The sequence below is a fragment of the Nuphar pumila genome, chromosome 5, assembly GCF_984573655.1.
Source record: "Nuphar pumila chromosome 5, dmNupPumi1.hap1.1, whole genome shotgun sequence".
In the NCBI taxonomy this organism is placed as follows: domain Eukaryota; kingdom Viridiplantae; phylum Streptophyta; class Magnoliopsida; order Nymphaeales; family Nymphaeaceae; genus Nuphar; species Nuphar pumila.
The window spans coordinates 17,349,846-17,421,934 of NC_143253.1; the positions used below are offsets into that span (position 1 = coordinate 17,349,846).

Consider the following 72,089-nt stretch of genomic DNA (forward strand, 5'->3'; position numbering starts at 1 on the left):
TGTGCCTTTGTCGCATTTTTTAGAGTTGGGTATGAGATTTTGGAGTGTATTGCAAATCAGAGTTTTGAGAGCTCTGTTTCACACCATTGTATTTTCTCACATCTTTATAGTAGATTTTTTGTTCTTAGCTCATGGCCGTATGCGCGGGTGTGGAATCATGTGAATCTTGTATCTCTTGTTTTCTTCTTCACTTTATCTTGTAATTTGCTTAGTTCTGATTGTTTTTTCATAACACTTCCTAACAACATATGCCACTAAGTGGAACAAGAGCAAAACACAAAGAAGCTTGTTATCATCTACGTAGGCTAAGTTTGGCACCTCATATTGTGGATGGACTTTTGTAGAAGTTGGGGGATGATACAGTTTAGAAGTTCATCTTTAGGATAAAGTTGTTTGAAAACTGTAACTTGAAAGGACTTTTAAACATAAATAGTGTGTTCGGTGCATTAGTTAAGAAGGCCTTATAAATCATTATTTTTGTAGTAAATAACCAAATTACCCTCAGCCTTCTAAAATGGGTTGGGTTTGTGTCAGCTATAGGTTAAACCCATCCAGACCAACCTGAACCCAACTCGAGGTGGGTCAGGTCTGATGATGGGTCGGGCCAACCGGGCTTTGATGGGATCTAACCACATTGAAGGTGGGTTGGGTAATGGTTTACCTTATTGCTTCCACCAAATATGTATTTTATGCATCAAAATGGACAACAGATTTCTCCCCCGTGTGTCATTAAAATTTTATTTGATTTACACCATCATAAAGTTTCCCACCAAGACTGGAGAATTAACACGGTAGACAACTGCTTATTTCTCTTGCTCGTATTCCTAGAAATTGATGCACCACAAACAAATTTGTTGGGCTCTTCGCAAGATCCCACTGAGACTGAAGAATTAACATGCTCAGGCAGCCCAAGAGTTTTGCATGACAACTGTCATGATCTCTATTGTAAAAGACCTGCTTTCTTGTACAACAGGAGCAGTAAAATCTACGTGAAAGTGACTGCACAGGCTGGCTGAGTCTTCAACACAACAGTATCTCTAATATCGCAGTATGGCTCTCCCTAACAACGACCATAGATGCAATCCTTCTAAACACCTGATATAGATGCCTAGCAAGAAAAGTTGGTAAGAGTATAAACCACACATATGAACATGTACAGAGGAACAACAAAATCAGAAGCATTTTTCATTGTCCTGACAAGCACATGCTCTGTCCATGAAATTTTAAATCCTTTCAGCCACTTTGCCAATGAAATATGGAGGCTTTAGTGACATATTTCAACTGAAAAAGGCAGATAACTCTTGCTGCTCTCATTGAACTGGTTGCAAAATCAACTTAAGACAAACAAGAAAACAACTTCTGGATTGATTAACTAAAGCATGTGTAAAATAGATACAAGAATAACAAGATAGTTTTAAATAGAAATAGAAATGTCATTTGGCAGCATTCAGGCATGCGATATAATTGTGAGCTGCAGCCATTTCTCCATTTCCACAATACCCATCAAGATGCCATAAGCAATTGCATCATGCTTGAAGCCAAGTGTTGACAATTTATTGAAATTTTTTACAGCACCTTCCATTTCTTGGTTTTTAAAAAATCCATTTAGGAATATGCTATAACAGACAATGTTAGGTTTTATGCCAACAAATGTCATTTCCTCTAGAAGCATACAAAAGACAGATATCTATATGATCAACAAAGATAGAAAATTTGTTGGCATATTGCCTCAATAATTATGTAAACCCAAAGAAACAAGTAAATAAACAAGAATGGAAGAGAAGAAAGAAGAAACAAAAAGGAAAACAAAGTAGTTCTGCAAGTTGCACTGTCTTTCATCTCACAACCACTTTCATACTTTCAACAGATGATTCCTATAGTGGACTATGAACAAATAAATTTGTTTGTAGAATCCAATTAACAGTAGCAATTATAATTAGCAATATGTAGCTTTTAAGATAACATAATTAGTAATTCGTGAACCACAAAAACTTCTTAAAGAATGAATGGATGATAAAAAATGAATTATAGAAAATTTGCAATAATATATATGAATTTAATTTAATTTTAATTTAATAAAGAAGGTCAGCAGACAAAAAGATGTATAAGAAAGTCAGCAAAGAATCAATAGTTTCTTCTTCTCCTTTTTCAAAGCTAGGGACTGGCATTGGTCGACATGCTAATGGCGGAGTTTAAAACTTTTTTCTTAATTTTATAGCAGTTCATAATAAGATAAGACAAATTGTACAATTACTGCTACAGGTGGTTCAAATAAAAAAGGACTAGCGATCATGCCATAGACAAGGAAGGTTCTGGCATTGATCCACATCAAATAAAGTTCCTACAAATACATATATCTAATATAACTCAACCCAAAATTCAGCTGATGCAGTGTATGTATGTCGGATGTGATCTTAACCATACCAGTTTGTTTAGAAAGGTATGTCTACACTTTTCAATCATTTTTCACATTATCTTAGTGGTTCTTTAATTGCTAGGATATGTAAGCAAAGCGAGTTGATTGAGCAAATTTTTTCTCCACAGTCACCCAAACCTCCTTGGTTAAGTGTTCATGATTTATTGTTTTTTTTTAACCTCTTCTAGACATATTTCAACAAAAAGCTTTGTGTATGCGGTCATCTCAATATGCCTTTTTCACAGGCACTGGTTCTTGATTATTCTTGTTGTTCATAGCCTAATACATAATAATAGCCCTGAGAGATGTCGGAGGGGGGAAAGAATAGGACACAATCTACAAACAATGACCTCATTAAAAGCAATCACCCTATGTCACATGGGTGAGGGTGCGGGTGCGGCACTTTCAAAAAACTTGGGTGCGGGGGTGCAGCAAATATATATATATATATATATATATATATATATATAGTCCAAAAGTTGAACATAAATGACCCTGAGTGAGGTCAATGCACCTAGGGTCAGCTGTCTCATCTTTTCGAGGGCTTTGCTCGTTGGGGGTAGGTGTAAAACCCATGATTTTACAAAAAAAAAAAAAATTGGACCCGGACCCAGACCCGAACCGGAACCTAGTCCAAGGAAAACCCCTTTAAAAAAAAATTTAACGCCCGCGCTGATAAGGGAAAACCCTATTGGTCATTTTTTCCCTCAGCTGATAAGGGAAACCCCTTTGGGGTTTCCCGATTTGCGTCCTCCCGTGCCCTTTAAATCACGCAAGGGTCAGGGGGGAAGCCCTCAACCCTGCGCTCTTCCTCTCCCTACTCTCTCTCTCTCCTGGCGTGCGATCGAACCCCGACGTCGGCTCTCTCTCTCAGGTACGCATTTCCTTCTTCTCTTCTTCTCTTCTTCTTCTTCTTTTCTTCTTCGTCTCCTTCTGCTTGCCGAAGGGCCGACAGAAGGCCGGCGGCTCCCTGTCGTGCCCTCCCCCTTTCTCTCTGCGTTCGTCGGAAGGCCGGCGGCGCCCTACCGTGTCCTTCCCCTCTCTCTCTCTGTGTGTTCGCCGAAAGAAAAGTCGGGACACAAATGACCCTAGGTGCATTGACCGCACCCAGGGTCCCGTTGACCGCACCGGATGTCGCACCCGCACGCGCACCCACATCGCGTCGACGCGGGTGCGGCAACCAGTTTGCCGAGTCCCTGTGACATACAACAACAACAACAACAACTACGCCTTCATCCCAAAACAATTGGGGTCAGCGATATGAACCAAAAAAGAAATTCATTTTGGGTCTTCCACATGAATCCTTTTCCTCCAATCATTTCTATCCAACGCCATGTCCTCGGTGAGGTTCAAAGCATTCATATCCTTTCCTATCATCTCCATCCAAGTCTTCCTAGGCCTACCCCGACCTCTTTTAACTAATATATTTTCCCATTTCTCCAACCTTCTAACTGGAGCATCATTAGGCCTTCGCCGAATATGTCCAAACCACCGTAAACGATTCTCTCGCATCTTATTTTCAATGGGTGCAACACCTACCTTCTTACGTATCTCTTCGTTCCGAATCTTATCTTTTATTGTATTTCCACACATCCATCTAAGCATCCGCATCTCAGCTACACTCATTTTTTGAATATGATGTCTCTTGGCAGCCCAACATTCCGTACCATATAGTAAAGCGGGTCTAATAGTCGTCCTATAAAACTTTCCCTTCAACCGCAATGGCATTCTACGATCGCACAGCACTCCAGTAGCACTTTTCCATTTCATCCACCCAACCTTTATCCTATGATTTACATCTCCATCAATTTCTCCATACTTTTGAATGATGGATCCCAAATATTTGAAATAATCATTCACCGGTATATCTTGCTCACCAAGCTTCACTACACTCCCATCACTACTTCGTTGCTTACTAAACCGACATTCCATATATTCAGTCTTACTCTTACTCAACTTAAAACCTCTAGCTTCCAATGTCTGTCTCCATAATTCTAACTTAGCATTAACCCCAGCTCTAGACTCATCAATCAAAACAATATCATCAGCAAACAACATACACCACGGTACATTTTCTTGAATTGATCTCGTAAGCTCATCCATCACTATCGCAAATAGGAAAGGGCTTAAAGCAGATCCTTGATGTAACCCAACCGTTATCGGGAAATTGGTTGTCACCCCTCCACAAGTGCGGACATTGGTTACTACTCCTTCATACATATCTTTAATTATACTAATGTACTTGAGAGAAACACCTTTCTTCATCATTGTCCACCAGAGAACGTCCCTAGGTACTCTATCGTATGCCTTCTCTAAATCAATAAAAACCATATGCAAATCTTTGTTCCTCTCTCTATATCTTTCAATAAGGTTCCTCTCTCTATATCTTTCAATAAGAAGTCCCTGTGACATAGCAATCACTAAATTAAAAATAAAAAAATAAACAAATACAATGACAAAGTTAAATATGTTACAAAATAAAGCCCATAAACAAGTGAATTTTATGTCATGGTATTTCCCTTGGTAGTTAATTATGGCCATATACAACAACATATTCAAACATTAAGAGGCCCTTCTTAGTGTAGCTAAAAATATATTGGGGCTTCATAGTACCATAGCACTTAGTCATTCTCTCAAAACCCTGGCGACTTATTAGCATTACTTAAATAACCCGCTTTGAACCCATCAATTTCTGGAAGATTTTTGTGTGGCCTGGCAGAAGCTTTTCTTAAGAACAAAATTATTATTCTCAGCTTGTAGCAACTCTTCCTTCAAACCTCAATTAAATAAAAAGTTATAGTTTTCAAAGTTGATTTTTATTCTCACAAATGCAGCTTCACTCTACTTGATTCACTATTAAAGCCAAGGATTGAAGCTTTTTGCAGTTTAACATATTACACTTAATGAATTAGTTGGTTAATCTCAAGTGGCAGTAGAAATATCTGGAATGAAGCTTCCCACAACATCATGTTTAGCATAAACAAATTACAAACTAAATTTTAGGAAGTAAATCTCAATATGAATTGATGATTGTAGAGATCCTAGTAGATCAAACTTATTAAAACTACAGACGTAAAAGATGCAAGAGAAAGAGATCTGAGAGGAGTTGAAGCCTCAACAACATCCCATCAACTTTACAGTAGTTTTTCAAAGATACACACGCACGCATGGGCTCACACACACACACGAGAGAGAGAGAGAGAGAGAGAGAGATGTAAACTTAGTGACCATGGTACAATGGTAGCTCTCCAAAGTAGATAAAAAAGAAAGAGGTAAGCATGTGCAAAAAAAGACAAGTTGGCCGATAATCGGAGGATACTCCGAACACCTCTCATCCAGAAATCTAGACTAACCGAAAAAAGCTGCAATATCATTCCACGCAATAGAATAATCAAAACCGCAAAGCCAACACAACCGATCAAAAAAAAAGAAGCCCCAAAATCTCCAACACCCAGAAGAGAAAACCAATGGAAAATCGAAGAAGAAAAACAAGGGAATCCATCATTCGATAACTCACGGTTCTGCCATCGATGGTGTGCTTGTCTTGAAGAACGGTGTCGAGGAGGGAGGGATCGGCAAAGACGATGAAGCCGTCTACTTGTCCTGAAGAACGGTGTCGAGGAGGGAGGGATCGGCGAAGACTACAAAGCGTGTGCTTGTCCTGAAGAATGGTGTCGAGGAGGGAGGGATCAGTGAAGATGATGAAGCCTCTGGGTCGACCCGATAAAACCCTAAGTTTCAACATCTTTTATATGTGGCATGCTGTATGTCCAAGCTCGTCCTTCTCGCTTCATCCCCACGATGAAGAAACACCCCTTCCCACACTCTTTCCCATGGGAAGGAGTTATTTTGCTCCTTAAATCAGGTTTCTAGATGGGAAGGAGTTCTATTTAAAGGTTTCCTAACGACTTCCCATCTAGACAACATTGGGCCCACGTCCTGTCCAGTGTGGGGCGACAAACGTGCCCGTTGCTTGGAACAAGAGAACATCTCCAGGAGCTTGGGCCAATCTTAGATGTCCTTCAGCTTGAATACCTTAAGCCAACCCACCTAATCAGGTGTAAGGAGACCTTGTGGGCCTACGAGCCCAATGCTTCCAGTCACCATTTTCATATTATTGAACCTCTCCATTTATTATTCACTTTCCAACACAAAGACTACATATGAACTCCATATTTGCTCTCAATGAGGTGACTCCGAAGTCTTTCCTCCACACGCAACAATGAGGGCATGATTAAAAAGAGAGTAAATTTCAAATGACCAGAGCCCCCATTCACACAGGGCCAATGTGCATTTACTTGAATGCATCTTTTAAATCCTTTGCCCAAAGATAACTAATAATGATTGTATGTTTAATAAAAAATGTAAACTGTAAAACTAAAATACAACTCAAAAAATTACATTTTCAACATCAAGAAAATTGTTTCATCTTGAGAAAAAGTAGGCTTTTGATTTTTTTGAAACCAAAAGCTTCTCAAAACTTCGAAAGTGTGAAAGCTTTCAAGGTTTTTAAAAGTTTCCAGTAACTGAGCTTGGATATTATAGTTCTATAATTGCACAGACGAAACAAGGTACAGATCTCAACATGATTATATTCAAGATGTTGACCATGGCTATAAAATATACTGCAGCTTCGTGGAACATTGGCCTCCTCAAGAATACCATTAGCATTTCTACACGCATGTGTGTGTGGAAAGCTGCAAAATACAAGAACCAAGCTCGATGCGGTACCATGAAGGCATTGCATATTTCAATATCCCAGCTTACATAATGTCAACACCAAAAGGAAAAAATAACACTTTATTACCCAACAATTCGGAGAGACATAAAAATCTTAGAATACATATGCAATTCTATCTACCACTTGCTGGAACCTTTACCCTTTTGAAAATCATCAATCCAACAGAGATCCCATCACGTGAATGATCATGCACCAAGCACATGAGCATCAAAAGTTCTAGCTACAAAGATATGCATATACCAGGTTCCTGGTTCTGCTGCTCCTTCCATATCCTGCCTGTAACACGCAGCTTTAGTTCTTTCCGTTCCCCGCCAGAGAAGAAAAGTGCCATATTCCTCTGAATGATCAGACCATCATGGCTGTCGCGAACCTTTCGGTGGCTATCCCTGATGCTCCTAGGGATGCCTTCCCAAATTAGTTTTCTCCCATTGCCACCAACCTCCAAACTGTAACTGAAATTCCTGGCCTCGTTATCATCACCCATGAAGCGCAGGAATGCCATGTATACTGGTGCCGTGCCAAGTTGGAAAGCTTCAAAGTGTAAGCAGAAATACTGTCCAAAGCAATTGAACACCTGAGAGAGAGAGTAGAATTGGTTACTGTTAAGAAGCAATTATAACACAAAGAATTACAGAGGGATGTAGAAGCCTGATTTCACATGGCAAGTCCACACAGTCACAAGCACATAAGAAATTTGGAGAGGGAGAAGAGAGCAGATCAGGTCATATTGCATATAACCGATCATTGGTTATATTCAATCCCACCACACACACTCACTCGGGAACCATCACAGTGGGGCTCACGCACCTCTATAAAGTGAGTTGTGTGGTTGGGATTGAATATAACCCTTGAATCAATTTTATAAAATAGGACCTAATCTGTTCTTGGCAGAAAAAGCAAATGGAAGTAGTGCCCAACCTTCCATCTCATGTGCATACACCTGATAATGCAAGTTTAGGGATTTAACCAAACTTACTGTCAGCATCCAAGTAGCATTTTCAACTTCACGGGGATTAGACTTGACATATCGGTGATTGAACGTGCATCCAGTGTGCATGTCAACTTTATGGTCATCTCTCAGATGAGAGACCAGGAATGGAATATCTCCAACAACAGAACACTCGGACCCTGCGTATGGACAGTTGTATGGCCTGAAGATGCACTGAGCTTCATGTTTGAGCTTGCTGTAGTATGGGAATATCTCAGGGCAGCCATGTGTGTGGTATTTGCAAGGAAGCTCAAGTGACTCTGCTACCTTCTCCAATGCTAGGCATCTGATATCCCCAAGTTCCTGTCTACATGTTGGACATCTATTGTGGACCCTTGATTTGCACGTAGAGCACAGTGTATGCCCATTGTGGCACTGCAACAACAAACATCAGAAGATTAATCTGTCTATGCGAATATAGGTCTGCATGCACATGTGTACACGTGCTGTTAACAAGAATAAACAGCTATATGTGAACTGAGAACCAATGGAAGCAACAAGAAAGCATTCCAATCAAAAGTTGGAAAAATGAACAAATGTATTGATCAAGAAAATGAGTCAAGATAGCACACGTTTCCATGGCATTTTTTTGTAAGTTCACAGTATGAGAGGAGAAAGCGCTATGGGCATGTTGGCATCCTAACCCAATAATGTAAAACAGATTGTCATCTGCATCATACATTTATTTACAAAAAACAGGTATATCTCTCCATAAAAAAGTAGGAGTTAGACATATCAATGAATATACAAGGCCGAAGTTTCTCAATGCAATCACGTCCAATCCATTGTCCAAAATAATGGAAGATATCAAAACAGATGCCTGTTTGCATGTCTCAGCACTAGCAGAAAAAGTTATTAGAATCCAGGATTTTAGTAGCCCAACATAACATTAACTCTTTACTGGTATATGCTGTTATGCCCTAAAACAGCTTACATAGTAAGAATAGCCCAACTGATGAGCCAAGCTAACCAAGAGCTTTCAAATGGCCATCTCTCAGATCTTTCTAAACTAGCCATTTCACAGCAGTAGTTACCAATTTCATGTTTTAAACCAATATTGATGGGGATATAAATGGGTGTTACTCACTTTGAAAACAAAATGAATATGTGCTAATTAATGAATTTTACGTTGTTAATTTGCATTTTCACAAATTAAGTTGAAATCAAATGCGGATGCTAAAACCTAATTTAATCATATTTCTTTCTTTTAGTCAATTGAATTTTTTTATAACCAAATAATTGTAGTATGACTTATCCAACTTGACAAATTGGCTGTTCCCTTCTCAAACCAATGCTTAACTTTTTGACTTACCAATCCTGATAATTAATTAATCAACTCATACAATAGTTACTAATTTATAACTAAAAGTGCCATTTTTGAGGTTTTAACATTATAAATTTTTATTTTCATAAGTCTAAACATGAACACTTGTAACCCCAGCTTCTTTATTAAAAAAAACATAAATATTTCCCTACGTTGTGTGTAACGCCCCAAAATCCCGAACTTGTAATCTTTTAAGAAAATTTTGAAACTTGGCAATCAATCCTTTTTCAGAGTTTAAAATGGCAGTTTAGCAAAAAACAGTGTTTGAAAGAACAAGTCAACGGACCTTAGATACATTACAGGTGAACTTTCCTTACATAGTGGATTTGTATCTCTATATAATCATTGAAACCACATAGATTCAAAACACGGTTTTTGATAATTAAAGTTTACACAAAAGAGGAATTTCAAAAGAAACTCTTATACAAAATTACAAAACGTGCTCGAGAGCGAAACAACAGAGAAAGAGTAGGATCTTGATATCATCACGTCATCGCGTCATCGCCTGCCGTATCAACCTAATCACCATATGTATCCCATAAAAAGGTCAGACTTATAAAATCCTGGTAGGTGCATAGATATCAAAAATCAAAACAAGACTAACATATGTGTTATAACTTTCATGATGTGCAGTTTCAAAATAAGTAAAATGAGCATGGTAATCTTGTTTCGATAATTAACTGACCTGAGGGTACACACAAGATAAATGTAAAAGCAACTGAGATTGTCCGGGGGTTTGTTATTCTATGTATTTTGATACTCCGGACAACTAGCTAAGTTTGCTCCTAAGGAGACGGTCTATGACCGAGAGAGAATTTTCCAAAGGCCACTTGTTACAGATCTATCACCAAGGATAATATTTGGTAGCCCAATCACCTAACTCCGATAACTGGGGACAACGAGTCATTACTACTCGAGGAGCGTAGTTGTTAACAACTTGTCCATCGGAGTTTTTATATCATCTTATCCTCACCCTTGATAGAACCAAAGAATAAATGGGTATGTCAGGTTTTATTTTATCTGACAACCCATTCAATATACTCTGTTCTTTTAAACCAAATCAAACATCTTGCCTGTAAAGGCGATCATCACCATTTATATGATTTTCTTTTAATCATCGTGCATTGTCACACTACGAGGTTACCATAAACCTCCTGTGCATGTCTGATAATACCACTACGATGAAAAGGATATTGGTTTCTCGAAAAGAAACCCCAATATTATTTAGAAATTTCAAAGTCTCGTGCTTTAGGCCGAGGAATATTCAAGTCATTTCGGATACCAAAAAGAAGGATTGAACGTACGTAACACCAAGGGCTACATAGTCGAAGCCTTTTTGTTATGTTTGTTCGAGGAGAAAACTCAATTGCGAATATGCAAACGCAAAACACTTGTTTTGCTTTTAGAGACCGAATAATGCAAGCTTGAAATCTCGCATATGAAATCTTTTTAAAAATAGAGACTCGACGAGGATGTACAAATTTGTGTCTTTAAGTACCTACACGCGTAATCTAAAGTAGGCAGGAGTATGCAAAACAGCATACTTTATAAAGTCATATATGTATATAGAATACATAAATAGTAAAGCATAAGTTTGTGCACATTATAACGTGGCGGCAAAGTAAATGACATAAAGCAATGCCCGATGTGTGAAACCACACATCAAGCTAAATAAATTGCATAAGTGATGCCTGATATACGAAACCGTACATCGAGCTAAATAAATTGCGTAAGCGATGCCCGGTGTACAAAACCATACATCGAGCTAAATAAATTGCGTAAGCGATGCCCGGTGTACGAAACCGTACATCGGGCTAAATAAATTACATAAGCAGGAGCATGTGCACATTACAGCGCGATGGCAAAGTACGTGATGTAATTTAAAATGGACAAGAATACGCAAAAATTCTTTTATCAATATCCTTTCATGAATCGCTTTTATGATACTGAGAACATCTTTCATTTTTTTTCATATCAAGGAAATGGATAGCTTCCTTGAAGAAACCCAACAACAATAATTTGATTTTGATTCTGGATTCTACGAAGTTAGCTCAATTGGTGGTAATACTCTAGGTAGAAGAGGGAATATTTTTTACACAAATGTGCTTACTTTCAATCATTTTTTAATCAACTACAATTTTTATCTTATTGAAAATCTTTAGCGAAGAGCTCGATATCCATTTTGACATATTTTGGCATTGTTATCCCTGTTTAGGACTTGATAACAGGAGTTTTCAAGATCCTTCCCGTCTTTTTTAATCTGAGTGCCTGGGCTCTCAGATTTGCACACTTCCCTGTGTTCCCCATTGTCTTGCCATAGACAGTTCATTTTTTTTGTTTTTGATTCGAGGTCGAGCCAACATTTATATTTTTCAGCAAAAGGTCATCTCTTAAAAGCTATTCAGTCTTAGCAATGAGGCACCCAAGATCAATCCCTTTTCAAAGCTTTAGGGAACCCCGTTTTCTTCCTTTTGCAAACCCCTCTCGGATTTATTATATGAAATTTGAAGGTTCCATCATGGTTTCTTCTTTCGAGGATTTCATTTTCCCGTTCAGGTTAAGGGTCAAGCCTGAACCTCATTTTTCCTGAGGTATTGTCTCGTACATGACGTAGTTTTGCACTTTGGGGATCGATCATACTTTACCGTTGCACTGTAACGTGCATATGCTTGCTCTTTGTTAGCTTGCACTCACTGAGTGCAACTTCGAGCATATTTCAACTTGTTCATTTGTCTTAAAAGACACGATGCACACTTATGCACTTGGTTCTCCAAAAAGGATGACTTTTAAGCACCAACTTATTTTTGAAACGTATAGTTTTGTAAAGCAGATTTCGAAAGCCTTTTGCGAGATAGCGGCTGGATCTTCCAAATCGATGCGTTTGGGAAAAGTGTTTTACAACTTCAGTTCACATATCCGATACACCTCGGATAACCCTGTTTAAGGCTATGTCACAGGGATTCGGCTAACAGGGTGTCGCACCCGCGTCGACGCGACTCGACGCGGTTGCGGGTGCGGTCAACCCGATCCTGGGTGCGTTGACCGCACCCAGGATCATTTAGGTCCATTTTTTTTGGATTTTTTTAAAAAAAAAAAATTCCCTATGAAATGGTTTGCGAATTTTAAAAAAAAAATCTGCTGACAGCAGCTGTCTGTCAGCTGCTGACAGCAGTTGTCTGTCAGGGCTGCGAAATTTTTTTTAAAAAAATTCTGCTGACAACAGTTGTCTATCAGCTGCTGACAGCAACTGTCTGTCAGGGCTGCGAATTTTTTTTTTTAATTCTGCTGACAGCAGCTGTCAGCAGAAAAACCCGCGTCGGGGAACCCCCGACCCCCTTTATATAAATAAATAAATAAATATATATATATATATATATATATATATATATATTTACATTTTTGCCCCTGCCGCACCCCCGCACCCGGGTTTTTTGGAAGTGTCGAATCCCTGCACCCGCACCCATGTGACATAGGTTTAAGGGCATGTGCGTGAGATGGGCGAAGGTTCTACTGTGGAATTTGTGTCATCGTTAGACCGGTGTTGTGTCATCCCTGATGCGAGACCTAATTATTAAGTTTTTTGGCTAAACTAAGATAGTTGGCGTTTTTCCTTCCATGGTGAGATTATTGCTGATGGATTTCTTATGAGAAATCTATGCCCCTCTCCTCATAGTCGTACCCTTAGTCATGTACGACATGTTTGAACTACGAGGAGCAGGATGAGATGTCTGTAGTAACTTTGAGGCGTGTTTCGACACTTTCTGTTAATCATGTAATATCGATGTTCGCCTAACAGGCAAGATGCTCATGATGGTCTAAAAGACCTGAGCATGACAAGTTTAAACTTGAATGGTTACACCATATCTTATCGGCAAAGCATTGTTGTGGGGATTTTCTTTTGAGAAATCCATGCCCCTGTCATCGTAGTTGTACTTTTGAATAGGTACGTTGCGTACTACGATCAGTAGGATGAGAGGTTTGTGTTTACCTCGAACGTGTAATGGTACGTGTTTGAGATCACAAAATGGTGATGTTGTTACCCTCACTATGAGTTGACCCCTCTCATAGCGGTTATACTTTTGAACAGGTACGTTGCATACTGCGGTTAGTAGCATGAGACATGTGTGGTTGCCTCGAATGTGCATTGGCACGTACAATTCAGTAAATGGTGACTATGCGCCTTCACAAGCAAGATGCTCGAGCGGGCATAATGGACTCGAGCATGTAGAATGGGGCAGCGGTTAAGAAACTCTCATCGTGCCTGTTCGGAATGGCTCATCAAGAGAGAGGATAGATGGTACAAAACTCTGATGGACAGGTCATTAATGGCTATTTCGGGCAAATGACTCTGCTTCTCCAGTCATCAGAGTTAGGAAAAATGCTACAAAGATAGCCTTAGGCCACTTCTGCAGAAGTTTGGATGCATCCACGGGCCACGAATGTCTTTGGGGATTTACTCTCTTGGTCACTGGTCATCCCCTTAGGAGCGGACTCAATCAGTCATCCGGGGTATCATAATATACATAGCATAATAAACCTCCGGATCGATCTCGATTGTTTCTACGTTTTTGCCTTGTGCGTACCCACAACGACCAGCTAATAATCAGAACAAAATGTAAACTATTCACATTATTGAGATGTGCGTGTTGTGACGTGAATTGCTTCAGCGTATATCACTCGTTGAACTATACACGACTGTTGTGGCACTGCTTTAGTTGGTTGAACTGCTTACGCAATTCTTTGCTAGTAATAACTAGTTGCTCGTACTAGTTAAATGCTTATGATGGTAGCATTATGCTAGTTGCAATATATTAGCATGTGACTTGCTTGGTTGAACTACTTGGTGCTTGTTGTAATATACCACTTGTTGGCTTGCGTCTCTTATGACGAATGTGATTGCTTACAATTCGTAATCTACGAACTGTCTACAACTAGAACTAATGTAGTTGTTTGTCTTATAAGTTGCTTACATCTTGTGGTCAATATATAATTGTTATCGTGTGATTGCTTAATCACGTGTAGCTTATAAATTGTTTGTTGTGCAATAGCTTGCACTTTATGATTAATATAGTTACTTATCGGTGAACTGAAGAATTCAGTGGTAATTGTATGCATTGTGAGCTTCGTTATAAATCCTTATTCAGTTACTCGGCTTAGTGTGCTTGACTGCTTGGTGGAGTTAGTTATTCCCTACTTATAGAGTCGGTTGGATTGTTATAGATACTTATTTTGCTTGTTCAACACTTTGGTCCTTACTGCTCTCGTATTTATGTATTTGCTTTACTGGAGTTTTGCTTGCCATACTCGACAGCATGTATCGTTAGCTCTGTTTTGTTTCTCTTGTTTAGTGGAGCAATTATCTTGCCTATTACAGTCTTTGTTTTTCCTTGTCTTTTGCACTCCTACTAGTTTTTCGCGAAACTGACCCATTTCATGGGCAGGTAGCGGACAGGTTGAGGCAGCTTGCGATGGCACAATGACGTGATGAGTTCAAGATGAGACCCTTTCCTTAATGTTTCACTCTTGAGGACATTTTGGTAAAATATAGTATAGAGCTTCTTTGAAAGCCTCTCTTTTGAATTAAACTCTGAATTATTAAAATTGTGTTACCAAAACTCTGTTTCTTCTTTTTATTTCAATAAATATAATTGAGTTGCAAATCGGTTTGTAAAGGGAAGTTTGCGTTGTAATGCGCCCAAAGTCTAAAGACTTGCTATTTCAAACATGATTTTTCGATGAACTTTTGTTTCAACTCTGATAAATGATCAATTTCAAAGCTTTCAACCTTTTTCATAAAAGGTTTCAAGTGCAAGATTTTGGGGTGTTACAATTAGTACCTCAGATCCAGGTAAATCTCTTTGGTTTCTTGACTCAGGTGCTTCTTTTCATATGACTCCAAATATTAATGTCTTATCTAAATGCCATAACTCAAATGGGTCGAATGTGTTTACTGCTGATGGTACATTTCTAGAAATTAAAGGAGTTGAAAATTTTGAAAATTCAAAAAGGTTTTACATTCCACAAGTTAGATATATCCCTAAACTCAATTTAAACCTTTTATTTGTTTCACAATTAACTGACCATGGATGTAATGTTTCCTTCTCCTCTCGTGAATGTCGAGTGCAGGATCACCAGTCAGGAAAGCTGATTGGGGGAGGCCATAGAGGAGGTTTATACTACATGGATTTTTTTGACATACCTAAGAATACATTGTGTTGTAAAGTTCAAAAGGTTGACTTAGAGTTATGGCACAAGAGACTTGGACATCCTAGTGTATCCAAGCTCCAGTTATTTTCAAAGATGATTTTTTTTTGTAATTTTGAAACCTTGAAATGTGAAAAATGTATTCTAGGAAAAATGAAAAAACTATTGTTTCAAGAAAGAACCTTTGTCTCTTCTCGACCACTAGAGTTAATACACTCAGATATATGGGGACCCACACCTATTAGCTCAGTGGTTTTAATTATTATGTAATTTTTGTAGACGATTTCACAAGACACACTTGGATCTATTTTCTTAAACACAAATCTGAATTTTTTTTACACTTTCAAATATTTCATCAGTTAGTTAAAAATCAATTGAGATTTCAACCCTTCGCACCGATTCAGGGGGAGAATTTTTGTCTAAAGAATTTAAAGATTGCTTAAACTTGCATGCATTATACATCAAAAATCATGTCCTTATACCCCTCAACAAAATGGGTAAGTAGAAAGAAAGCATAGGCATATCATAGAAACAACAAGAACATTATCTATTACACATCAAGTTCTAAAGGTTTTTTGGGCCGAAGTTACGTTAACTGCAGTTTACCTTATCAACAGGATGCCATCGATTTTCTTAAACCATATATCTCCTGTTAAAAAACTCTTTAAACAAATCCCAGATTACTCCAGGTTAAAGAGTTTTTTGATGCAAGTGCTTTGTTTTTTCAAACAAAAATGACAAATTCTCTTGTGCTATTCTGTGTGCCTTTTTAGGGTATGCAATGTTAAATTATGTAATCAATCAAGTAATGTTATATATATATATATATATATATATATATATATATATATATATATATATATATATATATATATATATATATATATATATAAGGTAATACATATACATATATTAATATATATGTATATGTATCTACTTATTATATATATATAAAATATATATTTCTAATTGTTTAGCTGTAGGGGTAGTTTAGTCTTTTTACATATATTCTTTTCGGAATATGTTTTGTAATTCTTTTTCTTTCTATTTTTATTATTTATTTTTTGTTCTTTTTGTAAAAGCTGAAAAGTACCTTGGAGGGGCCCACCATCTAGTAGTTGGGCCCCTTCCAATGGTCACATTTGTGACCGTTGGAGGGTCTCCAATGGCTAGAGGTGGAGCCTCTCTAAGGACTCCACCTCCTCTATTTAACGGGGCTCTCCCCTTGTGTATTCTCATGCTTTTGGGATTATAGCCAAGCACTTTTTCAATCTTATGACTCTTGGGTATGTTTTTGTGCATTTGTGAGTTTGTGTTGTGCTTTTTGTGCACAAGTGTTTCAAGTGTTCTTGTTGTGCGTATGTGTACGCATTTGTTTCCAAGAATATTGTAATATTGCTATTAGTATCTTGTTGAAGATACTTTTACATGGTATCAGAGCTTGGTTGAAGAAGGAGGTTCGTGCTTCTATTTATTTTTCGAGTGCCTCAAAAAACGTGTCTTCAAGCTATTAGCATTTGAAGTGGATAACCTTCTTCGGGCTATATTTTGAGACTCTTTTGTTAAGGAAGGCGTGAAAGTTTCTTGAGGTACGTATTATTTTTTAACTTCTATCCTCTCTAATGTGCGAAAAAGACTCTCATTTCTCTCTTGGCTTCAAATTGAATGACTCAAACTATCATGTTTGGGTCGGGAACATGGAAGCTCAAATAAAAGGTAAGGATCTTTGGAGATACGTTCTTGGTTCTATAACGGAACCCGAACCAAGGATCACTTTGGTAGAGAAAGGCGAAATCAAAATTCTCGAAGGAGAAGAGATGAACAAAGCTCTTGAGGAATACTCCAAGAAACATGAAGAATGGGAAATGAAAATTTTCAAGATTCTTTCTTGGATGTTTTCATCGGTTGAAACAAAGATAAATGACAACATTATTAAATTCAAGAAAGCATCGGAAGCTTGGCATTATCTAAAAAAAATGTACACGTTAAGAGACTTGTCACACAAGTATTATCTCCAAAAAAGGGCTTTGACCCTTCAACAAAATGAGATGTCCATAAGGGAATACTTTGTGGAATTGTCGTCCATATGGGATGAACTCGCAATGCTTGAGCCTAAGTGAAGTGGAGAAGCTATTGAGCTTAGATACAAACAATTGGAAGAGGACCATTTTTTGAATTTTTTTAATGGCCTTAAACCCGAATTCGAGCAAATTCGGTCCTCTCTCCTTTCCTCCTTCGCTTCCCCCTCTCTTGAAGATGTCATTACAAAGCTAAGTGGGGAGGAAACTCGTATGAACTTTAGCAAAAACAATTCAAGTGTTCTTGCTACTTCAAGTACTGAAGAAAATGAAGGCGCTAATGCCGTATCAAGACCGGGGGAGCAATTTGAAAACTTATAAGCTTCATCACTTCAAGAATCAAAATTCAATTGGTCAAGGAGTAAAGAAGGACTATAGCAAGCTTACATGTTATTTTTGTAAAGAACCGAGGCATATTAAACCTATATGCTCAAAATGGAAGAAAATACTTGTTATGGCCATGACATCTCAACAAGAGGAACGACCATCATCGTCAAATGGGTCTCTCTCTCTCTCTTCATCAAATTATAGAAGCTTTGCAACCTCTTCTCAAAGGAGGAATTTCCGGAGCCGCTATGTCTACCTCTTCACCTTCCGGTAAGATATCTTGGCTTTTAGATTCCGGCGCATCTTTTCATATGACTCCAAGTATTTGCTCCCTTTCCGAATTTTCTAAAAATCATCTTCCATATTTTGTCTCAACGACAGATGGAACACCTCTTGAAATAAAAGAAATAGGAAATTTTGAAAAACAAGATTTTTTTATCCCTAAAATTCGTCTTATACCAAAATTAAATTTAAATTTACTTTCGGTCTCTCAGCTCTCGGATCATGGTTGCGATGTAAAATTCACTTCTGATAAATGTTTGATTCAGGATCGCCAGTCCAGGAAATTGATTGGGGAAGGCTCTAGGAGAGGCGAACTCTACTACATTGACTTTCTTCAAGTTCCCAAGAATCAATTTTGTAATGTTGTTCAAAACAAAGATATTCATGTATGGCATAAAAGACTAGGACATCCCAACATTGTTAAAATCTCTTATTTGGCTTTTATTAAACATCTTTGTAAAGGAGATTTTGTTTGTAATGATTGTATTCTTGAGAAAACGAAAAGTCTACCTTTTTCTCAAAGATCCATATTTTCAACAAAGCCCTTTGAAATTGTTCATTCCGATGTATGGGGACCCGCTCCTGTGATATCTAAAGGAGGATTCTCGTATTATGTTATTTTCGTGGATGATTACACTAGGTTTTGTTGGATATATTTTCTTAAACATAAACATGAAGTTTTTTCAATGATTAATATGTTTAATATGTTTCATATGATGATTTTAAATCAATTTAATGGAAGTTTAAAAATTTTAGGTCCGACTCTGGTGGTGAATACCTTTCAAATGAATTCAAGAGTTACCTTGAAAGTTATGGTATTATCCATCAGAAATCTTGCCCGAAAACCCCACAACAAAATGGGTTAGCCGAACGGAAGCATAGGCATATTATTAAAACAACTAGAACCTTGCTCATTTCGCAAAACATTCCAAAGAAACTATGGGTTGAAGCCGCCCTTACCTCGATATATCTCATAAACAGACTTCCATCGAAGAATTTGAGTAAAATTTCTCCTTTTGAAAAGTTGTATGAAAAAGAACCTGATTCCAGCAGGTTAAGGGTGTTTGGATGTAAGTGCTTTGTGCTTACAGATAAAAATGATAAGCTTTCCCCAAAGGCCATTCCGTGTGTCTTTCTTGGTTATTCTGAAACCCATAAGGGTTTTTGATGTTATGACATTAAAAATGACAAACTTTATGTTTCCAGAAATGTAAGTTTTTTTGGAAAATATTAGTGGTTTTGAAAGTCCAGAATTACATAATGAAAATGTTGATTATTCTTTTTTGTTTGAATTATTAGCCAAAGATGATGATTCTAGTGATGATGAGTCAAATCAGAATGACTCAAGTGATATTGATATTGAGGAAATCATTTATCCGCTTTATTCCTCTCACCAACCTATTGATGAAGGGCCATGTAGAGATCCCATCACTTATACTCATAGAGATAGAAGCACTTTTAGAAGTGCTCTTCAAAGATATGATGATAGTCAGACTATTCCTCAAGGTGAGAAAAATCTTCGTAGAACTGAAAGACAGAAAAGCTCCCTCTAGGTTCATATCATATGATTCTTTTTCACCTAGATATAGAGCATGTTTTAGTGTCATTCACTCCTACGTAGAACCTAAAAACTTTGCGGAAGCTAGTAAAAGTCCTGAATGGATAGTTGTGATGGAAAATGAACTCGGAGCTCTAAAAAAGGCTAAGACATGGGAATTTCAAGTTCTTCCTAAGGGTAAGAAAACAATAGGGTGTAGATGGGTTTTTAAAGTTAAAACTAAGAGCGATGGATCTCTTGAGAGATATAAGGCTCGATTGGTTGTCAAGGGTTATAGTCAAGAGTATGGGATTGACTATGAATAAACTTTTGCGCCTGTGGCCCGAATGGTCATTGTTCAATGTCTCATCACTGTTGCATCAATTAACAATTGGAACATCTATCAAATGGATGTTAAGAATGTCTTTCTAAATGGTGATTTGAATGAGGAAGTTTATATGGATGCTCCACCTGGAATGGAGACTTCCAAAGGAAAAATGTTTCGTCTTAGGAAAGCGCTTTATGGCCTAACACAAGCTTCTAAGGCTTGGTATGACAGGTTTAACTCAGTAATGTTGGAAAATGGTTTTTCTTCTTGCTTTACTGACATTGCTTTGTTTGTTAGAAAATCCAATGCAGGGATTGTGATTTTTTTGTTGTATGTGGATGATATGCTCATCAACGAAAGTGATTCTAATGGGGTTAAAGGTATAAAATCAATTTTAAAAGATAAATTTGAAATGTCTGACTTGGGTTTTCTAACTTATTTTTTAGAAATTAAAGTAGCATACTCTCATAGAGGGTATTTTTTATCTCAAACTAAGCTTGCTTCTGAAATCATTGATAGGTCAGGTATTACAGATAAAAAGGTTTGTGAAACTCCTGCTATAGTGGGAACTAAAATGAAGATTGATGATGGTGTTCCTCTTTCGGATCATACTCTCTACAGACAGCTTGTAGGATCATTGATGTATCTAAGTATTACCAGACCAGATATCTCTCATGCAGTACATGTACATACTGCAAGTCAGTTTCAGCATGCACTAACATCTATCCATATGAGTGTTATCTTACGAGTCGTAAGATACATTAAGGGTACTCTAAACAAGAGAGTTTTTCTATCCTCTTCGTCTGATTTAAAGTTAATTGCTTATAGTGACTCTGATTGGGGAGGTGACCCAAATAACCGTCACTCCACCACTGGTTTTTGTGTGTTCTTAGAAGATTCGCTAATTTCATGGAGATGCAAGAAGCAGCAAAAAGTGTCTCTATCATCAACTGAAGTTGAATATCGTGCCATGACAACTACTACTATGAAAATTATATAGATTCATCAGTTGCTGGAAGATATGGGGATCACAATCGAAGGACCTACCAAGCTATGTTGTGACAACAAAAGTGCAATTTATATTGCTAAGAATCACACTTTTCATGAGCGGACCAAACACATAGAGATAGATTATCACTATGTTCGTGAGGCGTACCTCAAAGAAGTTATTGACCTTCCATATGTCACGTCAGAATATTCACCAAAGCTTTCTGTGCTCCGCGCTTCAACTTCCTTCTTAGCAAACTCTCGGTCATACTGCCCTAAGTTTGAGGGGGGGTGTTAAATTATGTAATCAATCATGTAATGTTATATATATATATATATATATATATATATTATATATACAAGGTAATACATATACATATATTAATATATATGTATATGTATCTACTTATTATATATATATATATATCATATATATTTCTAATTGTTTAGTCATAAGGGTAGTTTAGTCTTTTTACATATTCATTTCGGAATATGTTTTGTAATTCTTTTTCTTTCTATTTTTATTATTTATTTTTTGTTCTTTTTGTAAAAGGTGAAAAGTACCTTGGAGGGGCCCACCATCTAGTTGTTGGGCCCCTTCCAACGATCACATTTGTGACCGTTGGAGGGGCTCCAACGGCTAGAGGTGGAGCCTCTCCAAGGACTCCACCTCCTCTATTTAAAGGGGCTCTCCCCTTGTGTATTCTCATGCTTTTGGGATTATGGCCCAAGCACTTTTTTAATCTTATGACTCTTGGGTATGCTTTTGTGCATTTGTGAGTTTGTGTTGTGCTTTTTGTACACAAGTGTTCTTGTTGTGCGTATGTGTACGCATTTGTTTCCAAGAATATTGTAATATTGCTATTAGTATCTTGTTAAAGATATTTTTACATGCAAGTCATCAAAAAGGCTATATGTGTTTTGATCTTAAAACAAGAAAATTATACGTTTCAAGGAATGTATCCTTTCTAGAAAAAAAATTGAAAATACGAATTCTAAGGAAATAGATAAATATTCCTTTTTATTGGACCTAGTTCCAAAATTTGAAAATGATATAGAAAAGAGTTCAGAAAAACAATTTGATGTGACAAATTCAGAAACTCTTAGTGAACCTTCTGATTGCATCCAATACTCTAGGCGAGGTAATTTAAAGAAACCTTATGCTCTTAAAAAATACACTAAAGAACATGAACAAATATCCACAAGGAAGTCATCAAGAGTCTCTAAAATTCTCGGAAAATTTTTGTCAAACGAGTCTTTTTCACCAAAGTATCAAGCCTATATTGCTTTGATACACTCCTATGTAAAACCCTCTAATTATGATATAGCAAAAGAGCAATCTGAATGGGTCGAAGCAATATCAGAAGAATTAAGAGCCTTAGAAAATGTAAATACTTGGACTATCCAAGATCTTCCATCAAGTAAAAAGCCTATCGGATGCAGATGGGTGTACAAAGTGAAAACCAAGAGTGATGGCACTCTTGAAAGGTTTAAGGCTCGTTTAGTTGCCAAAGGCTATTCCCAAGAATATGGAATAGATTACGAAGAAACCTTTGCCTCGATTGCTAGAATGACCACAGCTAGGATCTTGATAGCTCTAGCGTCTTCAAAGAAATGACACATATACCAAATGGATGTTAAAAACATGTTTCTTAATGGAAACCTAGTTGAAGAAGTATATATGAAACCACCACCGGGTATCAATATTCCTAAAGGAAAGGCTCTTCGATTAAACAAAGCTTTATATGGGCTTAAGCAAGCCTCAAAGGCTTGGTATGATAAATTTAGCCAAGTTATGACTGGTTTTGGTTTTCAATTTTGTCTTACTGACACAGCGTTGTTTGTTAAGAATTCTAATGCAGGTATCATCATTCTTCTTCTCTATGTAGACGACATGATCATCACTGGAAGTGACAAGCAAAGAGTTGATAACATTAAAAAATTTCTCAAAACGCATTTCGAAATGAGTGATTTAGGTTTCTTAAAAAAAATTCTTGGTATAGAATTTGCTTATTATTCCTGAGGATATTTACTAACTCAATCTAAATTTGCCCTGGATATTGTTGGCAGGTCTGGTATCACGGATAAAAAACAGGTTGACACTCATGAAGTTGTAAACATCAAAATGAAGATTGATGATGGAGAACTACTTGAAAATCCAACACCTTACAGACAACTTGTTGGAGCACTGTCCTACCTCTCTATTACCAGACCTGATATTGCACATGTCATTCATACAACGAGTCAATTTCAGCATGCTCTTACCACTGTTCATATGGGAGTTGTTTTACGCATTATTAGATATATCAAAACTTCAATTTTTCGAGGACTTTTTTTGTTTAATTCTTCCTTCTTAGATTTAACTGCTTATACTGATGCAGATTGGGAAGGAGATCCCAATGATCGACACTCAACTATTGGTTTTTTGTGTGTTTTTAGGTGAATCATTGATTTCGTGGAGTTGTAAGAAGCAACAAAAAGTCTTTTTATCATCAACTGAAGTCGAATACAGGGCGATGGCTACAACCACCATGGAAGTAGTCTGACAAAGGTGTTTGCTTCATGACATGGGAGTTGGAAGTACAGGAGCATCGAGACTATATTGCGACAACAAAAGTTCTATCTATATTGCCAACAACTGAACATTCCATGAACGTACCAAGCATATTGAAATGGACTGTCACTATGTACGAGAGGAGCTTCTACATGGCACCATTGATCTACCATATGTTTCCTCAGAATATTAACTGGCAGATTTCTTTACCAAACCTCTCGTTGCTCCTCGATTTCACTTTCTCTTGGACAAACGTTCGGTTATCCAACCGTAAGTTTGAGGGAGAGTGTTAAAATATGTAATATCTTTAGTTTTAGTTAGCTTTTTTTGTTTAGTTAGACATTAGTTAGAATTAGGACCTTTTTAGACATGTTACTTTTTGACCAAGTCAAAAAACATGTACTAAAGGAGTTGTTGGGCTCCCAACGACTCTAATTAGAGTTGTTGGGCTCCCAACGACTCTAATTAGAGTCGTTGGGAGCCCAATGATTCCCTTCTAGCTCTCTCTTTTCACTCTATAAATATGGGGCTATTTCCCCATTGTAAAAGTACTTTTTGTGTGCGCTTTATCCCACTTTAATGAGATATATTTTTCTCTCTTTTGTGTGTGCACTCTTTTGAATATTTTGGTTCGTGTGAGTGTGTTGTATGAACCATTGTGTTCCTTACGAAAGATCTTTTGTGAGCTTCCTTTTGAAGTTTTGTTTGTAAGCTTCCTATTCTTACAAGAACCACCCAACATTCTCCATCGTTGAACCAGGCCCCACCTAGCCACTCCATTTGTCACAAGGATAGTCCATTTTGACTCCCGTTCATTATCCCTTTATACACTATTCATATAGGAAACTTATAAAAATTGTTTGTATCACTGTATCCACAGTTGTATCCATGTGATATAGCATTCCACCCGACTTATATAGGTGAATATTGTTTGTTGGTATAATGATAGCAAATGCCCTCCAAGATTAGCATTTCCAAAAACTAATGCACCCTATAAGCATCTTATATATTTTCTATACCTTTTTCCATTGTTAGATACACCTGCGGTTCTGTAAAGAAACAAGATATACTTAGCACCTATGTCACACGGACTCGGCTAAAGGGTTGTCGGACCCGCGTCGACACGCACGGACTCGGGTGCGGACTCGGGTGCGGCTTTGGACTCGGCCCGGACTCGGTCAACTCCGAGTCGGACTCGGTCAACGAGTCCGGGCCGAGTCCGACCACATTTTGGACTCGGTCAACTTTGACCGAGTCCAAAATTGTCCAGTTCGAGTTTTAAATTTTGTTTTGGATCCGGGTCGGGTCGGGTCCAAACCCGACCCAGATCCAAATTTTTTTTGGCAGCCGAACCCTAAAAGCGGTTTATCGACAGGGAGAGGGGCTTACCCTCTCGATTTTGCCTCTCCCCCTCAGCCCCTGCAGCTTTCTCCTGCAACCACGCCGGCGATCCGAACTCCGGCGACAGGCAGCCACCGTCTCCCCCTCCGTCAGGTATGTCGACCCTGCTCGTAGCCTCCCTCCCTGCACCCTCTGCTCGCAGAGGAGGGGCTCGGCCCCCCTCCCTGCACCCTCTGCTCGCAAGGGAGGGGCTCGGCCCCTCCCTGCACCCTCTGCTCGCAGAGGAGGGGCTCGGCCCCCCTCCCTGCACCCTTTGCATGCAGAAGAGGGGCTCGGCCCCCCTCCCTGCACCCTTTGCACGCAAGGGAGGGGCTCGGCCCCCCTCCCTGCACCCTCGGCTCGCAGGGGAGGGGCTCGGCCCCTCCCTGCACCCTCTGCTCGCAGGGGAGGGGCTCGGCCCCTCCCTGCACCCTCTGCTCGCAGGGGAGGGGCTCGGCCCCCCTCCCTGCACCCTCTGCTTGCAGAGGAGGGGCTTGGCCCCCCTCCCTGCACCCTCTGCTCGCAGGGGAGGGGCTCGGCCCCCCTCCCTGCACCCTCTGCTCGCAGAGGAGGGGCTCGCCCCCCTTCCCTGCACCCTCTGCTCGCAGGGGAGGGGCTCGGCCCCCCTCCCTGCACCCTCTGCTCGCAGGGGAGGGGCTCGGCCCCTCCCTGCACCCTCTGCTCGCAGAGGAGGGGCTCGGCCCCCATCCCTGCACCCTTTGCACGCAGAAGAGGGGCTCGGCCCCCCTCCCTGCACCCTCTGCTCGCAGGGGAGGGGCTCGGCCCCTCCCTGCACCCTCTGCTCGCAGAGGAGGGGCTCGGCCCCCCTCCCTGCACCCTCTGCTCGCAGAAGAGGGGCTCGGCCCCTCCAATATTCCCTGTTTTATTAACTTTATTTTATTTACTTATTTAATTATTTTCTTTTCAGTTTTCACTTTTCAGATATAATGGCGAGTTCTAGCGGTAGTGTCAATACATTTGGTTCAAGTTCTAACCTTGAATTAGATGTTTCTCAACCACTTTGGAGGCTTGTGACAAAAGGGATAAAAGTTAGTAGTGGTGGTGGTGGGAATGTGCAGTTTCATTGTAATCTATGTAAGACTGTTTTCACAGGTTCTTATACGCGTGTGAAAGCACATCTTTTGCATATTCGTGGTCAAGGAATTAGGGCATGTTCTGGGGTTGACAAAGACATGTTAAAGCAATTAAAAAAAGAACAAGAGGAAGCTGAAAAGAAGAAAATTGCAGAGATGAAAAACGATTCGATTAATTTGTCTTTTCCTACTGCTAGTGATACACAAGAAGAGCTTTTAAAGAAAAGAAAGATGGAAAGCAATAAAACAATACAAGCGTCATTCAAAAACATGGCAAGAGCAGAAATTGATAAAAAGATTGGTCGATTCTTTTACTCAAGCTCAATTCCTTTTAATGTAGCTAGAAGTCCATACTGGAAAGATATGATTACATCTTTGGCTAATTGAAATTTGAGTGGTTATGTGCCTCCTAGTTCAGAAAAACTAAGAACAGTCATTCTTGCAGAGGAAAAAAATAGAATTGAAGACTTGCTAGAGACCCAAAAATTTACATGGAAACGACATGGAGTGTCGATTGTTTCTGATGGGTGGACTGATATACAAAGGCGACCACTGATAAACTTCATTGCTTACTCACTAAATGGGTCAATCTTTTTGAAGACTGTTGATGCATCTGGAGAGTATAAAGATGCTGAATATTTAAAGAGATTATTTGTTGAAGTGATAAAAGAAGTGGGTGAAGAAAGTGTGGTGCAAATCATTACTGACAATGCTCCAGTTTGCAGTCGTGCAGGAATGAATTTGGCAAGTGAAGATACATATTCACATATTTTTTGGACTCCTTGTGCAGCACACAGTTTAAATTTGGCACTTAAGAGTATATGCAATCCATCAAAAGATGATGCACATGCACATGAAATGTGCTTATGGATTGAGGAAATAGAGCATGATGTTCGAAATATTAGAAATTTTGTTGTAAACCATCATCATGCCCTTTCTATATTTAATAGGCATTCTGATCTCAAGTTACTGAAAGTTGCTGAAACTCGTTTTGCTTCTCTAATTGTTATGATAAAAAGAATTAAGCAACTCAAGAATGCATTGATGATGATGGTGGCTGATCAAGATTGGGATTTTTATCGTACTGAAGATGATGTCAAGGCTCAAGCTATCAAAAAATGCATCTGTGATGATTTTTGGTGGGATAAAATTACATATTTTGTTGAATTTACAGAGCCTATTTGGGAAATGCTGAGAGAAGTTGACAGAGATGTACTCATGCTTCATAGAATTTATGAAATGTGGGACAATATGATTGAAAAAGTTCAAAGTATCATTTTTAAACATGAGAAGAAAGATATTGCACTTGATGATTCAGAATTTTACAATCATGTACATTCAGTTTTAGTGAGAAGATGGGATAAAAGCAATACACCTTTGCATTGCATGGCACACTCTCTCAATCCAAAATACTATGCAAAAAAATGGTTGACAGCAGGTGTTGGTCGTGTTTCTCCAAATGAAGATCCTGAGATATCAAGAAATAGAATGATATATTTGGGAAGAGTTTTTAATGATCCTCACATGTTTAAGGTTGTAAATAGTGAGTTTGACAAGTTTTCTACCGGAAGATTTGATTCTTTAGCAGCACTTGTGGCAAGGGACGAGGAAGATCCCCTTAATTGGTAGGCAACATATGGATCAGAGACACCAAATCTGCAACGTCTTGCAATGAAGTTGTTATCCCAACCTGCTACATCATCTTGTTGTGAAAGAAATTGGAGTACATATGCTCAAATTCACAACATTAAAAGAAACAAACTCACTAGTAAAAGAGCAGAGGATTTGGTATATGTTCACTCAAATCTACGATTAATTTCTCGCCGCACCAAAGAAGAGTATAGGTACTTTTTTTTCTTTGTATTCAAAGTTTGTATTTAAATATTTCATATTTGTATTCAAAGTTTTAAGTTAGATACTAATATAGTGATTTTTTGATGCAGTTGTGGATCATCCAAGAATTGGGATGTAAATCTAGAAGATTTTGACTTGGAGGGAGAACATAATTTACATACTCTCAACATGGACTACCTCGATCCTGTTCTTCCTTCTAATTCAGACGATGAGGCAGATTTATGATAAGTTTTGTTGTTTATCACACTCACAAGCTTCTTTATGTGTTATATTTTGGTAAGTTTGTGTTGTTAAGAATTGCTTTTTTTTTGCTTTAAAATTTACAATCTTTATGTGTTAATTTATTGTTATATATATATATATATAATTATAATATTTAAAAAATATATATATTTATAATATATATTTTTTAATATATATATATAGCTGAGTCCCCGTGTCCAATTTTTTTGGAATTGCGCCGCACCCGTGTCGCACCCGCACCCGCACCCGCACCCGCACCCGCACCCATGTGACATAGCTTAGCACCATGTTGTGCTCTGAACTGGAGTATTCAAGCTTGTTTATTAATCTGGATGAATGAGTGCAAGCAATAAAGGAGTCCAGTGCAAAAAGTCAGGTGGCAACGATAATGGTGGAGTTCAGAAGCATCCATCTACTGGTGGTAAGGTACAGGTGCCCAGAATAAAAAGCAGAAGATTCAACAGGGAAACCACCAGAACTATTCTCAGCAGAAGAAGCAGTAGCAGGGAAGGCACCCTTCGACTCGTGTCCACTCTTTACTTGGCTATGCTATCAGTGCAAGTAGCCTAGACATATTGCTCAGTACAGACCGAACAAGTCGGAAGCCCAGGGCAGTCAGCAGCAGAGACCTTTGCAACAGCAAGAGCAGAGGAAGATAAATGGACGGGTGTATGCCACTACAACTACGGAGCAGAACGATCAAAGTGATCTGATCAAAGGTATTATCGTCGTTGCAAATCACCTTGCTCATGTTATGTTTAATTCAGGGACAACCCATTCCTTTATATCTTCTTCTTTTGTTGGATTACTTGATATTGCACCATTTAGCTTAGAGATTGTATTAAATGGTATGTCTTCGATAGGTGTGTCTACTCAATATGCAAAGTATCTCTCTGTAGTTCGAGTAGTTATTGAAAGGCATGAGTTGTCGACTGATCTTATTATACTCGAGATGACATTCTATGATGCCATTTTAGGCATGGATTGGCTATCACAACATAACGTGACACTTCATTGCCAAGGCAAGAAGGTACGCTTAGAGCGACCCGATCTATCAGCATTGATCTTTCAGGCGACTAGGGCGGTTGGCGAGGTGAAGATCGTATCTACGTTGAAGATCTCTAAGTACTACAAGCAGAGGTGTGCAGTGTTCTTGGTGAGTGTGTCCGCTATGGATAGCCAGAAAACACCATTGGTGCAGTTAGATGTGGTTCGCGAGTTTTCTGACTTACCGGGTTTACCGCCTCACCGTGAGATCGAGTTTTCGATCGAATTGATGTCGAGAACGACACCGATGTCACGAGCGTCGTGTCGTATGGCACTTGCTGAGCTCATGGAACTGAAGAAGCAATTGCAGAAGCTTCTTGACAAGGGGTTTATCAAGCTGAGTGTATCACCTTGGGGTGTGTCAGCCTTATTTGTCAAGAAGGACAGATCCATGAGGCTTTGCATCAATTATCGCATGTTAAATCAGATGACTGTAAAGAACAAGTATTTTTTGCCCAGGATTGATGACATGTTTGATCAGTGGCACACAGTGAAGGTATTCTCGAAGATTGATCTTCGTTCAGGATATCACCAATTGCGAATCAACGCAGAGGACATCCCGAAGACAACTTTCCAGTCCAGATACGGGCATTACGAGTTTTTCATAGTCTTTTAGACTCACGAATGCCCCAGCAGCATTTATAGACTTGATGAATCAAGTCTTCCGGTTATGGCTGGATCAACTTGTTATTGTGCTTATTTATGAGATTTTGATTTACTCAGAAAGTAAGGAAGAACACAGAGAGCATCTGAGGATCGTTCTGCAAACACCGAGGAATCATAAGTTTTACGCTAAGTTCTCTAAGTGTGAGTTCTGGGTCGACATGGTAATGTTCCTCGGTCATGTCATATCAGGGAATGGTGTTGAGGTGGATCCAGCTAAGGTGGAAGAAGTGTTGTCTTGGGAGCAACTGAAGACGGTCACAGAGATCAGAAGTTTCTTGAAATTGGCAGGGTATTATCGTGCATTCATCCAAGGCTTCTCTCGTATAGCTGTCTGATGACGAAGCTACCGCAGAAAGGAGTGAAGTTTGTTTAGACACCATGTTGTGAGGAGAGTTTCCAGGAACTGAAGAAGATGTTGATCTCAACTCTAGTTCTGGCGTTACCTTCAGGATCAAGAGAGTTTGTAGTGTTCAACGATGCCTCAGAAACCGGACTAGGTTGTGTCTTGATGCAGCACAAAAAGGTTATCGCTTATGCTTCTCAACAGCTGAAGATGCATAAGAAGAATTACCCGACGCACGACTTGGAGTTAGCAACCGTTATCTTTGCATTGAAAATTTTGTGTCACTACCTATACGGGAGCAATTTGAGGTTCTATCTGAACACAAGAGTCAAGTATATTTTCTTACAGAAGGATCTGAACTTGAGACAGCACGGGTGGCTAGAGTTCCTCAAAGACTATGAGTTTACCATCGCTTACCACCAAGGTAAAGCGAATGTAGTGGTTGATGCATTGAATAGGAAGACTTCGGTTTCGACAGCCACCTTGATTGGGCAAAGTTGGAACTTAGTTGAGGAGCTTGTTAAGTGGCAGTTGTTTGTAGATGAAGCCAGATGCATCCATTATGCAGAAATGAGAGCACAACCCAAGATCATAAATCGCATTGAGGTATTATAATCAGTTGATCCTAGAGTTACCGGGAACGCCTAGGCAAGTGGAGAAGCTCGCTTCCCCAAAGCGCATTTTGGAAGCACGAAATGTCTCGCTTCCGAAACGCATTGGGAAGCACCAAATTTTTTTGGGAAGCGCACTTTCATCCACGCTTCCCTCTCGCTTCCCTCGTTTTTTCATTTTTTATATATTTTTTTATTTTGTTTTTATTTATTTTTTCTCTCTTTTTTTGCTTCCCCCTCACTTCCTAGGTCGCTTTCGAGACGATTCCTGATTTGCTTCTAAGTCGTCCCCCGCTTCCTAAAATTTTGAAAGTGCCTCGCTTCCCACTTCCGCTTCCTGTATTGCTTCCTGCAACCGGTTCCTCGACTAGCAACCATGGTTGATCCGGACTTCGAAAAGTTGTGCGAGAGTGCATAGAAGCCGAATGCGTAGTTTCATCGTGAGGATATGACCATTATGTTCAGAGACAGATGGTGGGTTCTGAAGGCTCTTCATGAAAAGTTGATGAGTGAGGCCCATATGTCAAAGTATTTTGTTCATCCTGGCAGCACCAAGATGTTTAAAGACCTATAGCGAACTTATTGGTGGAACGAGATAAAACGGGACGTTGCATAGTTTGTATCTCGATATCTTACTTGTCAGCAAGTTAAGATTGAGCACCAAAGGCCTATTGGATTGTTATAGCCTCTAGACATCCCCGAGTGGAAGTAGAACGATATATCGATGGACTTCATAGTGGGTTATCGAAGACTCATCGTCAACATGATGTTATCTGGGTGATAGTGGACCAGCTGACAAAGAGCGCACATTTTCTATCAATCAAGGTGAGCCCGAGCTTGGCAGACTTGTACATTGATGAGATCATTAGACTACACGAGGTACCACTTTCGATCGTGTCGAATCGAGATCCTCGCTTTATATCTTGTTTCTTGCGCCAGTTGCAGAAAGTCTTGGGTACCAAACTGAAGTTTAGTACAGCTTTTCATCCGCAGATCGATGGACAGACAAAGCGTATGATCCAGACTCTTGAGAACATGGTGAGAGCATGCGTACTGGATTGGGCGAGACTGGGATAAGCATGTGAAGTTTGTAGAGTTTTCATACAACAATAGCTATCACGCTAGTATTGGTATAGCCCCGTATGAAGCTTTGTATGGTAGACCTTCAGATCCCTGATGTGTTGGGATAAGGTTGGCGTTAGAGTGGTGGAGTCTCCAGAGGCAATCCAGCACTATTCAGATCAGGTGTGAATGATTCACCATCAGTTGATTACTGCACAGAGCCGACAGAAAAGCTACGTCAACCAATGGCGTAGGGAGCTAAGTTTTGCAGTAGGCGAGCACGTGTTTGTTCAGATATCGCTGACGAAGAGTGTTTTCAGGTTCAGGAAAAAAGGAAAGCTTAGTCCTCGATACATGGGACCTTTTGAGGTCCTTGAGCGGATTGGTGAGTTAGTGTATCGAGTGGCCCTTCCGCCTCAGTTTTTCCATATCCACAATGTTTTCCACATTTCGATGTTGAAAAAAGTATGTACCAGACCCCTCACATGTTATCCAACATGAGGCAGTCGAAGTACGGCTGGACTTGACGACGGAGGAGAGACCGATGAAGATTGTGGATCACCAGGAGAGAATACTTCGAAGTAGGACGATTCTGTTCGTGAAAGTGCGTTAGCAACATCACGGACGGGATGAGTGCACCTGAGAGTCTGGGACCGATATGTGCAAACATTACTCACACTTATTTGGTACGTTATAATTTTGTAGACGAAAATTTTTTAAGGGGATAGAGATGTAATATCTCATAAAAAAAATTCAATTATAAATTTAATAAATATATTTTGTATATTTCGTACTGATTAAAGGGGATAATTTTTGTCAAAAGAATTTAAAAATTATCTCTACTCACATAACATCACACATCAAAAATCGTGTTCATACACACCACAACAAAATGGCCTAGCTGAGAGAAAACATCGGTACATTATTAAAACTTCAAGGACTTTACTTATTGGTAGCTATGTGCCTAAGGTTTTTTGGGTAGAAGTTGTTATGACTGCTATTTATCTTATAAACAAAATGCCATCCTCTTCTTTACGCAATATCTCACCGACAGAAAAGCTTTTTAAACTCTCCCCTGAGTATTCAAGATTACAAATTTTTGGTTGCAAATGTTTTATTTTTACTAATAAGAATGACAAGTTTTCTCCTAGAGCTATTCCTTATGCCGATAACCAAAAAGGATATAGGTGTTATTATTCTAAAAATAAAAAATTATACATCTCTCAAAATGTTACCTTCTTCGAAAAAGAAAATTTCTTTGATAGGGATCAACCAAGGATTCATATGGAGGACCCAGAATGATTTTCTTTTTTGGTTCATATCGCCGACCCCAATTGTTTTGGGATGAAGGCGTAGTTGTTGTTGTTGTTGTTGTTGTAGGGATCAACCGAAGGAAGTAACCGAGTATTCTTTTTTGTTTAACCTTGTTTCAAAGCAAGATATTAACAATTGTTATTGTAAGCATGATTAGCAACTTTGAACTTCTTGAAAAATTGCCCCACAATGATTAAACTTGTATGCAATATTCTAGGCGGGGAAATCAAAACCTTTCATGTGCACTTTGAAAAGTTCTATAACTTTAGTAAAGATGAATCACAAATTAGGAAATCATCTAGAATATCAAAACCTCCATCAAAATTTGTATCCTATGATTCATTTTCTTCAAAATATCAAGCATGCATAGCCCTGATTCACTCATATGTAGAACCCTTGTCGTACGCTCGTGCTAAAGAACACCCTGAATGGGTTGAAGGTATGAGGGTAGAACTTGAAGCCTTAGAGAAGGCTCAAACTTGGCATATTCAAAATCTTTCACTAGAAAAAAAACATATAGGTTGTAGATGGGTATATAAAATAAAAACCAAGAGTGATGGAACCCTTGAATGATATAAAGCTAGGTTAGTTGCAAACGGATATTTCCAAGAACATGACATTGATTATGAAGAAACCTTTGCACCAATTGCCCACATGACCACGGTTAGAACTCTTATTGCAGTAGATTCGATTAAAACTGGTTTATATACCAAATGGATGTTAAAAACACATTTTTAAATTGAAATCTTATAGAAGAAGTGTACATAGAGGCACCCCCTAGTATGAGTCTTTCTCAAGAAAAGACTTTTCGCCTTAATAAGGCATTATATAGGTTGAAACAGACACCCCAAGCCTGGTATGATAGATTCAGCAAAGTTATGTTTAATATTGATTTTAGATCTTGCTTGACTAACACTGCTTTATTTATTAAGGATTCTAATGCAGGTAGTGTCATTCTGCTACTCTATGTAGATGACATGATAATCACTGGAGGAGACAAACAGAGAGTTCAATATATAAAAAATATTCTTAAAACTAGTTTTGCAATGACTGATTTGGGTTTTTTACGCTACTTTCTAATAATAGAAGTTGCTTATTCCCCTAGAGGGTATTTATTATCTCAATCTAAGTTTGTTTCTGATATTATTCTCGGGTCTGGAATATCAGATAATAAGAAAGTTGACACTCCTAAAGTAACAAATGTTAAGATGATAATTGATGATGGGGAGCCTCTAGATGATCCAACTCCTTATAGACAGCTTATTAGAGTTCTTTCTTATCTACCTATTACTAAACCTGATATAGAACATGTACACACAGCAAGTCAGTTTCAGCACGCTCCCACAATTGTTCACATGGGAGTTGTTTTGTGTATTATTAGATATCTTAAAAATTCTCTCTAGAGGCCTGTTAACATGTTTCACGAAAGAAAGAAACACATTGAAATGGATTGTCATTATGTTCGAGAGGAATATCTTCAAAGAATGATTGATCTGCCTTGTGTCAGTTGACGGACTTCTTTACCAAACCTCTCTCTACTCCTAGGTTTCACTTCCTTTTTGGCAAACTTTCGGTTATCCTACTGTAAGTTTGAGGGGGAGTGTTAAAATCTACATACATTTATACTTATATATATATGGTAGTATATATACGTACATGTATACATGTATATATATACTTGTATATATAATATATATTACATGTATATTTATTAAGCATACAAATAATATATGTAATATAGGGAGAAGTCAAACTAAGTTTGACTGCTCCCAATGTCTTGAATTTCTAGCCATTAGGAGCCTTGCTCCCTCTCTACTCTCTCTCACTTCTCTCCCTTGTTTATAAATAGGGGTGTTCTCCCCTTTATTTTGTAAGCATTTTGGCACACTCTCTTTGTTAATAAATTATATTTTTTATCCCCTTTGTGGAGTTTGTGAAAGTGATCTTGTGGAACACTTTGTGGTTCTCTTTGTGGATGTTAAGTGTGTTCCTTGAGAGAACACTTTTGTTGAAGATTGGAGAACCTTTGGTTCGTGATTAAAGTCTTCTTATTTTATTACAAGAGAGAGTTCTTTGAGAGAAGGTAGATCTAGAGGCTCAATTAGGAGTGTTTTTCCTCCTAAGATTGCTCTTAGGGCGCAATCCAACATTCGTATTGCTATGACTCCTCAGTATTTAGTCGAGCAGGCGAATGTCGCAGTTAGGTGATGGTTTTATGATGCGCAATCCAACATTCGTATTGCTATGACTCCTCAGCATTTAGTCGAGCAGGCGAATGTCGCAGTTAGGTGATGGTTTTATGATGCTTGCATTTCTTTCAATGCAGCAAATTCATTTCATTTTCAGGTCATGGCATATTGTGATAAGATGAGGCAGTCATGAAGAAAGACTGGGTGTAGCATCATGGTAGATGGGTGGACAGACAGAAAGTCGAGGACTTTGATAAATTTCTTTATCTATTGTCCCAAACAGCATTATCAAAAACATGCCTCAAGGCGCAAAAGACGCGTCTTGCCTCAAGGTGCGGCCTAAGGTGCAACTACCCGGAGGTGTACGCCTCAAGGCCAGGCACGCCTCAGGCATTAGGCGTGCGCCTCGAGTCAAATGGGGTCAAAGCCCCCATTTGACCCTTATTTGGGGATAAAGAGGTCCCGATTAAGGTCGGGGCCTCTCTTTCCCCCCTAATCTCTCCCATAATCTCTCTCTCTCCCTGCTCTCCCTGTTGTATCGTCTCTCGCTCTCCTTGCTCTGTCTCTCACTCTCCCTGCTTTGTCTCTCTCGTCCCTCTCTGCCGAAAGGAAGAAGAACACGAATTGTTGTTCTCTCTCTCATCCCTCGTCTCTCGCCGACAGGTAGTCTCTCTCTCTCAATCTGTCTGTCTTTCTCTCGCTCCCTCTTCTTTCTCTCTATCTGTTTATCTCTCACTCTGTGGTCTCTCGTCTCTCACTCTCTCTGCATGTCCCTTTTTTATGCTTTGTCTGTCTCTCGTTTTAAATGTTGCATGTTGTTGTTTAACTACATGGTATGAATCCTGTGGGATTATTGGGAGTATACTTTTTTTTTTCTGTAGCATGTGTAACTGCATGTATAGATTTTGTTTCACTGTATACTTATTCTTTTTTTTTTTAATATGATACTTAGCATTTGAATTTTTGTTCTTTTTATTTTCTACATTGACTGCATGGACTTTACTATCTTACCAGTTGATTGTCCCTTTTTTTAGCATGTCTTTTGCTGTTACATTGTCATTTTCTTCACTTTGTATTTGCAATTAGATTTGGTGTTTACATTCAGGGAATACATGTATTTGTATTTATTCATATCATAGGACTATGGGCATTTATATATTTTTTGTGTCCTTCATTTGCACTTGGGAATGTTGTAAACAGTGTTGTGAAGAGCGTTGAGGCGTAGCGAGGTGCTCCACCAAAAACCAAGGCGAGGCGTAAGCCTCAAATATTTTTTTTGAAAATTTTAAAAAAAAATATCTAAAAATATAAAGAAATAAAGAAATGCTTTATTGATGAAATAACAACTAATAAGAAATAGAAAATCTCAAATAAGTACTAAAAAATATGAGATTAACATATAAAAGTAACTAAAAACTGATTACATAACTGAAAAATATATGAGATTAACCAAAAAAAGTTAAAATATACTAAGAAACTGATTACATAACTGAAATAACTGGAAAATATATGAGATTAACCTACAAAAGTTAAAATATATGAGATTATTCTAAAAAATATGAGATTAACATATAAAAGTAACTAAAAAAATGATTACATAACTGGAAAATATATGAGATTAACCAACAAAAGTTAAAATATACTAAGAAACCGATTACATAACTGGAAAATATATGAGATTAACCAACAAAAGTTAAAATATATGAGATTATTCTAAAAAATATGAGATTAACATATAAAAGTAACTAAAAAACTGATTACATAACTGGAAAATATATGAGATTAACCAACAAAAGTTAAAATATACTAAGAAACTGATTACATAACTGAAATAACTGGAAAATATATGAGATTAACCTACAAAAGATAAAATATATGAGATTATTCTAAAGAATATGAGATTAACATATAAAAGTAACTAAAAAATGATTACATAACTGGAAAGTATATGAGATTAACCAACAAAAGTTAAAATATATGAGATTATTCTAAAAAATATGAGATTAACATATAAAAGTAACTAAAAAACAGATTATATAACTGAAAAATATATGAGATTAACCAAAAAAAGTTAAAATATACTAAGAAACTGATTACATAACTGAAATAACTGGAAAATATATGAAATTAACCAACAAAAGTTAAAATATATGAGATTATTCTAAAAAATATGAGATTAACATATAAAAGTAACTAAAAACTGATTACATAACTGGAAAATATATGAGATTAACCAACAAAAGTTAAAATATACTAAGAAACTGATTACATAACTGAAATAACTGAAAAATATATGAGATTAACCTACAAAAGTTAAAATATATGAGATTATTCTAAAAAATATGAGATTAACATATAAAAGTAACTAAAAACTGATTACATAACTGGAAAATATATGAGATTAACCAATAAAAGTTAAAATATACTAAGAAACTGATTACATAACTGAAATAACTGGAAAATATATGAGATTAACCTACAAAAGTTAAAATATATGAGATTATTCTAAAAAATCTGAGATTAACATATAAAAGTAACTAAAAAACTTATTACATAACTGGAAAATATATGAGATTAACCAACAAAAGTTAAAATATATTAAGAAAATAATTACATAACTGAAATAACTGAAAAATATATGAGATTAACCAACAAAAGTTAAAATATAGTAATACACTAAGAAACTGATTACATAACTGAAATAACTGGAAAATATATGAGATTAACCTACAAAAATCTTGTTGATCATGTCTCAGAAAACTTGTAAAAAAAAAAATTTGCGCCTCAAGGCGCATTTTTTATAACACTGGTTGTAACACTCTCATGTTGGAGAGTTTTGGACAAATACATTAACATTTGGTTGTTAATGCTAATATGTGGTTTTTGATGATGACATGATGTTGAGAAATATGATTGTTAGAGATTTCGCTACTTAATTTTTTATTGAATACTCATATTTTATTTCTTAAATACTTACATAGATCAAGTTGTTTCATTAATGTGACTTTTATATGTTAATCTCATATTTTCGGTATTTATTTGAGATTTTTTATTTCTTATTGGTTGTTGCTTCATCAATAAAGCATTTCTTTAATTTATTGGTATTTTTATATATTTTTTTAAAGTTTTTTTTAAGTTTTCAAAAAAAAAAGAATGAGGCTTACGCTTTATGCCTCAATTTTTGGTGGAGCGCTATGCTACGCCTCAACGTTTTTATAACATTGGTCCCAAAGAAACTATGTTTTTAAAATCAATTGATTTGTCTTATACGCGTCGAATAGATGCATTGCTAAGGGTTTTTTAACAGGTTATGGAAGAGGTTCAGCCTCAAAACATTGTACAGTTCATTACTAATAGTGCAGTGAATTATAGGGCAGCAGGTAAAGAACTGGCAGAAAATTATGGGTCATTATTTGGACCCCATGTGCTGCCCATTTCATAGACTTCATGCTTGAGGACATTGGCAGCATGAATGAAATACGACATACAATTGAATGCTGCCAAGAAATTACAAAAATTATTTATAATCATGCATGGGTTTTGAACTTAATTAGGAAGTATACTAATGGTATTGAGTTGATTTATAGTGCAGTTACTAGATTTGGTACGAATTTTTTACAGTGCATAGAGTTGTAAAGAATAGAAGTGTGTTGTAAAGAATAGAAGTGCACTTAAAAAGATGTTTTCTTTAGATAAGTAGAATGCATATCCCCATCCCCAAAAAAGAAAACCAAGAGAAATTGTAGATATTGTATTTAAAGGTGAATTTTGGGATTCATGTATTAAGTTGTTAAGAATAAGCATAGCCTTGGTAAAGGTGCTTTGATAGATTGACAGTGAAGAAAAACCAACTATGGGTTATCTCTATGAGGCTATAGATAAGGCAAAAGAGGTGGTTAGAGATAATTTAAATGGAAAAAAAATGTATTTGCCTATATAAAACATCATTGACCATAGGTAGACTGGGCAACTTCATCAACCTCTTAATGTTGTAGAGTATTATTTAAATCCTACATTTAGATACTCCCTTACATTTAAGATGGAAAGGAAAGTCAACAAGAGTCGTTTAGATTGTATTGAAAGGTTGAACCTTGATTATAGCATTGAAGATCGGATTCATAAGGAAATGGAAATTTACGACAATGCCTTGTATGATATAGTGAGACCTACAGCAATGTGAAACCGTACCACAATGCTCCCAAGTAATTTATTTGTCTATTTCAATTTTAATTTCATATTGTTATTTAGTTATGATGTTTTGTATGACTTGTATCAGTTATTGTCTTATTGATTTCTCATTTTCTTGTTTTTTCAGACATGTGGTGGACTAGGTTTGCAAGTGATATTCTCAACCTAAGAGCTTTTGCTATTCGCAACCTAAGTCAAACATGCAGTGCAAGTGGATGTGAAAGAAACTGGAGCGTCTTTGAGCAGATTCATACAAAGCGAAGAAACAAATTAAAGCACAAAAGGGTCAATGACCTCGTGTACGTTCCCTATAACCTACGACTAAGGCCAATGTAATTTTAAATTTATAAAGTTTATTTGTCATATTCATGTATTATTTAATGTTTTTTTATGCATATAAAATTCAATTAATTTTAAATTTTCATGTTATCTTTTTAGGCAAATACAAAAGTTGTCATCAAGGAGGCACAAAGAATAGTTTGATCCCATCAGTTTAGAGAACTTCGATGTATTGGATGAATGGGTTCAAGAAGAAGCAGACCTCATGAATGAAGAGTGTCTTTAGAAAGACATAAAGAGTTCATATAATAAAGATCTCTCCTATGGCCTTGCCCAACCAGCTTCCCTGACTATAGATCTTGCACCGAACAAGCCTTAGATGAGAAGAAGACCTTACACCCATAATCAAAAATTTTAAAAATTGAGAAAACGTTAAAGTTAAGTTTTGGAATGACTAACTCTTGGAACGAAAAATTCTTTGGAATCTTTTAAAATGATTTTTAAATTTCATATACTTTTAACATCAAGGTTCCATCGATGGTGGACACACGTGAAAAATAAAAATTGGTACAATCGAAAAGTAGGGATTCACTAGGTATCCTATGAAATGAAACTCCCGAATCCAAAATCAAAGAAGTTTTACCCGGAGAAGATGTAGACACAGCAACACCGAAAGTAGATGGGTAGCTTTTAGATATTGTTGAATAGCCTCCTCAAGTTGAGCAATAGACGAGTCTTTGATGTCACTTTCTCTTTTGCTTGTCTCTTCTTGTTTGGGAGTTTCTTCACTTACTGTGGTTACCTTCTTTTTGAGTTTAGGGCATTCTCATCTTATTTACCCCGATTCATTACAAAAGTGACAAATAATTCTCCTTACTCCATTAAATTTTTTCTCAAAATCTCCTCTTTTCTCAAAGTGAAGAGGTTTATACGTCCTCACATGGTTCTCGAGCCTTTTAACAGCAAGAACCTCTTCATTTGACTTGTATATGCCAAGTCTTGTCTCCTCTTGACATACTTCGGCAAGAGCTTCACTTATAAGAGGAGGTGTAGTTTTATGAAGAAGAGATGATCGTACTTGCTCAAATTTCAATCTAAGGCCATACAAGAAACAGAAAATGTTTTCTCTTTCAAGTTGTTTTGCTCTCATTTCTATTATTGGTTCTTCTCATTTGGGTTCAAGCATGGCTAGTTCATCCCATATAGGAGATAAGAGACCATAGTAGTTTCTAACACTTTTATCTCCTTGTTTGGTAGTACGCACCTTTTCTTGGAGAAAGTATAGACAGGTCATATCTCTTTGAATGAATGTACCCTTGAGAAAGACCCATGTGTCACATGCTTTCTTGAATTTGATAATGTTGGTGGTGATTTTGATTTTCATGATATTTATAAACCATGAAAGGATTTGAGCATTTGTCACTTCCCAATCATCTAACTTAACTTGATAATCTTTCAAAGCTTGCCCTTTTTTTTCAACAGAGAGTGCTTTCCCCTTGATCTTCTTCTTTCCTTATTAGCTTCAATTGAGGTTCGGAAGTGGACCCACTAACAAAACCCCATAACTTCTTCCCTTTGATGTGGTTTTCTATGCCAGTTGACTACGTCAAATAGTTGTTCTCATTAAGCTTGAAGGAGATGATGAAAAACTCTCTTTCACTCATGTTCACGATCAAGGAGATAAGTCTTCTAGGAGGAAGAGGATGATCAGCAGATTCACCACCAAGAGAGAAGCTTAATAAAAAAATTCAAATTACAAGAACCTAAGGCTCTGATACCATGAAATGAAGTAAGCAAAACTACAATAGATGACCACTAAGGGCTACAAGAAATCACAAACACAAAGTGGTCACTAATGGACCAAATACACTACCACAAAGGAGATACACAATAACACTTCACAAGAGAGCCAAAAGTAAAAAATATGATTGTATTAATTCACAAAATGCTTAGTCAAGCATACTTTACAATAGATACAATGGCCCTATTTATAGAGCCAAGCAACAACAAAAGAAGGCAGTCTAACTAGCTGTTGGACTGCCTCCAACGGTCATAAATATGACTGTTGGGAACAGTCCAACAGCTAGTTGGACTGCCCGAACAGTCATATTGACTGAAAAACAGAAAATAAAAAATAGAAAATAGAAAAACAGCAAAATAAAAAAGCAAAAAGAAACAAAACAGCCTCTACTAGGCTGTCCCTATTACAGTAGAGGAAATAACAAAAATACCCTTGATATATATATAATCAAATTTTAACAGTTTTTTTTATTAAATAACATCCATTATGTGCTACAAATACAAGTATGGCAAGTTCAAGGGCCTAGCATAATAAAGGAAGCATCATCCTAGATGGTTGGCACTATAACTATAACCAAGCCGAAAAAGTTTTAGGTGAGTAGAAACTCAAAATTGTGCTTATATACAATGATATAAACTGAAGTGTATGGAACTTAGCATTGGCTATCAATTTTCTTTTCCCCATATGGATCCTAAGCATCTATTGGAGACTAAATCTTGAAGCCTGATCATTTAAAAATGAATTATCACAGCATAAATAAGGAAAAGAACAACATGCTTGTTTAGTACAACAGCAGCAAATAAAAGATGAACATTAATGGTACAACCAAGTGATAATTACATAAAGCGTAAAAGCCACATATCAATAGCACATCGATAATAATGGAAGTTTCTGTTAGCAATTTCATGACAAATTTTACAGTTCTTTTCACTATAGTTGTGGAGGTTGCTGCATTTTCAACAAACAATAGTTAAGCTGCCTTTACTTGACTAAGAAAGTAATCAGAATCTGCCAATCTGGTAGCTTATTATAATCCATATCCCTTCCAAATGACATCTAAAGAACAGTAAACATAAAAAGAGTTCAAAAAACTTTGCACCAGTCGTGGAAAACTATAACCTTTGTGATAAACAGGAACAAAGAAATGTGAAATATCAAAAGATCCAGCAGAAAGAATGTTACGGTAATAGAACGTATCTAATGATATTATCTGCCACCAAATTTACTATGAAAATTCTCCATAGTTAAAACTTGATCCTAGGTACATAAAATTGTAAGACAACTACTAATCCAAACAAATGTTCAAAATGCAATGTTTTCAATAAATGGTGTAAAATCATAGTTTAACTAAACCTACAGCTAGTAATTTACATCTCCATGTCCAGGAAAGATTTCAACAATTTGAACTGCATATAACTGTTCATCGAAAGAAGAAAGAAAAAGGAAACATGATTATGACATTGCAAAGACAACATGTACAGCTACCCAGAAAGAAGGAAATAAAGCCAAAATAAGTAAATACGGTAAGGCAAGGGAAGATTAGATATAAACTCATAATTCAACACAAATGTGTGATAGCCTAAGATACTTATCAGAAAACATAACATCACTTGAGGTTACGGCACCTTGTGCAAACCAATAGAGAAAACATAAAGATCAAAAGGCGCCACAGATTTTGTAAGGAAAGATGACGAGAATTGGTATGTAAGTAATGCAAAAAACTTCAAAACCAATTAGAGGAGAAAAAAAAATAAAACAGAAAGGTAAAACGAAATCAAACCATACAAAACAAAAAATCGAAAATCAACTAAAATTTTGAGAATTGATTCACATTTAATTAAACGAACTTACAGAAAAAGAGGAGAAAACTTCAATCATCATTACTCATAAAAAATTGGGAAGACAAAAGCCACTTTTTATCTCACAACACTAGAGACAAAAATAAGAAGAATGTAGATAGGAAAATTAGTAATCAAGCTAATTAACTAAAGCTAAAGGGGAAAAAAACTTACATCAGAAATGTTGGGGTGAATAGGCGGAGAAAAGCATGCTCAACCAAATTGTAAAATAATAAAGTAATAACTCGAAAGAATGGTCTATAACCACAAAAGAAAGAGGGATCAAGAAGGGACTACAACAACTGCCCAAGCAAATAAACACTCACAATCTCCGCATTCAAAAAACAACCTGTGATAGAAAATAGAATTTGAGCAACATCTCAACAAATTAACTCACCAAAATCACCAACACCCAAAAATCGCAAAAAAATGGTAGAATCAAAAGGAAAGAATAACGCCACATTCCATCCAATAACCAACAGAAACCAACAAACGGAGAACACCCACAAAAGAAAAATACAAGAAACAGCAACACCCACCAATGAAGGAAATTTTGAGAAGGGGAGAATTTGGCACCTGATGAATAGGTGGATACATGGAATTGGTACAGACAGGACATTCGAGGAGTTCATGGACGCTCGTGGGGGGGGAGATTGTGGAGGAGACGTGAGACTTCGACAAGTACGGCTCTTCCTCATCGATCCCATCGGACGATGAGATGCACTCAATGTTATCGAATTCCATACATATAAAGAATCCCTTGGCGGGATTTTCTCCGCAGCCCAGAAAAACTATCCTCCCCCTCTTCTTCTGCCGCCTTCTTCTATCCTCTTTCCTTCTTTTCTTTTTTCTTTTTTCTTTTTTCTTTTTTTTTTGGGGGGGTGAAAATGGGGATGAGAGAGAGATTGGGTGAAGGGAGGACGAAAAAGGGCGAAGGAATAAGGAGAGATTGGATAGAGTGAGGATGAAAAAAAGGCCAAGGAACAAACAAAGGGAAGGAAGGAAGGAAAATGGGACCTTTTATTTTGGGGTCACGGGGAAGCCACCAAGGTCGCCATCCCAGGCTCCCTTAGGAGCAGAAACAAAGGAACCCATGAAAGAATGATACCATCATTAAGAGGTGCCGGGTGAGGGTGCTTTTGGTAATTTTATATATATAAAGAGAGAGAGAGAGAGAAAGATGAACTATAAACATCAGCATTACCAAAAGGGTCAAGAAACATTAAACATGACAACAGCGCAAAACAGGCTCAGACAAGCAAAGAGCACATAAACAAAACTAAGAACAAAAACCAAACAAGATTAGTCTGGTTAAGGGGGTCAAGGACGACAGAAAGTGTTGAAGATCGAGGATTGTAATGCGCAAAATGGTGTACACATCCGCCAAAATACAATTCACTAATTTATTAAAAACTGCCAAAAATAGCATTGTTGCGAGTCATCCAAACAACTCACCAGAACGAGAGAAGTCATGTTCTCAAAATAATTTGTCAGTGCTTGCAACTGCGAACTGGCTGAGGGCCCCAAAAAAGTCTACAGCGAACGACTCATGGCGCACGCTAATGACAGGCTTATTCAAGGTAACCTTAAAGAGGTTCTGAAAAAATATGGCACTCCCAGAAATGGTGAAACGCAGATTCTTCGACTGCCTCGCACAACACATTTACTCGAAAGATGAAAATCGATAGATTTTAGGAAGTTGTCTGTCTGCACTCGTTCGTGAAGGATTAGTCATGCCAGGAAACGCAATCGAGGAGTAGGTCCCTTGCCCCAGATAAGACGTGCAGGAAACCAGCCACCCTTAAGGGAAGGAAAGAAAGGTAGCAAGCTCTTGTGCATAAAGAGTCATTAGGGGTGAGAGTGCGGCGAAAGAACTGGGCTTGAGAGACATCATCGTCCTCGTTAAAAAAACAACAGACCAAGCTTGGATCCATGAGCGATGCAGCTGCGAAACAGTTGATCGTATCGCGCGGTGGTCAACAAACAACGATTCAACTGATCCGTATTTAGCAAGAAGAAAGCTTGCACATGAGGACCCCGGTTGGTGCGCAAGCTAGCTTTGCTTCACGATGAGAACAATACTTCTCAACCTGCAATCCAGAATCCCCAACCCCGCCCTATTCTAAGAAAGCATTAGAGATTCCCAACCCACCAGGTGGTGCTTGTTGTTGGTACTTCGCCCAGACCAAAGAAAAAACGCCAACAATCGAGAGAGCTTCTTGTTGACCCCCATAGGCATCAGGAACATAGACATAAAGAATTCTGACATAACATTTAAAACGTGTTTGATGAGAGCAAGTTTACCAGCGACAGAAAGGTAGCATGCTTGTCAGGACGATATTTTAGTCTGAACCATTTGAAGAGTTGCATTCCAGACTGTCGATGGGATACGTGAGATCTGTAGCGGCAGACCCAAGTAGGAAAAAGAATTTTCTAAAATAGCACATCCGAAAATCCGTTGACCAATAGCCAGTATAGAAGGAGGGGCATTTATCATAGACAGACAACACTTATCATTGTTTATAGATAAACCTGACATCGATAGGAAAAAAAAAGGACAAGCTTGATTCTTAACATTTGTTGGACGGAGGCACTGTAAAAAATTATCATGTCATCGGCATAAGTAAGGATATGACTAGAAAATTCCTGAATGTCGAGAGAAACAATGAGATCACACTCCACGACCCTCTTAAACAAAACCACAAGGCCTTCAAAAATGATGTTAAAGAGCAAAGGAGACAGGGGGCATCCTTGCTGAAGCCCGAGACCAAGCTTGAACTACTGGCCACAGACCTCGTTGATCTGAATTTGTGACTGAGCATTTGTAATCAGCTCTCGTACCCAACTAAAGAAACGCCGACCAAAACCAAAGTTGACCAGCATGTGGAAAAGGAAAGGCCAATGAACTGAGTCGTAGGCTTTGTGGAAGTCAAGCTTCAGAGTGAAAAAAGGTCGCCCACTGATCTTGAGAGAGTGTAACACTTCTGTGGCCAGAATGAAAGAATGTTGCAGCCGTCTATGAGAGATAAAGGCGAACTGTGCATCCAAAAAAATCTGGAGAGCGACTGAATGCATTCTATTCGCCATGACCTTGGCGATAATTTGGTATATTTCCCCTAAAACAGATATGAGGCAGAACCTTGATATCTCTGATGAAGTTGCTTTCTTAGAAATAAGAAAAACAATGGACAGGTGATAGTGAATCGGTAAATGACAGTTGCGATGGAACTCAGCGAAGACACTAAGAATGCCACTCTTAACACAGATCTAGAAAATACGAAAGAAATCCGCAGGATAACCATCAGAGCCTGGAGCTTTCCAACCCAACGAATCCCACACGACAGAATAAATTTTCTCTTCAGTGAAAGAAACTTGCATAGACAAGAAAAGAGCACAGTCCATGGACTGAACAAAGGCAGGACCCATTGAACTATCGACCGAGTGGCTGCAAGAATACAGGTTAATAAAATAATTGGTAACCACTTGAAGGACTTGTTCGCTCAAGGAGACACCCTTAATTGAAAGAGAGTGAATGGCTTGCCTCCTATGCCTATGAGATGCGAAGGAATGAAAAAACCTGGTGTTCTCGTCACCCGCTTTAAGCCATAACACACGAGACTGCTGTTTCCAGCGAATATCATCCTTCAGTCGCCAAGAATGCAATAACAGAGTGAGCTCAATAGATCTTGCATTGAGGCTTTCAATATCAGAGGCAGACAAAAAAACCACAGCCGATAGAGACTGATGGATAGAAGACAGTTTGCGCTCCCATTCCCCAAGATTCTGGAATTTGCTGATGTTACTGAAAATAAGCCAAGATTTGATGTTGCAAGATAAGCGGAGGAGCTTTACCAGATAACGGGTTGCCGCCCTAGCCGTAGAGCAAGGTCTACTCCAAGAATGGAGGACGATCGACTCGAAACCAGGCTCCTTAAGCCACCATTGCTCAAATCTAAAAGTTCTGTAATTGGAGAAGTCATGCCCCCATCGGATAACAACCTGACAATGATCCGAGATGGATTGTGGTAGGAGACAACACGAGATGTCATTAAGAGAACCCAACAAAACTGGAGAGACGAGCACACGGCCGAGCAGGCGGTAGCACGGGCAAGATCGTCGATTGGACCAAGAGAAAGCTTCACCGATATCAGGGACGGGATACAGCTGGTGCATCTGAATAAAGTTTTGGAAGTCAATCATAGAAGCCAAGTAGGAAACAAAAATGCTTGAGTCATTTGACGACAACAGGCAATTGAAATCGCCCATGATAAGATGTTGCTCCCTGAAGGACTGAATGACCTTATTCAGGTCCGACCAAAACTCTTCCCGACGGCACTGGCGGTTGGGACCGTACACCATGGTGACCATGGCCCGCACAGGCTTGACATGAAGGGGCAGGGCGATAGAGATGGAGCACACGCCTTCGTCCAGTTGGTAGATGCCTAGAGAAGGCTTCCCGAGGATAAGGAGACCTCCCGCATAATGTAACGCAAACTTGAAGAAAAAAATCACACCTCCCCAGATTTTATATACGACCGAGCGCGAGACCTCCGCCATCTTTGTCTCACAAAGTGCGATGAGATCAAGCTTCTCTTGACGGATCCAGCTCGTAAGGAATAGACGCTTTGAGGGGCAATTCAAGCTTCTAATATTTCAGCACAGAATCTTCATAACTGAAAATCAGGAAAACCCTGAGGAGTACGGTTTTGCATTGAGCGCCTAGGAGATACCCCAAACTGGAAGGAGGGAGAATGTGAGGTTCGACGACATCCCCTGTGGGAGAAACCACCACGCCCCGGAGATGAAAATCCCCCGACCAAAGAAGGAGGAGGCATGATGACGGTTGAGATATGTGGATCAACAATTACCACAAATGACAAATCATCTGCGATAGCAGTGAGGGACTCACGGATGGAGATGCTTTGTATCCGTGGCTGAGGGAGCGATAGATCGAGACACCGAGTTGCTTCAGCCACGGACAGACCCATAGTTGATGAGAGAGGACTGCGCGGAGAAGGCAAAGCGACGATCAAAAGAGAGGGCGAGATGGGAAAGCCCCCCTGTTCATCGAACTCGGTCTCCCTGAAGGATGAGGTATCGGCAGAGGATGACTGATTCCAGACAATCGCGATGAATGGTGGAGGATGGACAAGACTCTTGAAAATCAGGCATAGAGGAGATATGTTGCTTCGATCTTTGAGAGACGACACCATGACCGCGAGGCCATCAACGTGCATGCAGAGGAATCGAGGCAGACATGAGTTTCCAAGGATAGGCTGATGATTGACCCACGTAGAAACAGAAGCACCCGAGAGATGAATCGATCGCTGCGGAAAAAGCACAAGAGTTGAACCCAGTGTTGTGAGAGGCGTACGCCTCAATACCTGAAGCGTACGCCTCATAGGCGAAGCGCACACTCAAGGTATTGAGGCGTTTCAGGCTTGAAACACACGCTTCACTCATGTGAAGCGCACGCCTCAAGTCGAAACCCGCTTCACTTCTAAAGTCTACGCATCTGCGTATGGACTCGACAATCCCGGAGGAGATCGATCCGATGTTCAGGATGATGTACTTGGTAAACGAGGGCAATCTGCATGGGATTCAGGAGCTTCTTGATGCAGGGACCGATGTGAACTTTAGAGATATTGATGAGCGGACTGCCCTTCATGTTGCTGCGTGCCAAGGTAGAGTGGATGTTGTTGAATCGCTGCTTAAGCAAGGTGCCAAGGTTGATCTCCAGGACCGCTGGGGAAGCACGGTAAGATCCATTGGTAGTGGTTCATTTTCGGTTTTAACTTTTGTTTGATTTTTCTGCTTCTTAGGAAAAAAAGAAAAAAGCCACTTTAATCACTTTCCTAAGCCTGGCCAGCCCACATTACCACTTTTTTCTTTACTCCTTTTTTCGCCCTTTGTCGGTTGGGAAATCAGATTCCTGCATTTGTCTTTCCCTGTCCCTTTCCTTTCCTTCTCTGTGTTTTCTATCATTCCACCACAGAAGTTTCCACGGCGTCTTCTTCCCCTTTTCCAGGAGATTCCATTCCCTCGCAACGCGGAGAACGCCCTAATCCCTTGCTCCTTCTCGCTACAAAGGTAACGATAAGTTGTTTTTTCGAATCCCAATTCTCTCATTTATTGTTCTAGACCGAAATTCTCTCTGCAGAACGAAGAAATCCCCTCTAGGGTTGTATATTTTAGGGTTTTGTCTTCTTCTTATTCTCTGTTGAGTCTGCTACAAGTCTTTGTTGTCGTTCGGATTCGTCGTAATTGGTGGTTTTGAAATTGGTTGGGGTTTTTCTGCTTTGAATCTTGGGTGTTGAGTGTGTAATCTAGTTCAGTCCAAGGGACCCCCGATTGATCATGAAGCTTACGCTCCAACGCCTCGAGGCTTACGCCTCGCTTCATAACATGCTCAACGCCTCGCTTCGCCTCAGCGCATTTAACAACCTTGGTTGAACCACCATCGTGAAGAGGAGACAAAAACGATGATGTGGCCTTGTAAGGCGGGCTGAGAGAAAACTGAGGCTCTTGGATGACCACGATAGGGCACCGAGGCCTATCAACCTTGGGCAAGTGGTCCACCATAGAAAGTAGCTGCAACGAATAACACTTATCGAGCATCCACTCATCCACCAAACACTGGAGCGACGAGATCTTGGCATAGATGGCTCGGAACACCCGCCAGCCCCCCTTTGAGCCGGCCCGACGCCTCAGGAATGAGACGCAATAGGAGAGGATGTGAAAGGGTGTGTGCGACATGAACCACCACTCATACCAACCACAGACTCCAAAGCGCAAAGGGGCGGACCCCTAGGATGACTGTCAACCCCGGATGAAGTGCCAAGAGAAGAGGTGACAACATTAAAGGAAGGTGACATGGTCCCATGCAGAGTCTGATGATTGCCACATGCAGTTCCATAGGGAGATGAAAGGAGAAACAACGACTTTTGGGAATATGCACGAGATGAGCTACCATCTTGAAAAAAGAGGACAAACAGACGCTAAGGCCTCGAAGGGCGAGCCTAGAGCAGGCTGAGTACCATGGAAAACCTCGATAGGTTTTTTTGACCCACCGACGTTAGGCAAAAAAACCACCAAAGCAAATGGCTGCAGTGGGACTCGATTACCGAAGAGCCAATGCGGCCACCAACAGATTGAATGACAGAATCGAGGCAGAGCTAAGTCGAAAAGACCGCCTGCCATTCCTTGTGCCGCAGAAACCACAGAGCACTTGGACGACATCCCAGAACTGCAATCATCACCGAAAGAAGAATCTGGAGAATCGACGGCATCACTAGAGGAATGGGTAACCGGCATGGAGGCGTAGGAACCCAGACATTGATGGCGAGAGGTCCACTGAGAGGGACATAGGCACAGACGGCGATGGGAGAGTCGGCACCCAAGTAGAACCAATCTTTATAGCCATGAAAGAAGACGAAGAATCCTGTAGTTGACAGATCTTCAACTAAGGCGAGAATGCGGTTTTGCGCTGGGGTGTGGTGATTTGTCAATATCTATTTGAGAGAGAGAGAGAGAGAGAGAGAGAGAGAGAGAGAGAGAGAGAGAGAGGATATGAGTCAAACGACGCGTTTCTATGGTGATTTGTCAATAACTGTTTTTGAACCTGTAGTGATGGATTTTGGGATGGGAAGTTCAAGCCAACTGTAGAACGGTCACAAACTCAACAAACTTTGCCAAATCTGCATAGAAAGGTAAATGGGTACATCCCGTACAATTTTTAGAAACAAAGAAGAGAAAAAGAGGGGCTTCGTAACGTGACAGTATCATTTAAGGGTAGTGAATATTGCGACAGGATAGAATTCAAAAGTCTTCTTGCCATTTCCACAAATAAGTGCTTCTGGTTTGACAAAGCGGTGAAGGTGACATTGCGCGGGAAAAAAGAGAGTTTGTGTTTGGCATATTTGGCAACAAGAGCAGCTGGGAGAACATGTGTCTAGAGATAAAAGTTGAAACATTCTTCTAAAATGCAAAAGAGAAAAACACACATGTATATAAGTGTTTAATTAAAAATCACCTTTTTTTTTTACTTTTTGTAATTCAAAATCTACAAATGTATTGAACATGGATTTTGTCAAAAAAAAAAAATGTAATCAACATGGTTTGTTCAGTAAGGAATGACTTTTGAATCATGTGATTGTGACACTTAAGTAGGTTTTCCAATGGCTTCAAAAATCAACACCAACAATGTACCTAAATTTATTGGCACAAAAAATCTTCGTCTTATATCGAAAGTTTGATTTAAGGCTTGAAAACAAACTATGTTCAACCAATGTATACATGCCAATTGAGTTGATATAGCTTGCAATTGTAGTTTCCACCTTAAAATTTTATACATTAATGACTAGAAATTATAAATTGCCAAGAATAATGTCCATTGTACTAAATAGTGTGAATCAATTTTATCATACTGCTAATTAGTATAACAATAAATAATGAAGATGAGGTTCGCATCCTGGTTTTCATTAACCAACATAAAGTATGTTTAATTGTCCATGCCATCTAGAGGATAGAATAGGATGGCATGGACCAGTTCAAGCTTGATGCATAGAGGTTAGGAAAGCGAATCAGTTCAGGCTATTTGGAGATCTGATTCATTATATTTGCCCAAATTTAAAATTGGATCCAAGAATACCCAATCACACGTATTCGATTCAATCACAGAAGCACAAGGATTGTCTGATAACATGGGTCGGACTGGTCAGAGCTACAAGTACAACCCTTTGCATCATTAGGGTCCTCAAGGACCAAACATTGTAGAACTTGTTACTTCACAGTAGAGTGAAATCACAAGCATGAAAATGTATAAAAACAGATTGGATATTAACTAGATTTTAGATTGGATTAAGTTTTGGGACAAGTAATGTCGGGCCATTTTGCATTTTGAGGTCGCACCCTCTCAGTGCTGCATATTGTAAAGATCAAGGTAATCACATTGATGGTGGATCAGATTAAAATAGCAAAAGGTCTGATATATTCAGTCATGGACCTAACTTAGTTTTAATTACAACAACAAACATCATCAAGACAACTCCCACCGAATTGTGATGACTTTGAAGAGATTGCACAAAGTCCTCTGTTGGGGATTCGTGCTATCCCCTAGTTAAAAGCCTTAGTTCAGGTACCTGTTGGGATATCTTTAATCAATAATGATGTGGTGCTTCCGGATCACCTACTCCCACCGAATTGAAGCTTCAAATTTTTAAAATTTGAGTATTTTTTCGATAATCTGACCGTATAGATATAATCAACAATCATTATTGAGTGGAAAATAAGTTTTGAATCACGTGATTATGGCATGCATGTAGGTTTTTTAAGATCTTAAAAAATCAAAGGCTCACAATGTACCAAAATTTCATGACTTAAAAAGACCTTATTAAAATTTATTAAAAAATATAAAAAATTAATTGAAACTGAAAGAAGAGTCTTAATCTTAGAAGACCTAACTTGCCTATTTTAATAAACATTAATTAAAAAACTTGCTAATATTAATGAACTATTAAATTTGGATATGGATTAAGTATTTGGATACAATATCCATCACAAGAAATTTAAATAAATGAGAAAAACCCAAAACTATAATGGATCCCAATGGTCTCTATGAACCCGAATATGTATCGCTCTTGCTCCTACGAATTTCAGGGCGACTCCAAGTCATATTGTACCAAACTTAATTGAGTCAGATTTAGTAGTGACTTCATCCAAATTGAATCTGACCAGTTTACATTGTGATCAGTAAGGGGTGTAAGTGTAACGGGGCCCAACCATCCGGATCTTGATAGAATTATGAGTTTGGGTTGGATCTGAAATCTAAACTCATTTTAAAAACATTTAGTGGTTGGGTAAAAAGTTATAGACCCGAACCTGTTGGTATACACCCTGTTTTATGTCCAACTCAAACAGTTCTATTCAATTTGTGCACTTTATGATAATGATTTTTATAAGGTTGTTAATTTATATATTGCAATTTGTTCATATATAATTTTGTTAAAAACATAATGCCAACCTGATTTAAAAATAAATCCGTTTAAATCCTATATAGTCTGTACTCAATCCAATTTATGAGCAGGGCGTAGCTGTCACGGGCTTACTTTTTTCAATAAGCCAGTGCAGCACAAAGGTCTTTTCTTACTGCCGCAAGCTTACTCACAGGCATAGAATGCTCCGCAAATTAACCCACAACCTATTGAAAGAAATAGGCCCGTGACAGTAGCTGCTTGCTTTGATTTGTGTTCACTGTCAGTTTATTGGGCTTCTGAAGAAGCTTTTTTTCTGTATTTTTCCACAAATTTAACCATACATATGTATTCTGCATGATTGATTTTACAGGATAGGATCGTCTAATTCTAACATGTGGGTAGGCTTTTATAAGAATTGAATATTGACGATCTACAATTCTCCTAAATATTCAAGCTGAAAATTCATGTTCTTCATTGAGTAAACACAATCCAAGTATTGTTTTTAAGCAAATCAACCAAAAGCATCTTCAGATTAGCTTAAAAACACCCCAAAACCCTCCATTCTCTCAATAAACTCCAAACTTTGGTAGGAACTTTGGTAGGAACCTACTCCCCACTGTCCAATTTATACCCAAACCAATTAAATCATACATATACTTTTAGATATCCACTTCGAGAAATTGAAATTTTTTCATAAATCTTCTGTTTTTTTGGCAAAATCTTGGCAATAAAAAAATTAATTAAAAAATATAAAAAATATTTTTATAAGAAAATATTAATAAAAATGATTTAAAAATAAAAATACATGTTTTTTTCACAACAAATAGCCATTTAAAACGAAAACATCGCATATAAATAGTGGTATTTATGTTTTTTCACAAATCTCGCAATATTTTGAAAATCTCGTGAGAAATTGCCGTTTTAAACTTTCAGGCAATTTCTCACGATATTATTGCCAGATTTTCATAAATCTCACGATATTTATCACTATGATCCACATACCCCAATTTAGCCTGAATAGAAAAATTGGGTCCATTGGTCAAATTCTTACAACACCTACCAAAAAAAAAAGGTATCACAAAACCCCACCCAGTTACATCAGTCCTTTGTAGGACTCACAGTTTGGCAGCGTATATGACCAATACCGAGAATATCATGATTTTGCAATGACATATTTAAAAAGGTAAAATTAAGATAAATTTAGGTATTTTAAAAATACTGTTATTTGTAAAGTATTCTTATTTATTAATTTTCTAATAACTCTTTAATTTTTCATTTTTAATGGTTTGTGTATTTTTTTAATTTTAAATTTTACATATACCAATATTTATTTTTGATATATATATATATATATATAATTAATTTTACATTTATCATGTGACATTTCCTTCTTGAGAAAATTATGACACTGGGGTTTGTGATATTGAGAGGGCGTTTAATTGTTCATATCTCAAATTGAATTTGAGATCCAAGATTTAGTCCCACACATCTTAGGCCTGTTTGGCAAAGATAGGGCTGTCAATGAGTTTGGTATCCGTTCCATTAGCATGCACCCGAACAAGCTCAGATGGCACGGAGTTACGTTGACTATGCTGGGCTGGGAACAGAAGGCGAAACCTGACCCATATAATGTACTTAATTTTAAAGGCTAGGTTTAATATTTAGCTATAGAGATGTAAATGGATAGAAACAAACATAGTGATAAAAAAACAATTAAATCTCATGAGATTTTTTTTTATATGTCGTGTTTTTATTGGCAAAATAAATGCAATAAAAAATTTAAAACATGTGGAAAAAAAAATAAAAATATGTAGAAATATAAGAACCGTTTTATCCCGCGACATTTCAGATTAACATGCAAAGCATCATGATAAAATCTCAAATTTTGAAAAAAAAAGCACACACTATATATCATGTTTTAGCCGTTTAAATTCGCTGGCAAAATATTACAAAATAAAAAATCTAAATATTTGTCAAACTCAAACACATACATACAAACACACACACATGCATGCATGCACCAGCCACAGATGTCAAAACAAATGATCGTGTGATTGTGATGTGCTTATCCACAGGGGATGCTCAAGGCATATTTTATTGGAGGCCCATATTTCTCCATATTTTTTTTTCCATTGGAGGCCTCAGCACGAGGCACATGCATGTGCCATGTTTCATGTGAAATATAAGCGTTATATATTTTATTATTTGAGGCCCTAAGCGATGTCCTCAAATATCAAAGAGGTCAGCAGGCCCTGCTTATCCATCAGCTCTTCATTGTCTAGAGCATTGTTGTCAGCATTATTGGCCCTGAATCGTTGGGCAATTGATTCAGCTGTATTTGGCCAATACTGATACTCAGCGGATTCGTTCTGTATCTGCCCAAAATAATAAAAAATTATTATGTGTCAATCATAGTGTGACGCATGTTAAAACTATTAAAATAATTTTAAAAATAATTTTAAATTTTTTTTGTATTTTTTATATTTAATAAAAAATAGCCAATTCAGGCATGCAACGTATCAAAATTCTGCCGATACTATGCGTATCTGCCGATACACACCGATAACATTGGTCTAAAATAGAGTTACCAAAAGCTTTTATAGATAGGTGTGTAGTGCACTTTCCAAAATATCGTTTAAGAAGCACAATATTCTTTGCTTCCAAAACTTAATGAGAATCTTGATTTTCTCACACTTCTCTTATACTTATGCACATTTTGTCCATGTTTCTCTATATGCTTCTCTAATGTTTCTTTTCATGTTTTCCATGTGCTTCATTTTATGCTTCTTACTCACTTTTCATGTATTCTCTAAATTTGTAACCATAATTTTAGATTTTGAGAAAAAATTTAATTCTTACAGTAAAAGTCATAAAATTTATGAATAACCACTTTTATTTAATTTTTATTCTCTTGGCATTTGGTTAGTATTTAGCTTTTCATTAGATTTCCATGTTACCTCCTTTTATTTCGACTCTCGGCTTCCTGCTTTTAATAAATTTTAAAATGCGCTTCTACTTGTATATATTGTTTTCCAATTCCACTTCCTAACCTGGCAACCTTGGTCTAGAAGTTACTTTCACAATTTAGGTATAAACAAATTATGAAATATATCACAATATGGTGTGAAATGAACACTAGGTAGCATGCAGACTTGCAACCATAGTGACAAATATCGCGAGATTTATGAAAATCTTGCAATAATATCAAGAGAAATTGCCTAAAAGTTTAAAACGGCAATTTCTCAGGAGATTTTCAAAATATTGCAAGATTTATGAAAAATGTAAATACCGTGATTTAAATGTGATATCTACGTTTTAAATGGCTATTTATCATGAAGAAACCATGTATTTTTATTTTTAAATAAATTTTATTCATATTTTTTTATAAAATTATTTTTTATATTTTATTGCCAAGATTTTGCCGAAAAAATGTGAGATTTATAAAAAAAAAAAAAATCACACGAGTTTTTGAAAAACGAGATTGTGCCGTTTTTAACGTTTGTCACTGTGCTTGCAACCATCCCATTCGCCCTGGTATGGCCAACTCACACGAAACACTCTAGCCGTGTTTGATAGCCTCGATTATCAAATCTTAGGGATCGAATTTGAGATCTTCAAAATTTAAGTTATATTGAACATTTGAACGTTTGAACCTCACCGAGGACATGGCGTTGGATAGAAATGATTGGAGGAAAAGGATTCATGTGGAAGACCCAAAATGAATTTCTTTTTTGGTTCATATCGCTGACCCCAATTGTTTTGGGATGAAGGCGTAGTTGTTGTTGTTGTTGTATTGAACATTTGAACGTGAGCTAACACGGGATCGATCTCTTCCTGATATGAGATAGGTTGCACCATGCATGATAGCTTGACAAGCCTCAACCTCACATTGTCCTGTGTTGTCTGCAACATCTTTACAGTTGCTCATCCCAGCTACATCTTGAGATATGAACTGTTGATTCATTAGACCGTTCCCTGCATTAGACGTACTCCATCCTAAAATGCTGGTCAAGCCTTCATTACTTTGAGCTTCAAAAAATAAATTTCCAGGCTTATTGTAAGGAAACTCCATCCCCTTAAAAAACATAAACTTGGATATAAAGAGGCACCTATTATCAGGAGGATAAAGGCACGAATAGCTTTTATGTTGTTTTCAAGACCTAAAAAAAACACATGGGAGTGGCCTAGGTTCAAACTTATTGTTGTTGTAACCCTAAGATAAGGGGAACATCATGTTGGATCATATTTCAGATCACACAGTTTCACAATCGTCATCATGATATAAAACACGAAATACATCAATAAATACAACAGTGTAAAGAACATGATTAACAGACGACCGAAACAGTAACAGGGAGCAAGCATGGCATTTTCCGCATCAGACCAAAATCCAGACGTAAGCATATAAACAAACACATGCACAGAACATAAAGAAAACAACATGCACATGTTTAGAATATGCAGCAGGCTAAGGCGTACGAAAGTACTCCCCTTAGAGAAGATTCGCCCCCACATACTGTGCAGATCAGGGTCCGGCGTCCTTCCCCCAGGATACAATAGCCACGACGAACCGAACGGTGCACTCCGATGGATCGTCCTTCGAAAACAGCCTCTTCGAACCACAGTTGCAGAACAACCCCTTTTGGGATAACTCACAGGAAAAAGAGAGAGAGATGGGAAATCGCAGAATGCTTCTTCAGAAATCGTCTGTCTCAGTCACTCTGTAACCCCACCCCTGACCACGCTTTTATAACCCACGAACGGTTATGAAACGTGGAACGGGCACGGAATCCGAGGATCGAGATTCGTTACGGAATCCGAAGTTCCATAACGGGCACGGAATCCGAGGAGTCGTGACCCGTTATCCAAAGAAACTTTGGGTAAAAAGATACTTGTCTTGATTGGATATGGCCCTAAAGGGCCAATTACCCGACCCGACCTGACCCGGCACGGCGGGCGGGCGGGCGGGCGCGCGCGCGTGTGGTGGTCATCCCACTCCCTTGTTCTCAGGAACAAGTGTATGAGTTCACTAATTGCTTATAAAGCTCTCAGAAAACTCATGCAAAAGCAATATGGGACTATTCCACCTTATCAAGACCTCTATCTTAAACACCTCATTCCTTCTTTGAATTTCTCTCCATTCTTTCTTACACCTAACACATCAGCACCCAAAGGCTGGTAGATATGAATAATTTGGCTTTTTCATGAAACTAAACTTCCAAAGGTGATTTCAGATCTATAATAGGTGTTTGAATATGATTAATATATCAACCAAGCTGTCATGATGAAGGCTTAACTCAAAAACATGCAGGGGAGCTATCCATGAAACAACATAATGAGGCCTAATTCAATAATAGACCTGTGATTTCAGATCTACACTACTTGTTGTAACCCTAATGTTCAACCTGTGCAATAAAATTGATATTTACAGCATATCTGTGGAAGGGCTCCAATCAGGAGGTTTATCTTAGAGTTAACGGTCCAACTATTATTGTGGGACCTCATCTCTAGCCAACTAGGTCCCACGATCTCATCTCCAGCCAGCTAACGATGAGTCGTCCTCATCCGGCCAGAAACCAAATGTGGAAGATCAAATGTGAAAGGCATCAACGAACTCAAGATTTTCGGATCTCCAACTTACCCCACCTGTCGTTCTTTTGTTATGATTTCCTGTTTTCTAAACTAAAAAATGTATATTTGTATCCTTGTCATCCCTGTAATCAGGGGATCCTTTTGTTGATCGGTTGTATATATGTTCCTCTCATTTTCAAATAAAGTGAGATACATGTTTTTCACTATTTTCTTCGGATTGGATCTTCACATGGTATCAGAGTGGGGATTCAGAAAAATTCTTGTCTCTTCCCTGATAAATGTGTCTTCCAGTTTCGTCATTCCTTCTTTCTAGCGATTCTCATGGCTGTCAATGATGGTGAAAATCTATCGGTCAATGTTCAGAACATAAACAGAAATGCAGAATCATCTCGTTATTACATTCACTATTTCGATAATCTCAGTGTGGTCTTGGTGTCAACCCGGTTAAATGGGGACAATTATTCGACATGAAAGAGAGCCATGAAGAGGGCATTAAGCATGAAAAATAAATATAAATTTGTAGAAGAGAGCATCCCTCAACCATCTTCCTTTTCTCCTAAATGGAGACAATGGAGTCGCTGTAATGACATGATCTTATCATGGTTGCTAAATGCATTGACGAAAGACATTAAAAACATTGTTATTTATGTCGAGACAGCAAGTGATGTGTGGTCGATCTTGAGAAAAGGTTCTCTCAAAGTAACGCCACACGTATGTTTCACTTAAAGAAGCTAACCACAGAGCATCAACAAGAACAATCGTCATTGTCCACAAACTTTACTGACTTGGAAAGTCTTATGCGATGAGCTTGCATCTTATTCTAGCATCTCTATGAGTACGTGTGGCGCATCCAAAGAGAATGCATTGCCCAACAACAAGGGAATGTATTTCAGTTTCTCATGGGACTGAATGAAAGCTTTGCCATCATTCTAAGCCAAATTCTTGCCATTTAATCCTTACCCACCATTAATAAGGTATACTCCATGGTCCTTTAAGAAGAAAAACAACACCTATTATAGTCCGTGAGCAACTCGCCTGAATCTATAGCATTATATATCAAAGGTAATCCTAATGCTCAAACCAAGTACAATTCAATGGTCGCAATCTTGGAAAGAATAGAAACCGACTCAAACATAACCATTGTGGCACGCTTGGACATTACAAATTCAAGTGTTATGCACTGCATAATTATCCTCCAAACCATCCCAGAAGAGGAAGTTCATCCAATGTCATGCTCAACCAAGGCCCTAATGCAGCAGCTGATCAAGCATCTGGACCTTCTCATGTCACTACCACTAATGGATTGATGCAAGGTGCTGCATCCATATCAAATGTTGACCATAATCTGCCACAATTATTTGAGGAGCAATACAAAAAGTTTCTTGCCTTCGTTAATAGAAACTCTACCCTTGCATATAACGTCTCTTTCAATTCTATTGATAGTTTGTCATCTTGGATCATCGACATCGTTACATGACATCCCACATTCGTTCTTTATGTAATGTCAAGACCCTTGCGAAAAGCGAAACCAGTAAACCTTCCCAATAAGCAAAGTCTGATGGTTTCACCATGTGGGTCACTCTTGCGTCACCTAATCTCAAACTTTGAAACTTCGTTTGCATTCCAAAGTTTCATTTCAATCTTCTTTCTGTAAGCTAACTCAATCATTGTAATGTGTTGCAATATTCTTTCCAATGATTTGCGTATTTCAGGACCTTTCATCGAAGAAGTTGATTGGAATGGGTAGAGTGCATGATGAGTTATACCATCTTTCCAAACTTCCAAGTAGTCGAGCTCTCTATGCTGGATCTCACTCTGATTCTCATGTTTGGCATTTACATCTTGGACACCTATTCAAACAATGTATTATTTCATTATCTCATGAAGATTCTAATATTATTTCTTATTCTGAATCTTTTTGTGATGCATGTCATACGACAAAACATGTTTACATGCTTTGAAGCCTGCCCCACATTGGTTGTTATGCCAAGTGAATAAGGAAGATGCATTTTGAACTTCAAACAACCCATTGGGATGGATGAATTCCTTCAAGCCAGTAGTGTCCAAGAGACCTAACTAGTGATCCTCAGCAAACAGAGTGGCATTCCAATAACCTATCATAAGCTAGTAAACTCTCAGTGATGTTGGTTCAGAGTGGATCAAAGTTGTATGCAGTTCAGGTAAGAATTGGTGTCATAAACCCTAGTTACGCTTGCAAAATCTCTGTCCATGTCAATCAAAATACTTATGGATTGAGGGGTTATGAGTAACACTTGTTGGATATTAAAATAGATCACGATATTGAGATACCTACCTAAAGTCATCCTGATGATATTTCTTTTGATCTTTCCTTAGATCTTGTTGCATCACCCAAACGTTCTAAGTGCAGAAGCAAAGTGTTGAACGGATGAGAAGAGCCATGAACCTTAGATTTCTTCTCTTTTTTTTTCTCTCTCTATTGAGGTTTTTTTTGGCAGAACGGTATTCACAAACCTCCTTAACCTTTATAAAGAGTAGGGACCAAGTCCTAAAATGTTCAACAAAACTAGTTGGGTAGTTATAATCCTCCTCACCCATAACAAGGAGGAAGTGGAGTTGACGTGAGGTTTAACTTGCCTCATTCATGTAGTTACTAAATATGCACAACGAATCTCATTTGATATGGACCCCACTTGATGAGAATGTGTCAAGTTGGGTCACTTAAGATTGGGTGTGAACCCAACATTCTCCCACTTGGCTCTACTTGTAAACATTATCTTAGAGATTGTTAAAACAAGTTCGAAACCTTTGAGTCCTACAAATAGGGAACACTTGACATGATACCACTTCAAATAATATTTGTACACTAAAACATGGACATCTGAATTCTTAATAAAGAGAAATCAGTAGTAAGGATCATGGCATTAAATATGTCAACTCTCGACATATATCCTTCCATGTGTCACAATACCATTAACTTCTCATAATCAAATATAATTATACTATATGAATAGGCTATGAACCTTATGCCTATTCCATAGTCTAACTTTATTGTCATTATTAGTATTCTATCATTGATAATCCAACTTTAACTGTACGCATAAATATAATAGAAGGCATAAACAATGAATCATCATAATCCAAAAGTCATAACAAAAAACAATATTAAGGTGACCCATATTGTTTGTATGGTTTTTAAATAGATTAGGTGCTAGACCCATAGTCATTGGGTTTGCAATCATCTGTTTTTGTGCTGATGTGAATAACCAACAATAGATGATCCTTGATATACTATCTAAGAACAAAATACTTCAATTTCATTACTCTTGAAACTTTAGAGCTTTTGTTGTTCTTAGAGAAAAATATTGCAGTCATGTTATCACAATAAATCTTTAATAGATTGGCAATAAAATCCACTAATCAAAGCTATGTGATAAAATTCCAAGCTTTTATAGCCTGTGATAAAGCCTCAAAATATGATATGAACTCGACAACCATAGTAGATGGATCAACACACTCTTGTTTCTAAATGCACCATGAAATGACTCCTCTTGCAAGTAGAAAAACATACCCTGTAGTAGATCTCCCACTATCAAGACATCCACCAAGGTTTTTGTTTGCATAGCCAATGATCTCTTATATGTAAGAATGTAATCTTTAGTCCCTTGAAGATAACACATCACTTCTGACAGCAAAAGCTATATCTAGATGTGTGCAAGTCTGTAGGTACATCAGGCTTCCAACAACAGAGACATAAGGAATGTTTTTTCATTTTTGTGTGTTCTATGTCATTTCTCAGGGGACTGCAACTCACTAAACTTGTCACTCTTCATAATATGGGCTACACTAGGTGCACAACATTGCATGTTGAACCTTTCAAGAACTTTGAAGATATAGGCTTCTTGAGACATACCAAGTAGACTTGATTGTCTATCTCTATAGATTTCTATGCCAATGACATAAGATGCATTACCCATATCCTTCATCTCAAAATTCTTTAAGAAGAACCTTTTGGTTTCATGCAAAAGACCCAAATCATTGATGGTTAGCAAAATATCTACATATAAAATTAAAATTATGAACTTACTCTCCTTGACCGTTAGGTATATGCATTGATCAATGACATTTTTCTTAAACCCAAATGTCAGGATTTTCTTATTAAATTTAAAAAACCATTGGTGGGAGGCTTGTTTAAGTCCATAAATGGATGTTCTTTTTCCTCTACAATGAAACCTTTAGGTTGCTTCATATACACCTCTTCCTCAAAATCCTCACTTAGAAATATCATTTTCACATTCATTTGATGTAGTTCTAAATCATAGAGGTTTTCTTTGAAATAGGAGAAAAAGTCTCATTATAGACAATGCCTTTCAATTGATTGTATATGTTAGCCACTAGCCTGACTTTATAACATTCAACCTTACCTTTGGAGTCCCTTTTAGTTTTAAATATCCATCTGCATCTGGCTGGTTTGACTCCTTTAAGTAGGTCAACTAAATCCCAAACATGATTATTGTTCATAGAGTCTAGCTCTTCCTTTATAACATCAAACAATTTTATAGATATTACACTCTCCATAGCTTGTGAAAACGTTTGTGGATCATCCTCAAACCCTATATTATAATTAATCTCTTATAGATACACTAAAAAATCATCAAAGAATCCAGTTTTTTTGACTCTTGTGGATTTCCATGTAACCCTTGATCTGCTAGTGATAGTTGAACTTCAATTTTCACAACAACTGGTTTCTCATGGGGCAACTCTTGTATGAGTGGTTGTACCTCTTGAATGTTATATTCAGGGACAACCCTTGGAACAATCAACTCACTAGATGTGACAAGTACATTGTTTAGATTTTAAGTTTCCTTAAATGTTTCATTTCATGATTGCGCACTCCCACTGATCTCATTGTCTTCAAGAAACCTAGCTTTCTTTGATGCACCTCAATCGGGTCTTGTTGTTGATCAGAGTATGATTTTTCTAGTTGGTTCTTCATTGCCGCTGCAGATTTGCTGCTTGTAAGGACAAGAACTCCTCCCAGATTGTGTTTCTTATGCCTACTCATCAAGATTTGGCCAAGCTGAAGGGCGTTCATAATGAGGTAAGCTGCGAGTTTGCTATGCTTGATCTGGTTGATGGCGGTGGTCTTGTTGTTCCTAGAATCAATGTCTGTCAGGGATCGGATCTTGTACACATTCTATCCAAGATTACATATGGTGATATGCAGAGCTCGCATAATCCATCCAAGCTGATGGATGGTGCTATGCAACAGGGTTCTTGTTCGGTTAGCAATTTTGATTCTAGTGATTCTAAAAGAGATTGATCTATTGATCCATCGAATTAGGATCTTGGTAATAGCAACCCCAATAGTGATATGAACATCCCAAAACCTTATCAGTCTTGGGCTTAGATTATTAGATGCAACTTGGTAGATGTGAATCCTAATTGGCCTAAGCCGAGTGTCGAGGATGGGAAACTAATTTTTTGTATTCTCTAAGATTTGTATGCTAAACACATGAAACCGTATGAGTTTTCACTTGTTTGCAAATGGAACTCCCATCTAATGGAACGAGAATTTTTTGTATCTGAACTTTGTAGGAGATGAAAATTGAATGTTAAACCAAATTTCTCCGCCCTCCCTAAGAGTAAATTTTTTGTTTCCTTTGGAAACAAGGAGGACATGATGTATATCCTTCAATATGGTCCTTGGATGCTGGAGAGAAGAACCTTGCTAATAGAACAATGGGATGGCTATGTGATCCCTAAGTTTTATGGTCTGAGTTCTCTCTCTATTTAGACTCGTGTTAGTGGTGTCCCTCTAGCAATGTGGTAGCATGACATATTTGCTATGATAGTTGAAGGCTTGGGAGGTAAGCTAGTTGCAGTTGATGAAAGCACAATAGTAAAGGTACACCTACATTTTGCTCAAATTCTAATTGAAGTTCTGATAAATTGTGATTTGCATGATTCTGCCCCACTTGCTTTAGGTGATTGTTTTTCAAGGTGATTTGAAGTTTGATTATGAACCATCCTCTAAAATTTGTGTGGTATATCTATCCCACATGCATAGGATTAAATGTTGTTAATAAAAATCTAATCTTGTTCCCAGGAAAGCTCCAAGTGATGGTTGGAAACTAGCTCAGAAAAAAAGATTCACAAGGTTTGGGTCCCTAAAGATCCGATGAAGCAACCTAAGAACCCTTTTGATATCCTTTGGGACTCTCTATATTAGCCTGTTCAGGGTGCCCAACATTCTGTAGAGGACTAGCTACAATCATATGACTGCTCTAGGACTAGTTTGAAATTCTATTTGATGTGATTCAGGATGATACAATGGATAATATCCAATATGAGGAGGTGTAGTCTAATATACCTAAGGATGCTACTGATGTATTGAATTTTAAATTCATTGTCCACCCTGAGGGAGCGATTGAGTTGGTTGCTCAAGGTGCCGAATTGAGTGTATCTACAAATGGTGAGGTAAGCATTGGTTCTATTGGAGCAGGTGGCCAAGAGAATCCCCAAGGAGACAAGTTCATATCCCATAGTGAGGTGTCTTTTGATTCTAAGTGAAAAATAGGTTGGTTGAAGAAAGGTATGTCAGGTCAGTCTATTGGAGTGAGTAACATCACTCTTCGGCCTTAGGGAGGTGCCAATGGTAAGTCTGTAGGTTCTCCACAAAAATCTTTTCATGGAACATCCAGGGTTTCATCAAATCCCAAGTGCACAAAAAACTTCAATCGTTTATTCAAAATTACCATCTTGAAATGTTTTTCATTATCGAGCCAATGATTTTTTTAAGCGTTTTGCATCTTTAAAATATAAGTATGAGGACTTTAAAGTCATTCATAATGATTTATACGAGTATGATAAAATGTATATCATGTGTTTTTGGGATCAGGGTCAGGTGGATTGCTCAGATTTTCACATCAATGATGGATTAATTAGTTGCTTAATTCTTGATCATTGCAATAACAAGCAGTTCAAGGTCGTAGGAGTGTTCCTTAGCAACCATTTCGAGCATCGTGCTATGCAGTTTAGAGCTTTGCTTGCCCGGGTGAAACCAGAGCCAAATCCATGGATGTTTATCATATGTTTTAATTGTGTGCTCAACAATTTAGAAAAGACAAGGCTCCCTCAAAATATTTATTATGCTTCAGACTTCCATGACTTTATTTTAGCTAGAGGCCTATTCGAAATAGGGGATTCTGGGGGAGATACACATGAAGGAATAATAAAAAAGGCAGTGACAATATGCAATGCAAATTAGATCGATGCTTCCTAAATTATCACTGGTTTGATGATGTTGGCATAGGCAACTCATTGAAGGTTTTTCTAAGATTGGTGGCTGATTATTCCTTGCTTGTATTTGACTATGAGTCAATTGTAAGAGTGTGAAGCACCCTTTCAATTTTTTTGAGCGGTGGTTGTTAGAACTGAAGTGCTAAAAAATTATCTTTGATTGTTGGAGCACACCGCAATTTGGTTGTCTGATGATTCGTATTCTGAACAAGATGGATGATGTGAGATCAAAGTTGTTGGCCTGGAAGAAGTCTAGGGTTCTGGAAGATAAAATTTAAGTTTTGTGGAACCAACTCCTGCTCAATGAATTGTGCCTCTCCATTTTGCAAGGACATTGAGACAAAATTTAATCTCAAGAGAGAGATTGAGGGGGCTCTTGTGCAGAAGGAATCACATTGGTGGTAGAAATCTCATATCCTTTGGCTTCGAGAGGGTGACATGAACACAAACTTTTTCATGGCTTCTGTTAATGGTGGGAGGAAGCATAATACCATCAACCATTTACTCATTGATGACTCTCATGTCTCGAACTACTCATGCATTGAAAATAAGTTTTTGAAGTTCTACAAAGATTTATTTTTAGAGGATAAGGACATATATGACTCTCTCCTTACTTGAGATAGACAACGTGTGACTCAGGAGAAAAATGAGTCTAAAAATGAGTCTTTGTTAGTCCCTGTTACTAATGAGGAAGATCCATCATTTTCTAAGCAAAGAGTGACACAATTCTAGGTCCCGATGGATTTTCAGGGTTGTTCTTTCAGAGATGTTGGGATATAGTGGGAAGAGACATCATTACAACTATTAAAAAAAAATCAAAAATGTGAACTCAACCTTGATTGAGTTTATCCCTAAAACCCAAGGAGTAATGCACCTTAAGGACTTTAGACCTAATGCTCTATGCGACTTTTTATATATGATTGTGTCAAAAGTGATGATGAATAAAATGAGAGTTATCCTTATGAGACTGATATCCAAGAACCAAGGGGCATTCTTAAAAGGTAAGGATATTTGTGACAGTATATTGTTTGTGCATTAATTCTTACAATAAGAAGAATATTTCTACATTTTGTCTAAAGTTAGACCTTACTAAGGCTTATGACAAGGTGTCATGGAAATTCTTAGAACATTCTCTTGTTCGATTGGGGTTTCACCTAACTTGAATTGCAAGAGTTATGGTCTATGTTTCCACAACATCATTTCAGGTTTTGGTGAACGACACTTTGGAAAAAAAATTGAAGCTCTGTTTCTAATTGTATAGGCTTCACCCAACTTGGTTGAGGCAAAGGGATCCATTGTCTCCTTATTTGTTTCTAATTGTGATGGAAAGACTCTTTAAGTGACTAAAATTTGTTGAATCCAATAATCATTTAGAGGTGGTTAAAGTTCTTCATCTTGAGTAGATCATCTCTTTTTTGTGGATGATATATTGCTTTTCTGCAATCCAACAGAGGACCAGGTGTGAAAGGTTATGAATATTTTTTTGGAGTTCAAATCTGCTATATACATTAAAATAAGTAATGAAAATTTTGTTATTGTGAACACCGAAGTGACTAATCGAGTTTCCCTGCTTACCAGTTGGAAGGTGAGCAGTTTACCGTTACAATATTTGTGGTTGTTGCTTTGTGTCAGTAAGATGAATGCAACTTTATGCCAGCCTCTTATTGTGAAAAATCAATAGAAGTTGAAAGTTTGAAAACCAAAATTATTTTTGTATGTAGGGATATTGCTTCGCATTCAAAATACTCTCACCTCTAACCCTGTATTTTGGATTTTGTCTTTCAAGGTTCCAAAGAAAGTAGTGGTTCAGTTGGATACTATATTCAGAATTTTTTTGTGGCAAGATTCAAACTCTAGGCGAAAATTTTATTTAATGGCTTGGGAGTTCCTATGTAAACCAAAAAGAGAGGGTGGAGTTGGTCTTCATAGGATTGAAGAGTTGAACTTCGTATATTTGGCTAAGCTTGCTATTGATGTGTTCATTGGAGACTCTGTATGGGGTGAATGTATGCATTGCAAATCTCTGCAATAGAAGTTTTTGGGAAGAAAATATGGATTTCAAATCTAGAGCATGGAAGAGAATATTCTGAGAATGAAAAAAATTTGAACCATTGATGTCTTGTGTGGTAGCTAATGGGACTGTTACATGGTTTTGGATCAATATTTGGATGGGGCAACCGCTTATACCTCTCTTGCCTCAGAGCGAAAGATGCAGGAACATGAAAAATATTAGCTTCAAGAAAGGCCTGGATCTTTGTGTAGGGCAACATGTTCTTTTCCTGGGTTTTGAAAGCATGTGGCCTAATCTAACTGGTTTCAGCTCTCTCATGGTTCATACAGACTTTGGTGGAATGGTTCTAAATGTGTTGCTGAAGTTAGCCATAAAGAAATTTAGGATGCAATTCGAGAGGATGCCTAAGCACATGAAAGGTATGAGTTTATGTGACTTTAGAAAATTCCTCCCAAGGCTGACTGGGTTGCATATTTGGTTGGTCATGGTAGACTTCTTACTCAAGAAAGAATAAAGGGCTTTGGTGTTGCGTTGCCTAATAGATGTTCCCTCTGTTTGAAGAAAGAAAAGACTCAGTCCCATATGCCATTTTTGTGTCCCATTGTCTAATTGATTTGAAAATTTGTGTGCAAAATCTTTGGGAAGAAGCGAGTCCCTCACCCTTATTTTATTCCGGAGTTGAAATGGTGGATGACATCTTCACACCATCCTATGTGTTTTAAACCTTGATGGGATATTGCATTCCATATAATCTATTGGAATATCTAAAAATTGAGGAATGTGTCCTATCATGAGGGAGTGTTGTCAAGTAATTCAGTAATAGCTTATCTTGTTTGGGCATCTTGCAAAAAATAATTCACTGTGATTGATTGGTGGGTATCTCAGAGGGACAATATATCCTTGTTTGCCAAAATAGGTTTGATAACTAATATTTTTTGTCAGATTTGCTTTATGCTCATTTAGAGGCAATGATCTTTTCTCATCTGTTGTTTATTCTAGAGATGAAGTTTTATTCTTGGGAGTAGGAAGAGACCCCTCAAATGATGCTTTTGTTGAAGGAGAATGTATGTCTTTGTTAACGTCCATTTAACGAGGAGTGCATGTGTGCATCATTACAAATAATAATCATTGGTGTAGTTCGGTGAGGGTTGTTATAAAAGGTTGTCATACATCAGTCCCTGCACGGGTTTTGGCAAATGCTTTCAATGGTGTTTTGCTTAAGGTGTCGTCGCTAGCCATGGGCTATGTTTTTTTTTCTTAGGTCATGTAATAATTTATTATGGAAAGATAAGCCACCAGATTGGCTACCCTCAGGGAGATCTTTTGTAAAAACCCGGTGTTCATTGTTTTTTTTTTCATTATGAATTTAATTGTTATGGTTAGGTGCTCATATTTTCCTGTACATGTATATTCTTACATGGATCGACCATTGATGGGCAAAATCGCCTTTAAGGTTTATGAGTGTAATGTATAGATATAAAATAATGATTCTGGCCAGCATGATTGGAATAATAAATTTCTTTCCTTCTTTGTCTTGATTTATTAAAAACAATTAATTCAAAATGTGGATTTGGTTAAGGATTGAATGACACCTAATTTAAGTAGGTGAAGATAGAAGGTTGGATTTTAAGGAGGTAAGTAGCACACGTTATGAAAAAAAAAACTCATTTAGAAAGAGAGCTATTGTAGCAAGGAATTGTAGTAAATAGATTTTTCCTAGATGGCAAGCTTAAGAAAAGGGGTGGCTGCAAGGTTGGGTTGACTGTTAGGATTAACAACGTAAGGGGAAGGTGGCCTTAAAGGAAGGCATGAGATAGTGATGGAAAGACTATAACTTTGAAACAAAGAAAATGATTTGTTTTTTTTGTAAAAGAGAGAAGGAGACGTGGACTGCATCCTCAAACAAGCTTTTAGAAAAAAGGAGAGAAAGGGGAAGAGAACTGGAGATCGATAGAGGAGCTTGAGCAATGGAGCGTGTTGATCACAATCTTCTTGCACAAGAAAGCAAAGGACCGAAGTGATTTGAAAAAAAAAAGGTACGGTGGTTTAGATTGTGGCTTATGATCATGTGCAGCATGTATATGAATGAAAGGTTTTTGAGAAAATTTAAAACTGTATTTAATGCCTTTAGATTTCCAAAAGAATGAAAAGAAAAAAAAATCAGACTCTACACGTTAATGAATATGGGACCAGACGTTAGTATGTGTTTCAAGAGGGCTTGGTGATTTGGTATACGTGGGTCTATGTTTGTACAGGTGTTCCTCAGCATACATAAAAAAAGAAGAAGTAAGCATGAGATTTATATGACGTTAGGTGTATGTTAATTTATATGATGTGACTTCATGCATGTACTTTAGCATGGCATTAAGATGGGGCAGCCTGTGCAATTTAGTGGTTGGAGAATTCAGCGTGAGGGCATGGTTGAAACCATGTATTAGATGTTTGTTTTTGATGGATATAGATTACTCATATAACTGTGAGTTATAAATATTATGATTTCATTAGTGAATGCAAGTACCTTGTATTACTTTTTTTAGAATGGCTTGGTACTGTATTGATAATATATGATGGTAAATGGCTGAACATAATAGAGCATTGATAACATGAATTACAGACCAGGTTCTAATCATACATGGTTTTAATGACATACTGGTTTCTATCAGACTGTATAAACAGAAAAAAAAATAACTTGGGTCAACTAGTGACGTGCAAATCTCAGCGATCCGATGGAATTTTTAGGCATGTCTTGGCATTTTGGAATCATCGAGATGTTCGTTAACTAGTCCCTGAATGATGTTGAATGGGTATGAGTCCTAATTTTTCAGCAAAATTAGTCCTTTTAGAAGTTTATCAAGAGATACTCGTTTTAGACAGATTATGTCAAAATGACCAAACTTATTTGTTTCATAAATTCTGGTAAAAGGTTTTGTATGTTTGAAATAGAGTCCTTTTGGTTCAGATATAAAAGTACGCTATTTGAATCCAAAACCCCAACGACAATTTATAAAGGGCATTTGGATAATGTACATGGAAGATATCATTTTTTTGTGTTCTATGGTTTTATTTTCTCTAGTTTAAATTTATCATGTTTGTAAAAACATCTCAACCCTTGTACCCTGGACCAAGTTGTACATATGTCGTGTACCCTAAATGGGGAAGTGGAACTCCTCCTGAGGGAGTATAATAAGTCAGGACTTTTGTTTGCCTACGGAGAGGGTAGGTGGTACCAGGCTCCGGGATTTCTGTTATATTTTGGAGAGCAAGGCGTCTCCTCGGTCCACCCAGCCCGGCAGTCCTAGGGGGACCTGGGTAGTTACACGGGAAAGCCCGATGACTAGCCCTACTGACTGAGCTCAATCTGAAAGGCTCACTATGGGACCTCCCGATCAATGAATCGCCCTAGTGGGAGCAACGGCTGTGGGTACCGCAGTCCTTTGTATGCGACAATTGGAATTGATGGCATGGGTTTTGACTAATGGTCAACACCGATTTTTATGCTCCAGGGACAACATGGAAAAAGAATATGTATATAAGTTTGCTATTGAACATATTTCTA

At 37.9% G+C, this 72,089-nt stretch overlaps 1 protein-coding gene and 1 long non-coding RNA gene across 2 annotated transcripts; both read right to left on the minus strand.

Moving 5' to 3' along the window:
- Positions 1-735: 735 nt before the first annotated feature.
- Positions 736-6,036, minus strand: LOC149836964 (uncharacterized). The gene is made up of 2 exons (XR_016432077.1): positions 5,934-6,036; positions 736-1,108 (listed from the first exon to the last, which is right to left on the minus strand). It is a non-coding gene; the product is annotated as an uncharacterized LOC149836964 (long non-coding RNA).
- A 1,103-nt stretch (positions 6,037-7,139) lies between these two features.
- Positions 7,140-44,768, minus strand: LOC149836965 (E3 ubiquitin-protein ligase SINAT5-like). Its single transcript, XM_090005698.1, has 3 exons — positions 44,252-44,768; positions 8,134-8,520; positions 7,140-7,731 (listed from the first exon to the last, which is right to left on the minus strand). The coding sequence occupies exons 1-3, from the start codon at positions 44,417-44,419 to the stop codon at positions 7,378-7,380; spliced, it is 909 nt and encodes a 302-aa protein (XP_089861824.1). The 5' UTR covers positions 44,420-44,768; the 3' UTR covers positions 7,140-7,377.
- Between the last annotated feature and the right edge of the window lie 27,321 nt (positions 44,769-72,089).

What these genes read in the sequence shown, in the direction of transcription:
- LOC149836965 (XM_090005698.1), bottom strand. Translation starts at nt 44,419, where the DNA reads ATGGAATTCGATAACATTGAGTGCATCTCATCGTCCGATGGGATCGAT. An exon ending in TGTATCCACCTATTCATCAG is followed by an intron (nt 8,521 to 44,251) that starts GTGCCAAATTCT and finishes TTGTTGTTGCAG; the next exon opens with TGCCACAATGGGCATACACT. An exon ending in ATGCTACTTGGATGCTGACA is followed by an intron (nt 7,732 to 8,133) that starts GTAAGTTTGGTT and finishes TCTCTCTCTCAG; the next exon opens with GTGTTCAATTGCTTTGGACA.